Raw genomic sequence first — 72,089 nt, forward strand, 5'->3', positions numbered from 1 at the left:
GTTCCTAAAATTGTTGATCTTAATATGAGGCTGCATAACTGACCAGAGTAAAATGTGCCAAATTAAAAATATGTGGTCCCCTCGGAACATTGAACCGAGGTGAGCTGTGCAAGGAACAACACAGAATGGACAGACAATGTGGGTAACGAATCTGGACCAATCAGTGTACTGGCGTAAACAGGAAAAACGATCTTCAGAACCTACATTGAGCCTGGCTCCACTAGGCATGAGTTCTTGATTTAAACCGATTGAACGTCAGACAATTGAAGCTAAAATTGCTGAAGTGGCACTGTAACATGCAGGAAAGTGATTCTGACTGGTGCACAGCATTATTCTGCTTCGAAGGATTAGGCTGTGTTTCATGTTGATCACTGTGAATGTTAACCATTAACAGGCTGTCACAGTGAAAGAACTAAATCCTCATCACTAGACTACTAGGGGAAGTTTCTGTTTATATCATCCTGTACACTGTTTAATTCGGCATTGCATTATTCTATCCTTCTGTGCTTGATCCCCTTTGCTCTATCTCGGTTTTGTTCATTGGTTTAAAATACACAGGCTATCCAATCATATTTTATATTTTAGTTTCTAATGCATGAGACTTTCTGTCTGAGCTGCTAAGAGGCTGGCTCAGTGTTTAAAAATCTGACTGTGTAAATTAGAAATCTGCTTGAAATACCCCTTTCCTGTTTGCTATTCCAGGAGCTTGTGGAACACAGGACAGGAAGTAACTGACGCGAGCAATATTCCATTTGGCAGGAAGAACAAGGTGAGGCTGTATACACTAAAGAGAGACAAGGAAACAATGGGGAAGCAACAATGACGGGGAGGGGCTGAATGCATCTTTTCTTTGCTGTAATCAGACGCAGGTGTCGAAGTGTGAAATGGGACAATATAAGCCAAGTGGGTGAACTTTATTTTCTGGATGTTTTCTACTGAGGCCTCTCTCACTCTCGGGAAAATACATTTGTGTGCTTCAGTCTATGGATAAAAATGAGGTTCAGTTCCCCGACGGGCTTTGAACACAGTTTTCACATCTCAAACTTCAATCACATTTATTGTGTCGTTTGAGGTTAAAAAGTAACATGGAAATTATAATTGACATGAACACTTGAAACGTCATAGCATACAAGGCTACATGCCAAGTGCTGAGAATTGGGATGATGGACCTGTTTCCGTGGTGTAAACAAAAATCGATAATTCAATCATTTCTGAGGAGAAAATTATCTCCAGCGACACAATTCGAGTAGTTGTGTTATGAAGAAACGATGCAACTGTTTCTGCAGTCATCCACTGTGATATAGTGGTTACGATTCGGCGCTTTCACTGCCGAGGCCTGGGTTTCATGACAGGTCAGGAAATCAGCACTAATTGTTACTGAAGCAGAGAGAGCAGGTCTCACTTTTATACATGCAATGCCTTAAATGAATCAATATCCCAGCACTTAAAAGAAGGGAAAGGTGTCTTCTCCGTCCCTGCACAGTCGGCAGTTCACCATTTCTTCTCATCTAATTCTGCTTCCCAAAGAGTTTTTAAAATTTCTCAAAATTGAGAATGAGCTATCTATTTTATATGTTTTCCATTCCCAAGAGCTTTAGCGATTGAGTGGCTTGGTTTGTGTTAGGGAAAGATACCCATGAGAAATGTTCAGGATTATTTCAGGTTCTCCTCCTATGATAGAGCTGGGACATGGCTCTGATGTTCTCGGTGACTTAGATGTGTTGGACTGGAATGGACAAAGTTAAAAATCACATAACACCAGGTTATAGTCCAACAGATTTATTTGGAATCTCTAGCTTTCAGGAGGCTGCTTTTTCATCGGGTGGTGATCTTTCTGTAGAAACTTGATGTCTATGTCGATATGCGTGATCTTTTTGGAGATCCTCTGCACTTTGAGCCGGCAGTTTGTGATGTCGATTATAGCCATGACTGGAGGTGATGGTGCTGGAATGTGGTGGACACATATAAAAACATGCAACAACAGATTATAGTCCAACAGTTTACAACCACCCGAAGAAGCAACATAGAACGCTAATGCTTCCAAATAAACATGTTGGATTATAACCTGGTGTTGCGTGATTTTTTTTAACTCTGATGTTCTTGTTAACATTGACTGATCACATACAGTGAAATAATTGTTGTTGGTGCAGATTTTAAACATCACCTCCGCTCCAGCACAATGAGAAAGATTGTCAGTGCAGTAAAGTTCCACAGTGCGCTTGAGCCAAGTAATAGTCGAAACTACAACCGTCTGATCCGTCGTCAGATGCTTGAACAATTGCACCACCGGCCTTGTAATTACATACTGCAGAGCTGTGGTCTTAACATAGACATGAGCAATAACAGTATAATGCGCAAAGTGAGCAACCAGCAAAGATAATCACCATCACTGTTTCACTTCAATTTGTCCTGAGGAAGCTCTATTCACGCTCTTGAATTTGCTCAGCTAATGAATGAGGTCAGCGCTGATCTGAGAAATTTTAATTTCACTTTCATGCTTTTCCACCATAATTCATGGTAAATTCCAGCCTAATCACAACATCATATATTCCAGGTAATATTTACAGCTTTAGATTATTATAATGCATATCTGCAGGAAACTGAATAGCAAGTCACAAGCTAAAAGAAAACCCTCCCTGGATTTAAACCAGTGCAGAGCCGACCATGTAAGAAAATTCATACAACAGAAATGTTTTCTAAATATTCTAAACGTTTTCTACCCGACAGTTTTAAAATGCTGAAGGGACTCACAAACACTTAACATTCACCTGTACCTGCATTTTTGTTTTTTCCGCTGTTTATCTGTTATTTACTACTTAATGATACAGCTTAACTCTGTGATCTGCCGATATTGCTCGCATGACAAAGCTTTTCACTGCGCCTCGGTACACGTGACAATAAATTCAATTCAATTCAATTCAATTCGTTTCAATTCAATTCAATTATTTTACTGGGATGGATGTTTCGAGAATGAAGTCACATCTGAGCTGCCAAAAGCTATTTTACTTCAGATTAAAGCTCATGTGTGTCCTTCCCCCAGTCTGATGTCTGAATACTCCATCCTGCTCCATTGCAAGAGAAGGTGTTCCAGATGAGCTTGGAGTTCTAAACCTGATTTCCCAAAGTTCCTTGCTCTACGTCAACAGACGCTGCATCATGTGAGGTTGGAGCTCTGAGCCTAATTTGCCAATGAACCCTGCTTCATGTGAATATAAGCAGCTCCAAGTGATTTTGGAGCTCCCAGCCTGATATGCAAGTTTCTTCTGCTTCATGTGAATAGAAGCTGCTCCTAGTGAATTTGGAGCTCCCAGCCTGATTTCCCAATGCTCCCTGCTGTTCCAGGTGAGGTTGGACTCCTTGCTTGATTTCCCAAAAATCCCTCCTTCATATGATTTGAAGCTGCTCCACGTGAGGGTGGAACTGCCAGCCTGACTCCACAGTTGCCCCTGCTCCATGTCATATGAAGCTGCTCGATGTGAGATTGGGGAGAAAGTGAGGTCTGCAGATGCTGGAGATCAAAGTTGAAACTTTATTGCTGGAACAGCACAGCAGGTCAGGCAGCATCCAGGGAACAGGAGATTCGACGTTTCGGGCACAGGCCCTTCTTCAGGAATGAGCAGAGAGTGTTCAGCAGGAGAAGATAAAAGGTAGGGAGGAGGGACTTGGAGGAGGGGCGTTGGAAATGTGGTAGGTGGAAAGAGGTCAAGGTGAGGGTGATAGGTCGGAGTAGGATGGAGGCGGAGAGGTCAAGAAGAAGACTGCAGGTCAGGAAGGCGGTGCCGGGCTGGAGGGATCCGGCTGAGACAAGGTGGGGGGAGGGGGGATGAAGAAACTGGTGAAGTCCAAGTTCATCCCCTGCGGTTGGAGGGTTCCCAGTCGGAAGATAAGACGCTCCTCCTCCGACCGTCGGGTTGTTGTGGTTTGGCGGTGGATGAGCCCAATGACCTGCATATCCTCGGTGGAGTGGGAAGGGGAGTTGAAATGCTGTGCTACAGGTTGGTTGGGTTGGTTCGTCCGGGTGGCCCAGAGGTGCTCTCTGAATCGCTCCGCAAGTAGGCGGCCTGTCTCCCCAATATAGAGGAGGCCACACCGGCTGCAGCGGATGCAGTAGATGATGTGGGTGGAGGTGCAGGTGAATCTGTGGCGGATATGGAAGTTTCCTTTTTCAGGAGGACGGTGCTGTGTGAAACAGCGTGGAGAATAACTGCAAAGCATCATGTGTATGGTGCATTCCTCAATTGATATATCTCACCTTCAGCAGTTTATTCCAAGCTCAGGCAAGTGACTTCGCGAATCAGGTCATTGCAGAGTGACGTAGAGAAGAAAATTGCTTCCAGACCTTCAGAAGTGTGTTTCCTCACATGTATAAATTCGGCGCGTGCATCAATAGGAGGTATTTATTTCACATGCATTGAGTGGCTGAAAGCGGTGGCTAATCAATATGCAATGTGTAAAACAGAGCTCTGTTGTAGAGGAACACTGGCGATGGCATTGTTCGCACACACTAAAACCTTGATTGATGTAGAGGATGTTTTCAATCCATTAATGTCTGGGTTATGGGCCCAGCACGCTCTGGCTGGCCCACTCTGTGAGCACTGAACACAGCATTTTCCCATATTCTTCAGCTTTTCAATTGGCGCGTTGCATGTATCGTCGAGGATGATATCAAAAGATCTTCGCTGTTATTGTGTGATATTCTGTGGCACAGACGTTGTCTCGCATTGTCAATATAACCTCTGTGTAACTTCCCACATTCTGTAGGTTTAACTGTAATTTTACTCAGAATCACAAAATGCAGAATTAGGCTAGGCAGTCCACCTGCGCTGTGCTGGCTCCACACAATGAGGAAATTATTGTTTTGTCTGATTGATTGAGTTCATTTGATTGATTGATTGATTGATTGATGTTCATATGCGACTAAGAACAGTGAACGTTTTATTTTGCAATTGGGTAAAGCAGATCATAGACATGAAGGACCTGCAGATTACAGCTTGAGAAAACAAAACTTTGGACAGGCTTTTCCAGCAACACATTTTCAGCGACAGACTAAGTTGGTCAGGTTACTCTGCAAAGGACGTGCGCTCAGCAAGGTCTACGTTAACAGGATCAGCATCATCTGAAGCTCGACAATACATTTATCAGTCTCAGAACGGTCCAGAAGAAGCTGTCCGCGCGGGTGTGTGTGTGTGTATGTGTGTGTGTTTGTGTATATGTACGTATGTGCTTCAAGCTTTGGTGTATTGATCTGACCTCGATCTCACTGAAATCATGCCTTCCCAGTTAAAACCGGGACGAGATATGTACGTCACAAGGCGATATCACACCCAACCACAGGAGACACATTCACAATAACTCAGGTGAGTTTCCTTGTTAACTAAGGCTTTTTTCTGTTGGTTCAGATTGAAGGCAACACTGAGCTTTAACAACAGCTCCTTCCCATTCTGTCTCTCTGTTCTCAGGAGGTTGTGCTAGCCCTTTCCCCTGGTATCGAGCTCTCTCCATTGGCGGCTGGACGAACTAATCTTACATTGGCAGAGGACGGGGCTGGAGGAGAGGAAGTATGTAAAGTCCAGAAGAGTGTACAAAACGGAGATCGTGCATGTACAGGAACTTGCATTTTTTTCGGAACTTTGTCTAAATATCTCCATCTGAGACAGACAGACAGAATCTTCTCACAAAGTTTAGACAGACAGAACATTGCTGAACTGCTGGCAACAAAAGAACCTGTCCCAATAATGGGAAATAGTATCTGTGCGGTTCTTGAAGTCACGGGTATGGCTCTGCTATCTGAATCAGCGTGCGATGATACCGAGGGGAGTCCTATCGCTCAGGCACACCGCACCTGATGTGCTTACATTTCACCACGTTGCCCCCAGCTCAGAGAAAAGATTTCGCAGTTCACATCATCCCAGAGTGACAGAGAACAGACGATAGTAATTCAGACCATCATTTTAACAACTCATGGGGATAATAGGGATGTGGCAGAGCGGACAGTCTCGACAAGTGCATGCTTCCAGCATTTACAATCTTGGCCGGTGTGACAATAAAGGCAGGAACCATGAACTCTTTGTCATATTCTTAAAACAGGTGTGTAAATTTTGCAGAGCATAGATTATTCTACATGCCGTTAGTGAAATGATAAACAGCCACATTTTGGTTCCCAGATTATGGTCTGATCTCTGCCTTTTGGCCCCAGTGGACTCCCACTCGGATATTCTGCTCACATGATTTGAACACATACAAAGAAACGACTCAGTGACAAGATGTGTTGAAACGGTTTCCGTGAATAATTGAGGTCAATGGAATGAAAAGCCAATGAGAGCGGGGATGCAACATTATCTTTGAGGGAATTGTTTTTCAACTCGAGGAGAGTGCACAGCGGTCAATAACTGAACAGATAGACTGAATCAACGTCGGGTGCAACAGTAGGGAACCCTGTCGCTAAGACACACTGTAGCTTTTGTAACATGGTGCAAAAGCACGGATCTTTTGTATGGAGGGGAGAACTCCAAAATCCTCAATGAGGCAAAACGCACAATTGAGCTAAACAACACAGCAACCATCGAAATTAGTGTTACAACAAGGGGTACACACCTTGGCTAATTTAATCCAGAAACACAGAAAAGATTCACACCGTGCTGTAATCTGTTAAAATTGGAGAGCAACGAACTGTCCCAGAAGTCACATCTTAAAATAACAATTGCCATTTTTAAAAAAATCTAACAGAGAATAACTAGCTAGCAGCTATTTAGAACTCCTATCTCTCGACTTACCCCCTACATTCCTCTTTAAAATACATGTCTGATAAACCACACCCCTCATTAAGAGTTCCAAAACAAAAATGAATTTTCAAAACCAGCCAGCTGTCGAATTTTCTCGTTGTATCTTTCGCTACAGATCTTCTGTCCAGGTCGCTGTGGATTTCTTTATTCTGTGCAAACACCTGCTGCAGACAGGTACCTCACAGACATCTTCCTAGCAGTCTCCATCTGTTGATATTTTGGTTGCTGTCTTTGCCACTCTTTGCTGCTCTGGATAACTGTTCAAAATGTCTGATATTTTTCTGCAAACCTCAGATTATTGCATTAGTTTTAAAATTGTCAAAATAATAAATTCAAACTTGTATGGAGTTTCATATCTTGGTACATAAATTAAACTGATTGGCTGAATTCCGATTTGTTTTTGCACCCAGGCAACACATTTCTTAGCTGTTTCTTTCAAAGATTACGTCGTTACATTGTTCTGGACTCTCTGTGCTAAAAAGTAATTTCAGCTCTCATAAAGGTACAGTAGATCCACAAATTCATAGCACTGGTATTTGCCAAGACAGTCTATTTCGCTCAACATCGCTCCCTGTCAAATTCCTGCTGCTGAGATTTGAGGAATCTCTGTTCGATGGTGTAAAGAGCTTTTCTGATCGCACAATCGCAGCATTTCACATGCCTCTCTATGTATGTCTTGCAATATTAATTGATCCCTTACTGTTTTACTTCAGCATACTTTGACAGGAAAAAATGAGAGCAATTGTCACTTACATGACTGGGATTTGAACCGATGGTGCTGCAGACAACGATTCCGCTGTTACTGAAATAGGTCCCACCTTTCCTGTCCTAATGATAAGATTGCATAACGTAGTGGGGAGTTTTCATGCGTTGAAATTGACCCAGTAACCTTTCTCAGGACGACATCTAATGGGATATAAAGACGTGATGAAATTCACAAGGTGGCATTTACTGAAGTTTCAAGGCATTAGAAAGGATACAGTCAGAGTTCAATTTATACAAAGTCGTTAGAAACGAGGGAAATAAGGATTCCTGCTTGATAAATACACTGAAAGCGAGAAGAAGACATTCAGTAGCACAGTGTCGCCACATGTAATGCTGGTACACCGCCCAACATGTATGCAGCAGGTACTAATGCGTCTGGGCCAAGGATGCCCTAAGGCAAGATACATTGATGAGACTGAGCAGAGGCTACAGCAACGGAAAAATGGACACAGCACAATAATAAACAGCCCGGAGTGTTCTCTACAAGTTGGAGAACGCCTCAGCTGTCAAGGATATTCAAACTTGGAACATCGATCACCATCCCCCAAGGCGGATTTCGGGTCAGGCAAAAATGCAAGGTGCGAAGCAGAGTCTCTGAACCATGATCTGTACCCATGTGGATGGCCTCAATGGGACCTTGGGTTCATGTCATACGACAGGTGACCCGACTGCACTATGCATACATACAGACACACACAGATATGTGCGCACACACGCACACACACAAACACGCACACGCTGACATGAGCACACAGTCACACAGACACTCTGGCAGACTCACATACTCCTACAGATCCACACAATCATGCACACCCTCTCTCAGAAAAAACTCTCTCATTCACTCCAACATACACTCCCACACACGCACACACATGCACCCTCTCATAGACTTATACCCCTTTGCACTCACACTCACACACATACCTAAACACACTCTCTGTCACAGACACTCGTATCCCCCCCACACTCACACATACCCATATTCACGCACCAGACAGATATAATTTTGTAGGATGAATTTGTCCGTGGAGAATTACATTTTATTTTGCTTCAACTGCATGATTCCATGTATTAGTCTGTAAATTCGTTTCTTAGATGAGAGTAAGTCTGATCATTGGGGCACAAACAGCCTCGTACAGGTCACCTCACGCTTTCATTGTGTTATCTGTGTCGAAATGACACCAATTGTTAAAGTTCACTTGAAAATTATACTTTCAAACAGTTCTAGGAATTAAAAATGAAAGAACTGAAACCAACACGTTCAGTCGAAAAATAAGAGACTTAGCAAATAATCCAAGTATTTTTCAATATATAATTTCAGTTACATCACACTGTAAACGTTTGTGATAAATTTTGTGCCTAACGATCTTTTACTCAACAATCACCTGAAGAAGAAGCAGCACTGCGGAAACCAGTGGTCTGCAAATAAACCTGCTGGATTATAGTCTGATGTTGTGTAATTTATAACTTAGAAAAGAACAAAGATACCCCAAAAAAGAAGAAATATCTCAACAAATTCGGTATGTCCAGTGCATTTGTGGAGATAAAGGAGAGATGATTTTCGAACCTAACGATCTGCCTTCGAAACTGGTGGGATATATGGGTTGGTCAGGAATGTGGAATAAGTGACAGGGTTTAAAATGATTTAATTCGATGTTGGGTCCTAAGGCTGCATGGTCTCTCAGGGTATTTCTTCTAGCAAACAGAACATAGGTATACTCAAACTGTCAGCAAGCTGTTTTCCTCGCACCATTCCAGACGAGGTCATATCAGCAGCACGAAATACAGTTGCCTAGATTAAGTGAAGTGCAAATAATCACTGGAACATGTATCTAGAACGTTGCACAGTGACGAGAGTTATCGTAACCGGGAAGGAATTGCATCTTTCACGACGTGATGCCATTTGGGGAGGTGCTGGAGTCAGGGAGAATTGTACCAGCGTGAACAGAAAGTTTCATGCATAGTGCTGGAATGGGGTGGTATTCAATGGGGTGGGCTAGTGGGGAAAGCGCGGTAGAATGTATATCTTCCTCAGATTCCTGCTTCCAATAAGCGTTTTAATCCAGAACAAATCTATCAACTGGTTTTCAATCCAACGCGGAATTGCTTGCAGAAGTCATGTGTTTTCACTTTCACTGGCACTCTGTCTCCCCGGGAGCAGGAATAGTTCAGCGCACTGATTCAGACAGCATCGTCCTTCCTTTGAGACGTCCCAACGAGAATGCAAGGACAGGTATTACGTACCCACGTTTGGGAACAGAGGAGATAATTTCCAAATCCTATGGTGATTTCATTTGTTCATTCGACGACAGCGAGATTCCTGTGCGCAGTACTGCAATTCACATTATTGGTGGGATGTGAAAAACCAAAGATGAACAAAAAACAAAGGACAAACGTATATCAATTCAGAGATGATTGAATCAGACGGAGCGCAGACATAACCATTCGACAAATTGAGTCTGCATGGCACTGTCGAAGAACTTCAAACTGCTCCACAATATCATTCTAAAACCGCATTTATCATTCATCTACAAAAATAAAAATTGCTCAATAAGCTCAGCAGATCTGGCAGCATCAGTGGTGAGAGATCGGAGTTAACATTGCGAATCGACAACCTTTCTGAGGAAGTGTCTCTTGACACTAAATCGCAATTCCGATTTGTCTGATGCTGCAATTCCTACTTTTGCCTTTAAGTTCGAGGACGTTAACTTCATTCCGGTTTTGTTTGCAATCTACCTGAAGTGCACACCTTTGGACTAAAGAAGAAATCGGAACAACTGGAGGAAACCCTCGCGGGGGAGATAGATCAATGTGTGCAAAGGCCACACGGTCACCCGCACAGGTCTTTAATCGAAAGTGGGTTTCTGGAACTGAAAGGCACAATGCTCCCCACTGCACCCTCCCAACATGTAAGTGCCCGTCCCGGAGGGAAATTGAATCCGGTCTCAGCCGATGGCAGGTGAAGCTACTAACTAGAACTTCTCTGTTGGAAGAAGCCCCTCAGACTATGGATCAGGGTGGACAATACCAATCACTTGACTGTCCGCACTCCTTTTAAATCACTTGTATGTCTTGGCATCTCAAATTCACATCTGAATACTTCTGAAAGTTATGAGGATTTCTGCCTCTCCGATCCTTGCATACACTGAGTTAAGATTTCAACTACCTGCTGTTTCAAATCATTTTTCCATGCATTCACTCAAATCTTTCCTTCTCTGACATTAAATCTACAACCCCCATGCCAGCCGTTAATCAATCTATCCATCAAAGAGAAATGTTTATTTCAGCCTATGCTATCCACATCTTTCAATAGTTTGTAAATCTCAATAATGTCTCCTCTCAAATTCCTCTGGTCAAAGGAAAACAATCTCAGTCTGTCCAATCTCTCTTCATAACTGAAACTCTTCAGCCCAGTCAATATCCTGGTAAATCTCTCCTGCATCATTTCCAATCATATCGCATTTCTGCTATAACGTGAATTACTGAGCAGCACATGATATTCCAGCTAGAACCTGAGAAACAAATGAAATAAATGATGTGGAAGTCCACAGAAACTGGTCTTTTTGAATGAAGTATCTTTTGCTCAGTCCAGCGCGGTGTCATTTTCCTGAGCCTAATGCTCTCATATTCTCTGGCCTAAATCTGTAAAAGCTGCGACATGAATATTGATCGCACAACTACAGTAACTCAATAAATCGACTGGTTTGAAAATCCTGATAGGAAGATTTGGGCACGTTCAATCAAAACAGTGACTGCAGGCAGCACAGACTGAATGGGGTCAATGTGAATGTGATTATAAGGGACATGGGAGGGGAAACTTAAAAGAGGGTAGTGATTTCGGGAGGGAATAGATGGGTTACATTCCTGATATATGAATTCCACAGATGTGAGAGAAAGGGGTTTGATGGAAAAAAAATCATTATATCAACGAATGTTTTCATGTAAAATTAATTAATTCCGTTCTGTGCTTCTTTTGCATGTGTCACAACAAATACATTGGATAGAACGTGACCTGTCTGACTCAGATTCGACGAGGTTACTGCAGCCACAGCAAAGAATACTGACAATTTTACGATCACTGCTCCACACAGAGACGGACTTTTTAAACGAATACTAAGTACAATGGCAGGGGATATATTCGAAAGAGCAGCAGATACATAACAGGAATACTTGGCGAACAATAACAGACATGTGGGAACTCAGCATTGGCTGAATATTTAACTTCGATGTCCCCAGAGGCAGTGAAGGTTCCATCGGTTACTGCATGTTGAAGACTGAGATTGATAGGTTTCTATAAAACATCAAAGGTTCAGGGTACAGCGCAAGATATTTCACATCGGTTGCTTCACCAACGTCCGCACATAAGGCAGTACCATTACTGCAGTGGATCACATAATCCCAGTTCCCAGACCCGGCATCAGAGAAACAGAGTGGCATAGCCATGAACATTCAGCTGGAAATGGGGATGGGAATGAGCATACAGAGCTACTCTGTAGCACCAAAGACGTGAAATGTGAGCATGCAGTCCTGTATCGGTAGAGAGGCACGTGAAATGCCGACGCTGTGATTGCTCCTGGTCAAAGGTGGGGTGGAAGGATATATTTATTTCCATTTATTATATCATTAATATTCAGCAGAAGCATTAACACGCACTGCAGATGGCACAATGTCGGAGTGCTGGAGTCTGAAGTGAGAGGTTGGTGTATTGAAAACATCCTCTGAAATTTTCTTTCATAGCAGTGTTTTGTTACATTGACAGTAAGAGCTGCTTTTGATCACATCGTCTCGACATCAACCCCTTGCTCCCAGTAAATACTCCAATCCAGCCTTAATCCCTTTCAGTCCGACACAGCCAAACGTCCTGTTCTTTTTCCCTCTGGGTTAATTTGAACAGACAATGCCATTTTTTGAGATGGAGCAATGTAGCAGGCAGTTGGTAGTGCAATCACGATATATTTGGCCAGTAATCCTTGGAGAGTGGAACATGGCAGTTAATGTTGCTTGAATTTGATGAACAAAATCTGGAATCTGAAAAAAAATCTCAGGAATAAAGACCATGACATTCATTTGCTGAAATCCCATTCATTCACGTCCCTTAGAAAGGGAAATCAGCCGTCCTTAACAAGTCCTGACAACGTGCGACACCAGACCCACAACTATGCAGTTGACCCATGATTTCCCTCTTGCTTAGTTCAAGGTGAATTTAGGAAGAGCAATAAATGCTGTTCAGACCAATAATGGTCACATCCCTTCGGAGAATAAGGAAGAATAAAAATACATGTACGATCGAGGAAAATGGGAATCGTGTTTGCATAGACTCTAATTCAACTGATTATCCAAAATAAACCGCCAAGAAGTCAGGTTCATGGGGGGATTGCAGAAAGGCATTCAGTTACCCGCTGAGGTTTAAACTCACTTCCTCAGTCACACTGTGTGCAGGTGGTTCACCACTCCCATTTGTGAGAAGGATCACTCAGGAGACCAACATGTAGAATCACCAGCCAGTTTGCAAATGACAGCAGAAGTTCGATTCTGCTGTTATTACAACTGGTAATTCCAACGAGCAATGAACCATGTTTGGACGCCTGTTTTCAGTGAAGTTGCACTAGGTTTTCTGATGTAGATCAATGATTTAGACTTATTTGTTGGAATCATAATTTAGCAGTTAGCAGACGATGCACAATTGGTAGTGTAGTCGAATCTGAAATAGAATGCCAGGGACTGCAGGAATGTATCAAAGGAGTGGACAGCTAAAATGACCAGTAGCCTTGAATCCAACGCAATGAGTGGTAATGGATTTGTGGAGAGGAAATAATAACAGTGTCTATTCTGAGTGGTCCAGAGGAACAAAGAGATCTTGGAGTGGACTTTTTCAGATCCTTGAAGATAGTTGACGAGCGAAATTAGTTGGTCCCGAGGGTTTTAGGATATTTTGTGTTGTTGACCATAAGCAGAGGATGATAGTAGAACTTTAACAAACACCAGTTGAGGGGACAATAAAAGGACCAAAGACAATTCTGGTCACTGCATTCATCAAACAGTTTATAAATTGTAACACAAAAGATGAAGGGCTGAAACCGTCTCACCACTCAATGAGTTTATCACTGATACATCTCCAAATCAGAGTGCTATGTTGCCTTGGAGAGCAACGTGCAAATGTTGGCGTTTCGATGCATCTTCCATCCTTGTCTCGATAGTCGATACAGAGTTTGAACTTTGAAGTTTTTATCAACATTTACTCAACAACATGTTGTAGGTGGTGCACTCTGCTGATATTGTGCCATTGTGGTGAATGGAGTAAAAGTTGCAGGGACTGAATAAGGTACAGTTCAGTGGCTGCATTGTCGTGGATGGTGTCAATTTTCCTTAAGTGTTATTTAAGCTACACCCATACAGACAAATGGAGATAGTTCTATTACACACCTCATTTGTGCTTTGCAGACGATTCAGATTCATGGAGTCAAGAGTTGAGTTAGGAACCAAAGAAATTCTATCCAGGAATTGTTTTTGTAGCCAAAGTATTTATTTAGCCGACACGTTCTGTTTCTCATAAATACTAGCTCCCCGGATAATTTTAAGGAGAATTCCAGTTACAATAAAGCCATTGAAAGCCAAAGGGACATTATTAGATTCTCATTTTTCCGATTTATCATTACTGCGCTTGGTCATTGTGTGGACGAATCGGATTCTAATCTCTATATGATTCCAAATTCCTATTCCTGTATGTGCCTGAAATTTCAACCGTTTGCCTAGCAGGAACTTTCTCCACCTGCCTTAATAATATGCAAGGACGTTACAGAGATTTACAGGATGTTGCCAGCGCTGGATAAAATGGAGTTCCGTCGCATGAATGGTTAGGCTTGGATTGTTCTCCTTGAAACAAAGGATGCCAAGCGAAGATTTATAGTCACATAATAACATTTATAAATGTTCAATATTTGTGGGATCTTGACAGGGTAGAAAGGGGCAGGTAGTTTACCTTATGAGCGCCAGAGGGCATAATCTCAGAATTAGAATCTGACATGGGCCAGTGATTATTGGAGAATCAGGCTCAGGAAAAGGATACAGGGCTGTATTGAAGATAGGAAAGATTTATTTTGTGAATACCAGTTTCTGTGAACTTCTGCATCATTTATTTTGTTTGTTCTTTAGGCTCTAGCGTAAGTATTGTGTACAATTCTGCAATTTACATTGCAGGAGAAATGCGATAGCACTGGAAACGATGTAGGAGAGATTTCCCAGGATATTGTCTGGGCTGAAGAGTTTCAGTTGTGAAGAGAGAATGGAAACAGACTGAAGTTGTTTTTCTTAGAGCAGAGGAGATTGAGAGCAGACACGATTGAGATGTACAAACTAATAAGGGATATGGATAGCACAGACTGAAATAAACGTTTCTCTTTTGTGGAGAGATCGATCAACGGCGGGGGGTTGTGGCGTAGATTTAAGGTCAGAGGCGGAAAGATTTAAGTGAATGCACGGAAAAGTGTTTTCATACAGCGGGCGGTTGAAATCTGGAAGTCAGTGTATGCAAGGATCAGCGATGCAGAAATCCTCATAACTTTCAGACGTTTTCAGATGTGAAATTGTGGTGCCAATGTACAGAAGACTACGGGCTAAATGATTTAAAAAGGAGTTCGGATACTTAAGCGATTGGTATTGTCTAGCTCTGATACATTGGCTTAGGGACATCTTTCTGCGTGGAAGTTCTGGGTAGTACCTCTGTCTGCCACCGGGTGAGATTGGAGTCAATTCCCTTCCAGAACGGGCACTTCCATGTTGGGAGGGTTCAGTGGGGAGCATTGTAACTTTCAGCGCCAGAAAGCCGCGTTCACTTCGAGATTTGTGTGACTGCCGTGTGGAATTTGCACAGTCCTGTTCTCCCTCTCTCTCGAGCATGGGTTTCCGCCAGCAGCTCCGATTTCTTCCCACAGTCCAAACGTGTGCACTTCAGGTAGATGGCAAACAAATCCGAAAGAAGTTTAAGTCCTAGAAATCAAAGACAAATGTAGAAATTGCAGCACAGAGAAATAAGACATAAGACCTTCCTCAGTAACACTCTTGATTTAAAACGTTAACTCTGATTTCTCTCCACTGATACTGCCAGACTTGCTGAGCTTATCGAGCAGTTTCAATTATTGTAAGTGAATGTTAAATGCGGGGTTAGAAAGATAAATTGGGGGAGTTTAAATCTTTTTGGTGGCACATGCAGACTCATTTACCAGAAGGTTTCTGTTTGCAAACTGTCTGCTTCAATGATGCCTGAATCTATGTGTTTTTGTCCTTTTCTTTTTCGTCTTTGATTTTTGACATCCCTCCTTTAATGTGACATGCAGAACTGCACAGCAAAGTCACTGTAAACGACTGAACAAACGAAATCAATATTGGATGTGGAAATGTTACCCTCTGTTCTCAGATGAGGGTTATTAATACCTTCGTTCCATTTTCGATTGGGACATGTCACTGGAAGGATGGTGCTGTCTGAATCAGCGCGGAGAACTACTGCAGCTGCAGGGGAGACAGAGTGTAGTGAACGTGCATACACGTGACTTCTGTTCCGGATTGAAATGTTTACTGGAAGCATGAAGCTGAGGAAGATATACATTCTACCGCACTTACCCCACCAGCCCATCCCACTGCATACCACCCCATTCCAGCACTATGCAGGAAACTTTCTCTCTGCACACACTGGTTCAATTCTCCCTGACTCCAGGACCTCCCCGTATGGCACCATGTCGTGAAATCCCGGAAGATGCAATTCCTGCCCAGTTACGATATCTCTCATCACTGTGCAACGGTCTAGACACATGTTCCAGCAATTTACCTGCACTTCACTTAATCTAGGCAACTGTATTTCGTTCTGATGATATGACCTCGTCTGGACTGATGAGAGAAAACTGCGTGCATGATAATTTGAGTACACCTATGTTCTGTTCGCAAGGAAAAAACTACCCTGAGCTTCCAGTTTCCTCTCACTGTCCTATCCCATGGTATCCCCATGCCACCATTTCAATCTATGGTCTGCAGCAGTGCTCCTGCTAAGCACATTGCAAGCTGGAAGAGTGACACCTCATTTTCTATTGAGAGACCATGCAGCATTCAGGACTCAACATCGAGTTCAATCATTTTAAACCCTGTCTGCTTAGTCCACATTACTGACACCCCTTCCCCAGACATCCCATCAGTTTGGAAGGCAAATCGTTAGGTTCGAAAATTATCTCTCCTTTATCTGCTCAGAAGCACTAGACATGCCAAATTTGTTCAGATATTTATGCTTTTCTTTAGATAACTTTGTTCTTTTCTAAGTTATAAATTACGCAACATCAGACTATAATCAAGCAGGTTTATTTGCAGACCACTAGCTTTTAGCGTGCTGATCCTTCATCAGATGATTGTGGAGTAAAAGACACAATTTATCGCAAAAGTTACAGTGTAATGTAAATGAAATCATGTATTGAGAAAAACGTGGATTGTTTGCTTAGTCTCTCATTTTTTTGACTGAAAATGTCGGTTTCAGTTCTATCATTTTATATCCCAGCACTGTTTTAAAGTTTAATTTTCAAGTAAACTTTAACAATTGGTGTCATGTCGACTCAGATAACGCATTGCAAGTGTGAGGTGATCTGTGTGAAACTGTTTGTGCCCCAATGTTCAGACTTACTCTCATATGAGAAAATAATTTACAGAATCGTAAGTGGATTCATGCAGTTTTTGAGCAAAATAAAATGTAATTCTGCATGGACAAATTCATCCTACAAAATTATATGCGTGTGTGTGAATATGGGTGTGTGTGTGTGGGGGGGGGGGGTGTGTGTGTATGAGTGTCTGTGAGAGAGTGTGTTTATGTATGTGTGTGAGTGCGACTGTAAAGTGGTATAAGTCTTTGAGAGGGTGCGTGTGTGGGTGTGAGTGTGTGAGAGTAGGAGTGTATGAGTGAGTGAATAATAGAGAGCTTGTTTCTGTGAGAGAGTCTGTGTGATTTTGTGGCTCATTAGGTGTGTGTTTATCTGTAGAAGGGTATGTGTTTCTGTAGGACTGTCAGTGTGTCTGTGTGTGTGCGTGCGCACCTGCATATGTGTGTGTGTGCCTGTCTCTGTGTGTATGTGCAGTAGGGTCACCTGTCATGTAAGGTGAACCCAAGTGCCATTGAGGCCATCCGCATGGATATCAATCATGGTTAGGAGACCCTGCATTGTTACCTGCCCCGAAGTCCGCCTTGGAGGATGGTGACCGATATTCCAAGGTCGAATGTCCTTGACCACTCAGATGTTCCACAACTGGGAGAGAACACTCCCGTCTGTTGATTGCTGTGCCGTGCCCGTTCTTGCATTACCTTTGCCTCTGCTTGGTCACACCAATGTACCATGCCGCAGGACATCCTTGTCTGCAGCGTATGAGAGAGTAAACCTTGGCGCAGTCGCATTAGTGCCTGCAACGTACAATGTGGGAGGTGTACCAGCATTGCATGTGGGGACACCATCCTATTAAACTCCCTCATTTATTTCTAGTGGCTTTAACTACCAGTAAACCTAATTTCATCTCTCTGCAAGAGACTTTTCTTCTGGACAGCCTTGTCCAATCGTCCTTTCCCTCCAGCTCCTCCCCATACCACACAATCCTGTGAAATCCCAGAAGATGTCATGACTGCCCGTTTACGATATCTCTCCTCACTGTATATGGCTCCAGATACAACATCCAGTGATTTATCTGCACTTCACTCAATCTTTCCAACTGTATATCCTGCTTACAATATGATTTCGCCTTGACTGGGGAGAGGAAACCAGAGTGGGTGACAATCGTAAGTGCACACACGTCCTGTTCTCAAGCAAAAATGACCTCGAGGTTCCAATTTCCCGTCACTGTAACTTCCCACTGTTTTTTCATACGGCCATTTCAATGTGTGGTCTGCTGCAGTCCTCCCGCAAAGCACTGTGAAAGCAGGAAGAGTGGCACCTCATTTTTCACTGAGAGACTGAGCAGTTTTCAGGACCCAAAATTTAGTTCAATTATTTTAGGCGCTGTCCGTCTTCTTCCACGTTCCTGACCCATCCACACATCCCATCAGTTCCAAAAGCGAATCGTTAGGTTCGAAAATAATCTATCCATTCTCTCCCAATATGCACTGGACCTGCTGATTTTGTTCAGACATCCCTGTTTTTCTTTGGACATTTTTTTTCTGTTCTGATCGCCAGAGTGCAGATCGCGTGTGCTTGCACCGGAGGATGTTCAGAGGAGATTGACCAAGAGGTTGCCTGGGCTGGACCATTCCCATTATGTAGATATACGGATTGTACTGAGGCTGTTTATTTGAGAGCAGAGAAGGCTGAGTGAGAAAATTATTGCCGTGGACATTAAGGGGATAGGTCGGTGTGATATGAACACACCTCTCATGGGAAGGATTAATAACCAGGGATATACTTTAAACGCAAGAGAGAGGATTTCTCGAGGAGATTTAAGAAGAAAATTTTACCCTGATTGAATTGCTTACCTGGAAGTCACTGTCTGTCTGAACGTGTTGTGAAGCTGCCAGTCATCAGAAGATTTCAGGAACATTGAGCTTGAGGAGCGAGAGCACACAGGGATAAGGACCAAGTAATAGGACGTGGGGCGGGCATAAACAGATGCTTAATAAATGACCCGAACACCGCAAGCTTTGGTGCAGGAAAATGGCGGCTAGCGCGATTCTGTGGTGCAATGAAACGCGCGTTGGACTTCTACATCACTGTTAAAAATTTTGTTCACATTTTGTGGGTTTGAGTCCCACTAGAATTGGAGTTTAGTTTAGATCTAAATAAATCAACGATTGTTCTGCTGACTAATCGTCAATTTCTGACGTCTGGAGTTCTAGTCCCTGCTGCTGACCAGAGGATATTCCTCATCTTCTTGGCGATTAGTTCAGAGGGAATTGTATCATTTGAAACATGATCAGATCAGAATCAGCTGCTCACCCGCAAACTCTACAAAGTTCGTGGAAAACCCACTGTCTCTCAGCACATTTCCCTCCCACAGTTGCACAGATATTTTCAATTTTTTAAATACCTGTTTCCCAATAAGCGACAGATTGATGTGGATCAGCTGGGGAAAGACGTTGAAGTGTTCAGTCAGACATGATGATATGGAATGGAGAGTTAAGGCCGGGAGGTTCAATGGCTCATCTTGTTACTCTCTGTCTGGATTTTTCACATGGAATCAGCTGCTCCATCTTTCAACAACACCAGCTCTTTTAATACTTAACAATTTCATTTGCGGAAATTATGGATTATTTTCTGATGAACATTAACCAGTTCGAGAGTGTTTCCCTTTTGCTTCCCATCAAGGCAGCCCAGAATCTCTGTCCCGGTTAAATTCACTCCTTGTGTGTCTGCACTCAACTTTTCAAATAGTCTGCAATCAGCTCATTTTTTTTTTCTGAAAAATCATTTCCGATTTCAATAAATCTCAGAGTACAAAATATCTGCTCCAAATGTCTTTGTTGTTCCCGGTGGTCTTGAAGCTCTAATCTCTAGTTCTACATTCACCTGAAGGATGGAATTTTCCTCCTATTTAGTCTTACCAATCTGGTATCAGCTGGAAAGCCTCCATTAAGAATTAATTCAATCTTTCCTGTTTTCTCCAGCGTGGTTCTTCATATATTTCACAATCTAATTTAATCCCCTCTTTTCTTTTCTAGTGGCTTTATCTACAAGTACACTTCATTTCCGTCGTTTCTAACGACTTTATATAAAGTGACCTCTGACGGGCTCCTTCCAAATGCCTTGAAATTCCAGTAAACGGCACCCGTCTCTTTCATCATGCATTTGTATCCCAGTAAAACTCCTCCTCAGAAAGTGTCCAATTCAACCCATGAAAGCGCACCGCTCTGCTATGCAATCTCATGAACAGAACAGGAAACATGGGAGGTATTTCAGCGAAAGCTGAATTGGGTGGCTGCAGCACCATCGGTTCAAATCCCAGTCACATAAATGTTCTCATTTTTATTTTCTATCAATGTGTGCTGAAGTAATACAGTGACGGATCAATTAATATTGTAAGACATACATACAGAGACGTGAAAATTCTAAGGTTGCAATATCAGAGCATCGACCAGAGATTGCTCAATTTCAGGCTCAGGAATTCGACAGAGAGCGATGTTGAGCAAAATAGACTGTCTTGGCAAATGCCAGTGCTACGAATTTGTGGGTGTACTGTACCGTTATGGGACCTGAAATTTCTGGTTAGCACAGAGAGTCCAGAACAAGGTAACGACGTAAACTTTCGTCGAAACAGCTAAGAGATGTGTTTCCTGTGTACAATAACAGATTGGAATTCATCCAATCAGCATAATTTATGCCCAAGAGTAAGGAAACTCAAAAGAAGGTTGAAATTAGTATTTTGACACATTTAAAATTAATGAAACGATGCTGTGTAAATTACAAAGAACAACAGGCCCTTCATTTGTCTTAAAGAACAGCAGTCCTGTGTATCTTCTAGAGAAGAGCAGTTTCTAGGTACGTTACAGAGAACACCAGTTCCTGCATGTATTACAGAGACCAGCAGTTGCAGTCCATATTGCAGTTAAAAACGCCATCCCTCTACATATTGTATATAATGTCTGCCTCTGGATCTATTGTACAAATCAGCAATGCCTCTGTTTATTACAGAGAACAGCAATTTCTGTTTATATCATAGAGAACAGCAGTTCCTGTGTATTTTGCACAGATCAGTAGTTCCTTTGTATATTACCGAAAACAGCAATATATCTCTATATAATACGTAACAGCAATCTCTGTGAGCATGAAACAAAGCAGCTGTCCCTATGTAACAGAGAAGAACAGGCATTGGGTAATTTTCGAGTTCGCAGTTACTGTGCATGTTACAGAGAACATCTATGACTCTTGCAGTAAAGGTCACTTCATCTGTATGCTAGAGAGAACAGTCCTTGTGTGTCATAAAGAGAAAAGCTCTACCTGTGTATACTGAGGAGAACAGCAGTCCCATGGAATGTTGCAGAAAAGACAGGTTCCTGACTGTATTATAGAGAATTGCAGTTCTTTTCGATACTTTAGAGAATAGTATACCATGTGCATATTAAAGACAGGACAATTCCTATGTATGATGAACAGAACAACACTTGCTGTATATGTTAGGAGAACAGCTGGCATTTTGTGTATTCAGGTGAACAGTAGTCCCTGTATATATTGAGGATATCAACTTGTGTATATTCTAGAGAACAGCTTTCCCTTTCCGTATTCAAGAGAACATCAGTTCCTGGGAATATTATAGAGAACGACACTCCGTGTTTATAACATTGAGAAAAAAAAATCAATCCCTTTGATATTGTAGAGAACAGCAGTCTGTGTGTATATTACAGTGAACAGTAGACACTTTTGTTATTCCAGACTCCACAGCTCTTGTCTTTCTTCTGGACAACAGCATTTCATGTTCATAACTGTAGTGCCCTGTCTTTACTGCAGTGAACAGCAGTGCCTCAGTTTGTTGTTGCGAATAGCAGTGGCTCTCTTCATTGTAAAGAAGAGAAATCTCTCCCTTTATTGCAGACAGCGACAATATATTGCAGATGCTGGAATCTAAAGTAGATAAGCAGAAGACTGGAAGAAGACAGCAAGCCAGGCAGCATCAGAAGGTGCAGAAGTCAATATTTCATGTGTAACGCTCCTTCACGACTCCTGAAGTCTGAATCATGAGGAAGGCTTACACCTCGACTTCGACACTTTCTGATGTTGCCTGGTTTGCTGAATTCTTCCAGCCTCCCACTTGCCTGTCTTTCATGTCGACAGGAGCAGTGTCTGATTTTGTTGTAGGGAGCAACAGTCCCTCCGTTTATTTTAGTGACAAGAAGTCTTTCTTATTTTGATAGAACACAGCAGGTCCTGCCTTTATTGTAGTGAATGGCAATCCCTGTCTTTAATGTAGAGAACAACGGTCCCTGTCATTATTGTAGAGAACAATACTTCCTGTCTTTACTATAGAGAACAGCAGTTCCTGTCTTTGTTATCGAGAACAGCAGTACCTATGTATATTGGAGTGAACAGAAGTCCCTATTTTTATTTCAGAGAACAGCAGTTTGTGGTTTTGTTTCTGAGAACAGTAATACCTGTGCATCTTGTGGAGAACAGCAATTCCTGTGTATACTACTGTAAACGGTAGTTGCCATTGTTATTGCCAACAACAGCAGTCCATGTCTTTATTACAGTGACCAGCGGTCTATCTATGATGGAGAACAGCAGTCCACAGATTTATTATAGAGAACAGCAGTAACCGGATTTGTTGTAGTGAAAGGCAGTTCTTGAGTTTGCTTTGGACGATATTGCTTTGGACGATCCTTGTTGTTATTGCAGACAACATTTCATTTCTTCATTGTGGAGAAGAACCACCTATTGTTTTGTGGAAAACAACAGCCGCTGAGCACATTACAGTGAAAAACAGTCTCTTTATTATTGAAAAAAAAGCGGTTCCTTTTGTTATTATAGAAAACAGCTGTCCGTGTCCGGACTGTTGACAATTTCTGTCTGAGACGTTATTTTAGAGAGCACGAGTCTCTGTGTTTATTACATGAACAGCAGTCCCTCTCATCATTATCGAAAAAAGCAGTTTCTTTCTTTTTTATTGAGAACACCAATTCCTGTTTTTATTACAAAGAACAGCAGTGTCTCTCATAATTGTCGATGTCAGCAGTCCCTGTCTATACTGTGGAGAACTGCAGTCTCAGACTTTGTTTTAAAGTGCATTGATTCTTACATTTGTTAAAGAGAAAAAGACAATCACAGTCTTTATTTTTGTGAACAGCAGTGCGTGACTATAATATCGAGAATGGATGTTTTCTATTCCTGCCTCTTTATTGGCTATATCGAATATTCCCTCTTCAGTACCTGCATAGGCATTGTGCCCACGTGCAGCGTTCTGAACCCAGGCTGCAGTGGAGCAGTTCAACAACTTCACCCACAACATTTCACTCCCTCAAAATCACTTTGTTGCCGCTCCAGACGAATGTTTATTACAAACTCACAGACATCCATAACTACCTAGACTACACTTCCTCTCACCCAATATCGTGCAAGAACTTCATCCCATTCTCCCAATTCTTCCGCCTCCATCACATCTGCTCAGATGAGAAAACATTCCACTTCCGTGCATCACAAACGTCCACCTATTTTCAACACTGTGCTTTTGCTCCCTTCGTTATCCAGGCAGCCCTCTGCTGCACCAACTGCTGTAGACTTTTCTAAGCCCAACGCAATAAAGACAGAGTCCCCATGTCCTCACCTATCACCCCACCAGTCACTGCATCAAACACATCATCCACAAACACTTCCACCAAGTGTAACTAGACACCACCACCAATAACATCAACCCCTCCCCACCCCACTCTATCTTCTGCAAGAACCATTCCCTTCAACAGTACTTGGCTTGCACCAGTCTCCCCACCGAACCCCATCTCTTCCCTCGAATCCTCAGGTACCTTCACCTGCAACTGGAAAAACCTGCCAGTACACCAGTCCCTGACCTCCTTTTAGGACCCCAAACAATCTTTGTACGTGAGACAGAGTTTCACCTGCTTCTCCTGCAACTTAGTATACTGCATCAGAGGTTCCCCCGTTGAGGTCTTCTCCACATCAGGGAGATGGAACTTAAGCTGACGGAATGGATCAATGAGAATCGCAGCCGATCCTAATCCCAGTCACTACTCATTCCAATTCCCCGAAGCACTCCCTTTCCAACCCGACCATCCTTGACCTTCTCCATTGCCAGAACGAGCCACATTGCAAATTGGAAGAACAAACCTCATCTTCTGCTTGAGCAGCCTACAGCCTGGAGGACGCAACACTGAGTTCTCCATGTTCAATTAACCTCCCCTCCCATCCCCTGGCTCACTTCCCAGCTCCTCCCCATCATTTCTCCTGCTCCCTGCTACAAAACGGATTCATTCCTTCCGCTGACCAAAAGGTCGTACCCTCCACCTGTCTTCACTTATTCTTAATTCACCACGCTGCCCAACCACCCCTTTATCTGCAGCTCCCCCCCCCCCCATACTAAGCCCATGCCTGAAGGAGGTTACACGCGAAAGATCAACTTCTCCACCTCCTGAGGCTGGCTAGCTTGCTACGTTCTTCCAGCCTCTTGCCTCTCTATTTTAGATTCCAGCACCTGCATTTTTTTTATAAATAAACAAACCTCTGAACGTATTTTATGTCGAGACAACAAAACGGTTGAAGCCACAGTGGATCGTATTTTCGAGATAAAGCAAGCCAGACTCCAGGTAGAACTTCAAGACAGATTAGGAACAAGGCATTACATCTGCAAGTCAATTCTTGACCTGACATGTCATACGTCTATATATCTGTCCCCCTGCCTGTTTGAAGTTTGAGAAGTTAAACAGATAGTGATGAAACGTTTCATAATCTGAGGTCACTACGTTAAAACAGGTTCTGCAATATGCATATTAATCAAATGAAACTTGATTATGCTTTCTAACACAGTTCTGAATATCCTGCTTTTGCAAACAAATTTACGTTCTGCAATTCAGGAATGTGTGAATGAAAACAGGTCTTGTCACATTTACCCCCTCCTGTGCGGAAAGAATTCCAGAACCAAACAAAAGGCTTCTCTGCTCCTGCAATATTTACTTTAAGTCGTCTTTCCTCAATCTAACATCCAAAACACATTGGTTCACATCTTGCTGTGTTATATCTGCAGGACACTGAGAAATGTACAAAGTGCGAGTTATGTTTTAACCTGCAAAGCAAAAACGAATAATTCAGACGGTGTCAAAAAGTCAGCCATTTTATGTTTGTTCACAGCAGCCATGTCATGGTCGCACAGCACTGACATCGACTTGATAAATACGGAACTGTAAGGTAGAGTGGGGACTTGGGAGTCTGTGTCCATTTGAGTGCAGCATAGATTCACCAGAATGGTAGCAGAACAGCAAGGACGTAATGGTGAGGGAGTGAAATGGCACAAAATCAGTGTTGTTCTCCCGAAGGATTAGAGATATTGGAAATTAGATTACTTACAGTTTGGAAACAGGCCGTTCGGCCCAATAAGTTAACACTGACCCTCCGAAGAGCAACCCACCAGACCCATTCCCCTACACCTAACACTACGGGCAACTTAGAATGGCCCAATCATCTAAACTGCACTTATCAGGACTCTGGGAGGAAATTGGGGCAAACCGACGCAGACACTGGAGACTGTTCAAACTCCACAAAAGCAGTGGCCTGAGATGGGACCTAAACTCACGTCTCTGGCGCGTTCAGACAATAGTGCTAACCACTGTGCCAGCGTGTCGTCCTAACCAATGAGACAATAATAGAAACTGGTGCGATTGAAAGAGAGAAAAGCTCCTTGCTGCTTTTGGATGTAGGATTGGGATCATGTCTAAAAATTGAACAATGCGCTAAAACACTTCCAAGACTAAAATAAAGAAACTAAACCTCACATTTCTCGTTAGCTGATAAGAATGGCACATTTCCTCCCGAAAGGTCATCAATGAGTGAGTTCGGTTTTCGAACAATTCGGCACTTAGGGTCTCTTTCGAGTTATTTCAGCCAAACCTCATTCTGTTCGCCAAGCAATGCCTGGCTTTCCCCACCTCTCTGCTTCCCGAGAAACTGGGTTGTAGCCTTTACCCCAGTCATGTTCCCTGAGGAACAGCCAGTTGTCTGAATCACATTCACTGTTCCCCTCGCAACAGTCTGTGACACAATGTAACTGTTCCCCTTGCAATGGACAGTGCTCCCAAACTCAATTTGTTCCCTCAGCAATGACAAGTGGTCCCAATTCTCAATTTTCCCATAGTAATGGTCAGTGGTAAAACCTTCAAACACATTCCCATTCTTCTAACTGTGCATCACCCAAAATATTACGCAAACAGTGGCCTTTATCATCTCCCACGCTGTTTCCAGTAATTTCTGTGAAAAACCTGCCGCACCTTTCCAGGAACAGACAGTGGTCCTGCAGCCACATTGTTCCTCTAGAAACACCTGGCGGCGTAACACCCCACTCTTTCACCTGGCAACGGTCTGCAGCCCAACACCAACTCTGTTCTCAAAGCAACGACTGTGCACCTACCGCAATCTGTTCTCGAAGAAACAATCACTGGTCCTGCCTATTATCTGTTCTCTTAGCAATGGACCAATCAACATTCTGCTCCTCCAGTACTGGCCATTTTCCCCACACCCTCTCCAATCCCCTATCAACCGTTCGTTGCCGCATCCGGTCTCTGGATGGAGCTTGGATGTTAGATGGTTGCACAACCGTAACTCTGCTCGCATGGCAATAGCAGCAGCTCCAGCTCCTTATGTTTCCCTTTAAAATGGCCAGTGTTCCCACATCCACACATCTCCCCAATGCATGAAGGAGGAGCAGTAAAATAAGAAAGAAAAAAATAGGATGAGGACAGAGAGGCAAATTTTGAGGGTGGGAGGGAAATATGTTGGAAGAGGGAGCTAGGGAAAGAGATTAATTCTGCTGAGGCCAGGTCACAGTGGGTGACCCAGAGGTGTAAACAAGGACAGAGTGACTTAAACCCAACTCCAAAACTCGGTTCCAGTCTCCCCCCCCTTCCTACGGACCAGACTTGGGGGCCGAGTCTTTCTCTCTCCAATACAGCTTCTCCAACACAAAAACGAAAAACAATATCATTCACTACGATTGTTTGGTGCTTTTTAATGAATATATTTAATAATTAAAGATGAAGTTTTATTTACTGTCAGTGGAATGGTGCCTTTCCCCACTGGTCCCTGAGTGCAGAGAAACATTGCAACGTGCACCGGTAATTCCCTGTGGGATATGGTTCGACAAACCAGCACTTCCCTCAGTTAGTTACCATAGTGGCACACTGTTTCATTGCTGAATCGTTCAAAAATGAGGAAGACCTGGGTGGAATAATTCACGAGTGAAGCTTACTGATCGATGAATTTTGGTAAAGGGATATTTCAGCACATTCTTTAGCTGCTGTCTAAACTTAGTCTGGGTCACGGCATAAATCGCGGTGTTTGTGCAGCAACTGAGGAGCTGCAGCATGAAGCCCAATTCCTTGACAAACGAACCGAGATAAATGGACTGATAGTCAATCCATTGCATCCGTTTCCATATGGAATACATCATAAACGTTGACCATAACAAGGTGAAATTGGCTGAGATCACAAACAATAAAATGATGGATTTTTTTCGATTTCTCATTTCTGTGTCAGATTGAGTGTCGCCATTGGAATGAGCTCGGAGTCTTCTGCGAGCTCTGCTGATCACTAAAATGTGTCTGACAGTGAAAACATTGAGGAGAAGAATTAGGAGAAATGGGATAGCCGGATTTAGAATGTAGTGGAGGAACTCGATTATGGCCCACACTCGAGAGAAAACAAAAGCAATTTTTACATCACAAAACCAGGGGAGGTTCCCCAGCCAATACAGACCTGTGAACATAAAATACCAGAAAATGTTCTTTAAACAGATCAGCACAGTCACTGTTCCAAGAACCACAGCCGCCGTTTTCTCACTGCAATATTTACTTTTTAGCTTTTGGCAACAAATGACTACAAACCGATCAACGGTGAAAGTAACAGTGAACCAGACAGAGCAGTCAGTGGCTGCATAAAGCAGGACAGCGTGGATATTACACACGGGAATGGACTTCAAGAAATAAAAGTATTCCTGATAAACAATAGGAATGTGTCTCAATATCAGATCGAAGATAATGACCAGTAGATCCGCCGCTGCCATGGCCCCCAGGTAACGTCTGACACATGGAGTCAATCCACAATCTTTATAAAGGAGCACGAAGATTGTCAATACATTAACTGTGAGAAAGTAAAACGGAAGAAAAAGAATATATATCAGCCTGGAGGCAAAGTTACCTGTTTAATCTTTAAGATTTCCAAATGATTCACTGAAATCAGAGATGTATTGAAAGAATTGGAAATGAAATAACAAATGTTAAATTCTAAGTTACTTCCAAAAATGCAATGTATACCAAAATAAACCTTGCCTCCCGTAACACAGAGATGCACATACATAAAAAGAGATAAGTCCTGGAACATCCTCAGACACTAGATCACACGAAAGCAGACACAGGCCACTTCTTCATAGTTGCTATTGCGGAGGTGATAAAAATTGCGTGTAGTAATGTGCATAGCATTAAATCTGCTACACGATGTGGTTCTACGTTGGCCTTCCTCGTCAACGCTAAAGCCGATGTCCTGTTACTTCAGGAATTTGGGATACCACACATCAACAGTTCCAGGAGATGGTCGAGCTTGTAATATCCCGTTAAATGCTGTGATTACAGACTCCAAGACTTCCTCTGGCAGCTCATTCAATACATGCTCCACTCTTTGCATGAAAAAATGCCCCTTAGGTAACTTTGAACTCTTTCCCATCTCACCATAAAACTATGCTCTCTCCTTGTGAATTTCCACAACTCGGGGAAAAGACCTTGTTTATTTACCCTATCCATGCCCCTCATGATTTTATGAACCACTTGACGGTCGCTCCCGAGCCTCCAACGCTGCAAAGAAAACAGCCCCAGCCTATTCAGCCTCTTCCAATATCTCAAACCCTCCAACCCTAGCAACATGCTTATAAATCTTTTGTGAATCTTTTCAAGTTTCACAACATAATTTCTATAGGTGGGAGAGCAGAATTGCACACAAATTTCCAAAAGTGGCATACTCAAATTCCTGTACAGCTGCATCATGACCTCCCAATGCCGATACTCAGTGCTCGAACCAATAAAATAATGCTTACTAAACGCCTTCTTCACTATCCTACTTACCTGGCACTGCATTTTCCAGGAAGTATGAACCTGTACGAAAGGTTTCTTTTTCAGCAACACTCTCCAGGATTTTACAATTAAGTGTATAAGTACAGCCCTGATTTTCTTTCCAATACACAGCATCTCACATTTTACTAATTTAAATATCATCTGCCATGCCTCGGCCCATCGGGCCACCTGATGAAGATCCATTGGTCAATAAGATTCAGCAGGCAAATACGTGGCTCAAGGATTGATTTGGGGGGAATTAGATTGAACTCATGGCACATTGGCATCAGTACTGGTGAAGAAGAGATCTATTCCGATGGGACTTTCTTCATCTGAACTGTGCTGGGACCAGAGTACGAGGGAATTGCATATCTAGCGCTGTAGACAGGGCATTAAACTAAATGAGACAGGGTGGGAGAGGGTTCAATGAAAGAGGCAATTAAAAATCCTGTGGGTGGAAGAGTGCAGAAGTCAGGGAAGTTTATTAATGTCTCCATTACAGTCGGAAATATGACAACGTGAATGGAAAAAGTTCAGCAATCAAACGTCAAGCATCCTCGAAGAATGTCTGAAAATGAAAACAAGGACAGTTAATACAGGTATTGAACGTCTTATGTCTGAATGCATGCAATATTGGGAATGAGGTAAATGAGCTTATGGCACATGAATCGGTAGGTATGTCGTGGTGGGCATTACCGAGACATGGCTGTAAATAGGCCAGGATTGGGAGCTGAATATTCAATGAAATACATTCTATTTGGAAGAAACGAAATTAAATCATTAGTAAGAAACAAAGTAGGGTCAGATGGTGTAGAAATTGTATGGGTAGACTTGAGGAAGCACCAGGTTAAAAAAACATGTCAAGGCCTCTAAACCGTAGTCAGGAGATAGGATGCAAGATAACAAGAGGGGGGCAAAATAAATGTGTAGGAAAGGTCAAGTAACACTGGTCATGGTGGGTTTCATGACCAGTAAACTAGGAAAATCCAGATGATACTGGATCGCAAGAAATACAATCTGTGAAATATCTACGTGATGACTTTTTGGAGCAGCATTTGGTAGGGCCCACTAGGGACAAAGCAATACCGGATTTAGTGCAGTGCAAAGAGGCAGATGTGATAAGGAAGCTTAAGGTGAAGGAACATTTAGGATGCGCTGATAATAATTTGATTGAATTCACTCTGCAAATTGTAAGGGAGAAGACAGAATCAGAGATAATAGTATTACAGCTGAATAAAGACAAATACAGAGGCATAAGGGAGGCGCTGAGTAGAATTGCCTGGGAGAGCACCCAAGAAGAAAAAAAACAGTGGAACGGGAAAGTCAGTAATTTCTGGGAGTAATTGAGGAGGTACAGTAGAGATTCACCACATGGTACACGGAGGATGAGGGAAAAATGGCTGACAAGGGAAGTCAGGGATAGCATAAAAGCAAATAAAAAGGCATATAATGTAGCGAAGAGCAGTGGGAAAATAGAGGATTTGTAAGCTTGCAAAGATTAACGGAATCAAAATGTGTGGTGCTGGAAAAGAACAGTCGGTCAGGCAGCATCCGAGGAGCAGGTGAATCCATGTTTTGGACATAAACCCTTCATCAGAAAAATGCGTTTCCAGAACCATACTCTTCGATTCTGATTCCCAGCACCTGCAGTCCTCATTTTCTCTCAAGATTAACAGAAGGCAACAAAGAAAGAAATATTAGGTTGAAATTAGCCAGTAATATGAAGGAAGACGAGATGGGTTTCGATAAATATATGGAGGGCAAAAGAGAGACAGAAGTATACATTGGGCCGCTGGAAAATGGCGCTGGAGAGATAGAATTGGGGAACAAGGAAATGGCTGATGAACTCAATAATTACTTCGTATTTGAAGAGATGAGTAATATCGCAAAAAATCAAGAAAGTGAGGGGGCAGAACTGAGTCTCGTGGCCACCAAAAAGGAGAAGGTACTAGAAAAACTGAATGGCCTGAGGGTGGATATATCGGCTGGTTTTGATGGACGACACCCCAAAGTGAAGTCATTCGTGATGATTTTTCGGGAGTCGTTACAATCTGCGCCGGCCCCAGAGGATTAGAAAATTGCTACAGGGACACCCCTGTTTAAAACCGGAATAAGGCAAAAAAGGAAAATTACTGACTGATAAGATTATCCTCAGTTGTGGTAATGATACTGCAGTCCATTGTGAAGTCTTAGATATCTGAATACATCGCGATGTATGGTAAAATAAGACAGAGTCAGCATGGTTTCATCAAGGGAATACCATGCCTGCCAAATCTGCTACAATTTTTTGTGGAAGTATTGAGTATGATAGCCCAAGGCGAGCCAATGCCTGTTATCTATCTGGACTTCAAGAAGGTCTTTCACAAAGTGCCACATAGGAATCTACTGAGTACGATAAGGGTCCATGGTGTTACAGAAAATATCCCAGCATGGATAGAAGATTGACTGTCTCACAAAGAGCAGAGAGTGGGGATAAGTGGGTCGTACAATTGACGGCAGCAAAGTTAAATGTTGGGACCACAGCGTTTCATTTTATACATTTGTGATCGCGATCAAGGAACTGATGGCATGTCGGCTACGTTTGCAGATGGTACAATGATAGATAGAGGTACACATCGTATTGAGGAGTTGGGGAGGCTGAAGAAGGATTTGGACAACTTAGGAAATTGGACAAAGAAATGGCAGATGGAGTACATGGTTGTCAAGTATAATATAATGCATTTCAGTAAGAAGAATACAGGCATGGACTATTTTCAAAATGGGGAGAAAATTTAGAAGTCCGAAGTGCAAAGAGACTTGGGAGTTCCAGTCGAGGATAGGCTGAAGGTAAACGTACAGGTTGAGTCAGCAGTTCAGAAGGCAAATGCAATGATCGTATTTATTTTTTATAAAACTTAAATATAAAAGCAGCGATGTACATCTGAAGCTCGATAACGCCCTGATCAGACCATCTTGAAGGTATTGTTCACAGTTTCGGGCCTCATATCTCAGGAAGGATGTTCTGGCTCTGTAGTCTGTTCAGAGAGTTTCACGAGAATGATCCCAGGAATTACCAATTGAAGAACGTTTTCGAATTCTATTTCTATATTCAGTAGAACTTACAAGGATCAATATGGAACTAATTGGAATTTATAGAATACTGAATGGCCTGGACAGAGTGCATATAATTGAGCATATTGAAAACGGAGATAGATAGGTTCTTGATTGTCACGGGGATGAAGAGTCACGGAGAGAAAGCGAGAGAATGGCGTTATGAAAATATTCTGCCGTGATTGAATTGCAGAGGCCACTCAATGAGCTGAATGGTCTAATGTCTGCTCTGATGTCTTATGGTCTTATCTCCCCATAAGGCTGTACGTTCTTCTCATAACTGAGACTGCTCCAACCTGGGCGGTATCTTCTGAGCTGGCTGGCATGGTTTGGTGTCATGGCCTCCGCTTCTGCTCCTGGGGAGAGAGATAGTTCTGCTTATGAAACTCCCAACTAAGGAGGAGTTCCATGCTCATGTCTGCAATGTAGGTTTGGGGAAGACAACAATTTTCTGCTGCCTAACCACGTTCAGGCCCGATATCAACTCCCGTACAGGGTCACTGTGGCACAGTCTGTGCTTGTCCCGGTACACTTTGGGTTTTCAGATTTGGCACGAGTGCCTGAGCTGCTAGTTAATTCCAGGAGCTCCATTGCTAGCCAGTTGCTCAGGGAATGGCCTCTAGTAAGAAATGGGGGTAGCACAATCCAATTCTTGTTGAGAGTGTGAAAACACCAATTCATGCGGCAATATTGGTGAAATGCATTGAGCCCCAAAATGGATATCACTTCCCAAAACTAACTTACACTGTCACTTTGCATACAAAAGCAGTTGAATTAAGCCAATGCCTCCATTACCTGATGTGAGATCCTCTGTTTACAATCATACAGATATCCTCCTCATTAGAAAATCTTACCTATTTGTTGTTTATTTATGACCAGCTCCCCCAAATGTAAAGGCTCGGGATATTAATTTCCCAATGTCACTCACACTGTAGTATATTTAATTATTTTAAATACATTTATCATTATTTAGTATAATGCCAGTAAATCATATCCATGTACCCCAATGTATGCATTGAATTCCTCGATTGTTTTTGAGATTACAGCACACATTTAGATGGAACGCATTTCATTCAGCTTTTTAAGCCATTCTTCTCTGATTCATTGTCGCCTTTATTCCACCTTTTGCCTTTCAAGAAACACTTTCACATAATCTTGCACATAGAATCAGACTTGACTGCTAATGTTTCATGGAGCAAGATCACCAAATCTGGGTATAGCCTGTCCCCCTGGCAAGACAGATAATGGGAGCACCATGATTTACAGTCAGGAAAGGAGTCACTCTGGAATTCAGCAACATTGATTCCAGAACTCGGGAAACAACATGGTTATAGGTAAAAGATGGTGAAATAAATCGCCTGATGATGGACATTACGTCCCTCCACATCACCCCCCCCCCCCCCCCATGGAAAAATTACTTCCCTTCGATGTTGAAAACAAATCGAAGGAAACACTGAAAGTGAGAAAGATGCAAAAAGTACTTTGTGTAAAGTAGCTCAATGTCCACCATAAAGCGTTTCTCCACAGGCCCATCACTGACTGAGCAGGTGAGGCCTCAAATACACAGCGGCCAGACTGTGGGAAGTAATGGGGCAACCAAAAAGAGGAAAACCTTCACACCAAACAACTTGTCATGGATGTACCTGTCCCCAGCAGCATGTATAGGAACACCCAGCATATAATCCTGGTGGAGGGAAAATCTCAGCCGCTTTTTGAAAATACGACCCATTGTCTTATGTGGTGCTCCCTCCTGCGAAGTAGTGAATATTTTATAAGGACCAAACAAATTGAAAGTTGGCATCTATGAGGCACTGTGAGCCATCAGCAGCAACAGCATCAATGGCCTTCCGCCTATCACAGATTCAGCAGCATGGTTTTAACAGATGATTCAAAAATGCTCTGCTCCATTCAAAAATTACACCCGTATACAGCAGGTTATTCAGCTGATTGAGAGTTTCAAAAAGGAATACAATGTGGCCATTCAGCTATTCCCCTGTGAGGTGCTGCTCTGTGCCATAATGTTTAGACTTATTCTAATATTAAAAAATGAGTTAACAGATTCTTACATGGTTTCATGCAATGCTCGAGCAAAGTAATTCTGCAAGTACAAATTCACCCCACAAACGTATGTGTGTATGTGTGCATGTGGTGTGTGTGTGTTGGTGGTGGGGAGATTGTGAGTGTCTGTGAGAGAGAGTGTATGTGACTGTAAAGCATCTAAGTCTGTGAGAGGGTGCATGTGTGAGTGTGGGAGTGTGCGTCTCTGTATGACTGTTAGAGTATCTGTGTGTGTGTCGGTGTATAGGAGTGCCTTTGTGTGTCTCACGCACACACACTCTCCCACCCTCACACATACACCCTCTCACAGAATTAGACCTCTTTACAATCAATCACTCACAAACATATACACATTCTAACACAGACACTTAGAACACTCTCTCATACACACATATCACATTCACAGATACACATATACGTTTGTGGGGTGAATTTGTACTTGCAGAGTTACACGGTACTTTGCTCAAAAATTGCATGAATCCATAGAAGACTCTGTTAACTCATTTTTTTTTAGATTACAATCAGTCTAAACCTTATGGCACAGACAGCGCCACACAGGGGGCCAACACATTCAACGCATTATCTGTGCTGACACTAATTGTTAAAGTTAATGTGAGAATTTAACATTTTTTTTGCCATTTACATATGAATGAAGTGAAACTAACATGGTAATCGTAACAGATGAGAGACTTAACAAACTATCAAGGCATTTTTCAATGTATAGTTTCGGTTACATCACACTTTAAATTTTAGCTATAAATTTGGTGTTGTACAATTGTGTACTCCACAACCACCTGATGAAGGAGCAACGCTCCGAAAATTAATGCTTCTAATTAAACCTTTTGGACTATAACCTGGTATTGTGTGAGTTTTGACTTTGTACATCCCAGTCCAACACCGGCATCTCCAAATCATGCCAGCATTTAGAGCTGTGTACACAACCACAGTGCATTGGTCAGTAATACCTGTATTAGATCGGTGCCCAGCTTGGGAAATTTGCAGTCGATGCTGGAAGTGACAGAATGTGCATTTCCCATCCATTCACATCTCTATACTCCATTGTGCCATGAAAAGGGGTGACTGTGGGTGTGAAAATCACTGCCAGAGAGAGATGTTGGCGGTATCAATTTAAAAGCCAACAGACAGGAGGGGTATGAGAAATTGGCAAAAAGGGGAAGATTGCGAAACTATGGCATAGAAGATGTGTTCACCGTTTTATGGATAGTGAAATGGAGGCATTTCGATAGCAGCTTGGAACAAATGCCCATGTTTCCAGGAATGACAGTGAAATAAAATATTGGTGTGAGTTCAGATAATGGAGTGTTTTGCACAAGCATCTGTTCTGCAGCTTTGCAACTAGGAGTGAAGTCAGCAGAGTTTTAGACTCATTGTGTTGAATACAACAATAATTCGTCTCAGTGTCATTTTCGTTGATTGCAATAGAGTTCTGCACGAGGCCGAGCTAGTTTGCTGATCCTATCTTGTCAAATGCACCTCATCAAATGTCTACCACACCCACGGTGTCCCTCTCATTCAGCGCCAGTCCAGTTCTCTCACCCATCACGCCTGGAGGTACTCGCTATCGCCCGGAAGCACTTGGATATTCTGTGATCTCTGGCACTCGACCCATTTATAAGGTTAAAAGGCAGACATTTGGCTTTGCAATTTCGAGCTGCACTACACAATTTACTCCAAGCGCCTCTGAAAAGAGGCATTTGCGCTATGATTTGTCGACAGGGGAATGGGGTCCCGGTGGATGTGTTAGTGCAGAGGGGGAAAATTCTCCTCACAGAGAAGGATACACCATTCGAGCCACCAAGCATGGTGCACGCTCACGACCCAGCTCAGTGGAATATCTGTGTTCGGAAGAAACGTCTAGCAATACAGGACAAACTGCAATACCCTCACTGCTCTGCCAGGATAAGTGACAATGTATGCTCTCTGCTCCCTCAAACTCTGTTATAGCATCTAACCCCGAACAAGGCTCATGTTCCACTGGTCTCACTAATACATGCTGCACCTTCCACCTCCGCCCCTCCCCCACTCTCTATCGTCTCAATTATACTATCCCACTAATTACATTTCTTGGATTCTGCACTATCGATCAACACACTCTGTGCATCTCACCACATTCTCCCATCAACACCAGCACAAACAGCAATGACACCCAATTACAGCGTCACTCACTGTCTCCTTTTATTTCATTCAAGGAGATGTAGCCTTTAATAGTTCAAGCTGGATGGCGAAGTGTCCAACGTCCATTCCATCACCTTTGCCCATATGGGAAGGACTCGAACCAGAGAGGACCGGGAAGACTGGTGTGGAGTTTACAAAACATCCACGTCCCAGCTACTGAGTCAGGACCAAAGTTCAGTGAAGGGTATTTCTGACTTTAAACCCACCTGGTCTAGCTTGGAATCAATTGCTCTGATGCCAACGCCCTTTTGTCCTGAGCCATGGTCTAGGTAGGCCAGTCGTTGGGCTCACAATACTTCGTCTCAACCTCCTCCCAGGAAGGGATTATAGAGGCTCCCTCCTATACCGCGTCCTGTTAAGCACTCAGATACTGAAACTGATCTTTTTTTTCACTGCTGTCCCCATTCGTACTGACCTCATCAATCTGTGCTCATATACACCCAGTACCCGCTGCTCCTGAATTTCCAAGATTCTGGGAAGTCTATTTTATATTTCCTTTCAATGTTCTTCTGACCAAAATGCTTCATCTCACACTGCTCTGCATTGATCCTCATTTGCCATATTTCTGAACATTACAACAACTTGATGAAGTCCTGTTGGAGTTCCACACAGTCCTCCACACACTTTGCAATTCTTCCAATTAGGTGTGATCGTCAACCATTGAAATTGTAACGGAGTCAAAATCCACACAGCACAACTGAAATACTGTCATATTCACTCTTTTGAACAAATGAGATATTGGCACACTCTCCATCGATCGACTGAGATGTTCACATGCTGTCAACAGAGCAACAGAAATACAGAGATATGTCAGAAGAAGTTTTATGAAGGTGTAGATGTGTACTGCAGCTTAAGAGAGAGAGGAAGATGACAAGTACTGACAGAAAACACAGAGTGTGCTGAAGGACTTAAAATGTAACGTTTGGTTGAAACAAATAGCTGGAATTGCATTGTCATGGTACATAAACAAATTCAAGTTTGATGAACAGTTTAACTTATGCCCTAGATACCAAAATCCACTCAAATCTGAGTTAATTTTTGATTACATCAAACCAATGAAACGATCCGAAGTTTTGTAGTGGAAAACCCAGCCTTTTTGAACAGTTAGGGGAAGAACACCAAAGAGCACCAACCAGTACAGACTGCACGCCAAATCGCTCTCTGAATTGTAACTATCCACAAGAAAATTGTTCAGCAGAAGACCGAAGAAAGGACGTCTCAGGAAAATACAGAGGAATATCTACAAAGTAGAATCGACAAAGCTGGTTGGTTTTTGAAACGTTGCTTTTCTTTGTAAATCTTAATCTTTTTTTATCAGACCCGCATTGTCGAGTGGGAGGTAAAAAATAGGTTTAAGGGAAAGGAGTTGTCGAAAATGGTTGTTTTAATGTTCTCTTTTGGACTGAAAGAATAAAATTGTTACTTTAAATGGTGAGATCAGGAATAATTCTTTGACTTTCGAAATTTAATAGATGACAGCACGAGGTAGAGTTCTCTGTGAGACTGGTTGAAAATAGCAAAGTGTTTACCCTGTATATTAATAAAAACGAGTAAAGTAATGACAAACGCACCACGGAACAGCACCATACTGACTGATTTTCGATGTGAATATCAGTACAGTGAATGACTGAATGCCTCAATGTGCCTGTCTATGTGTGTGTGCACCTGTGTGTGCTAGTGAGCGGTAAGTCAGGCAGTCTTTGTGGTGTTTAACTTGATGCAACGCCACCCTCTGATGGCCTCTCCACACCACCACACAGGGGACCGAGGATGGTAGAAACCATCAGTGATGCAGTCAGAGAAGGAGACAGGGAGGGAAGCAGCTCGTAGTGTCATCCACACTTACCACACCATCAGCAAAGACAGACTCGCACACAGACACACACACACACACACACCATCAATCACAGACACACACGGACAACCATGCAGACACTCACACAGACCTGCACGCGCACGCGCACACACACACACACACACACACACATTTGCACAGACAGAGTCGCACACAGATACACAAACACACAGAGTAGAGTGTGGAAGATTGCAATTGTACTGAGGCCGATCAGGGTGGAAAGTGTTAATGTTGAGAAATGTCTGTGCTCCTTCTGAAATGTGGAAATGATTTGTCTTCAGACAGATTCCTTATATAGAATATACACAAAATAATAATTCCTGTTCAATTGTATCCATAATGAGGAAAGCATTTTGGAAGACGTTAAGATTAATTTTACTGCACTTTTATGAACTTTCAATGTTTTGATGTATTGCTCCAAATTGTAAGTGACAATAGATTCAAAAGTCCTGAAGCAAACCCAATGACGTCATATGGGTCAGCCATGGCCATACTCATCTTCTTGTGCTAGTATCTCAGGATAACATTACAAGGAATAGGACAAAACTTCTCTGAGTCTCCAAAGACATTATTCGAAGAAGAAAATGACCGTGAAATGCGAGAGAAACACGCGCTTTGCTCCCTTCTGAGAAATAAAGAGCTACTATTGGGCAGTGGACCTAGGTGGTCAGCAGTGGGTGACATTGCATCATTTTAAAAGCGAGAGGGACACATAGACCGAGAGAGAGAGTGCGAGATAGGGAGAGGGATAGAGACAAACAGATGGAGAGAGAGAGAAAGAGAGCGACAGAGAGAGGAGAATTATTTCGATCCCCATTTCAATACGATTCACTTCCAAAACAACAATAGTACAGGCTTGGAGACAAAGAGATACTTACATTAGGACACTGAAAAAAACAAAACAGAGAGACAACAGGACACACATGTACATGAAATCACACAGAGGCATATAGAGTCACACATGCAGACGCAGAAAAACACAGATAAAGGCACACATACATGCAACCACAAACAAATCATCGTATGTTCACACAGACCTACAGTCTGACTCAGCAGTGGCTTTCAGACGGACATAGACAAACTGTTGTTGATATGAAGATCAAGGTTAATGCAGAGAAAACAGAAGATCAGTCTTGAGAAACACATCAGTAATGATTGGCCAGCAAGCCAGTCGTGATGGGCTAAATGGCCGAATCATTCTCTATTTTTAATGGTTCAATGGGATCTTGAAATATGCCCCAAGATTCCAGTGGCGGCGAAGTTTGATGAATATTTGATTGGACAGTCACTGGTACTGTAGGGCAAGTTTGATTTCCTGGATGGTTTATGTATGTTCCTATTTGTGTCCTTGTGTCTTAAAAGACTGAAGTTTTAGTGAGAGGATGCATACTTTCAAAATACGGGTTCCTGCATTCTGATAAGTATGTTCATTTTTTCCACGCATGTGATTTCTGTGATCTTCTCATCCCCAGAGAAGAAGTGAAGATTCCGTTATGGAAGATATTCTCGGCTGAGTTTGACTGAACCTTGATGGATTCCGAAACCTATGATTATTTGGAATACATGGGAAAGTGGTTTTCTTCAAAAATCGGATCAGACATGAGCATTCTGATGGCTGGCTTGGGGTACTGAATGGCCAACTGCTGCTCCTAAACCATGTGTGGGTATCTCAATGAAAAGTTTGAGACTACTACAGAGGTAGAAAACGTCCCAATTCAGCCATTCAGGATCATTATATTGAAACAGGAGATCATTCTGCCTGTCTGAGGAGTTACACGGGAATAGAATGAAGTAATTCAGTACATTGAGTATTTTATACAGCACAGAATGAGAGTGTTCAAACGTTCTCTATAACTTCACAAGAACGAATAAACCGAGTTAATCAAGAGGAAATAGGGGGTAAGGACTAATGTTTATTTTCGGGAAATAAATAAACATTGGAAGTCTGTAATCAGTGGTGTGCCATTCAGATCAGTGTGAGATTATCAATGATTTACAATCTATGTTAATGTTTTGGAAGTGGGGACTTAATTGTTTGGAACTTAATTAGCTTAAACACAAATATACCCGTCCAATAAATTGGAGGTGGAGGATCTGCAATGGGATCTTGACAGGGGAGATTAGTAAACAAGCCATTGGCAGAAACAGCATAATGTGGTTATGGGAAATTTGGACTTTGACGATTGACAAAACAACACTAAACATGCAGAGAGATTGCAGAGATCTGGCCACGAAAGGTTTTGCGTGTCCTGACACTTGATTCAGTAAATGTTTGCCTGCAGTTGCTGCAAGGAATAAAGAAGACAGATGGAAATATTTATTTTTGTTCGTGCATCTGGAATAATGGTAGGAACATTTTACAGTATCTGGACAGGGCATTGCTGAGATCACACCTGATGTACTGTTTGCAATTTTGATCCATTAAATTTACAAAACAAGCATAATTATTTTCGAAGATTTTTGACGCTGTTTCACTTCTTACTAACTTGAAGGCTATATATTATAGAGAATTAATAACTTTGGCCCGACAATGACGGATGTTCTTATTGATCCAGAAATGATATTGCGACAAGTACAGCGTGAATTTGCCTGATAGATGTTTCCTCATGGACAGAATGTTAAAACTCGTGCACTTGTTTTAATAATATGATGTGTTCATTTTAATACAAGTATTGTGAATGTATGAGTAATACACTGCAAAACGTACGCAGACACATATAAGATTAGATTACATTACAGTGTGGAAACAGGCCCTTCGGCCCAACAAGTCCACACCGACCCGCCGAAGCGCAGCCCACCAATACCCCTACATTTGCCCCTTACATAACACTATGGGCAATTTAGCAAGGCCAATTCACCTGACCTGCACATCTTTGGATTGAAGGAGGAAACCGGAGCACCCGGAGGAAACCCACGCAGACACGGGGAGAACGTGCAAACTCCACACAGTCAGTCGCCTGAGGCGGGAATTGAACCCGGGTCTCTATACTTATACCTGGGATATAAGTATATCATTAAATTGTAGCATGAGGATCTTTGTTACGTTAAGGAAAAGGCACTGTCTGAGAACAACCGTAATGATGCACTTGCACTGGGATGGGATGGAGTCACACTGTCTGTTGAATGTTTAAGGAGACTTCACATGATCGAATCTGGGAGCTCAGATAATATTATTGTAATTTCCAACTCAGGGTGGGTGTAAACTTCCTGAAAGCCAGAACATATTGTTCCCTCAATTGCAGGCAAATGGGACTCATCCCGTCTACGGCACCTGGTCAACAAAAAGGGCTGTATCCACATTGTTTGACTCTGTGGATCTATGACTATATCGCTCCTCTTTCATGTTCACACCTTCAAAGCTGTCAAGTCATTTACAGGTCACAAATCCTGTGTTAATACTTTCAATGACCTAGATCCCCTACATTTCTTAATAGTGAATTACTAACATTCATTATCCTCTGTGAGAAGAAAAGACACTCCGCACCTGCACACCATGACTTATTGATATAAACGAAAATGATGAACACAAGGGGAAAACTGATGATACTATACTGAGGATGACATGAATGAGCACGACCAAAATTGAACCTGATGCGAATGCGGTGTAAGCGTTTCACTGGTTGGAGTCATTCATAGCACAATTGAAGATGTTAGTGCTCATTGCACATCAATCCTCTCAGACCTGGACATCTTGGTAGGAGCAATTCAGCGTAGCTTCCTCGGCATAAACATCGTCAGCTACCTCTTCAATGACATACGATCAAAGTTTGAGATTTTTGCTGAAGATTACACAGTTTCAGAACAATTTTCACCCCCTCAGGTGCAGCCAGACCTGGGCAACATTCAAGCTTGCACTGTACAAATGTATGTTCACATTCATGGAGCAGTACCGTTCGACACTGCACATGTCCACTGTAAGTAAAGAAGACCTCATTCACTACCTTAAGCTGGTCTCAGAGGAATATAAGGGAGCCATTTAGTCCATCGAAACTATTGCAGAAGAAAAGGGAAAGCCCAATTATGTCTTCCTGCCTATCAATCGGAAAGACAAAGACGTCTGCTCAGCACATTAACCTATTATATAGGAATGAGGGAGCCCAATCAGGCCCTTGAGCCTGGAAGATTCCATTCAACCCCTCGAGGCACTGAAACGGGATCAGATGGTAGTCATTTCATAAGTCGACTCACTTACAAAATAACAAGAAGACGCTATTCAGCTCCTACTGACATTTACAAGAAATAGAAAATGTTACTGACGCATCAACATGACAGACAGATTGCGCTGAGAGTGCACAGATAGACTGTTCCACGTTGTTCTTCATGCATCCCTTGCCTGTTGTACACAAGTGTTACTTTATATTTAATGTCTACTAGTGAGAAGAGAAGTCCAATGTTTGGTGCCAGATCTCAAGGAGGACATCTTCTATCTCTGAGAAGACAGACCGCCGTACTCTGTGGAGGTTAAAAGCTGATGAGAATGGCTAACTGTTTCAGAATGAAGGCTTCACGGCTCTTGTCAGTATTGTGAAAAACAAGATGTTCAGTGCAGGGTCAGACAGCGACTACAGAATGTTTATGCAGAGCATGGACCTCTCTCAATCTACAAGTTGGCTCCGTGGAGGCACCTCCAATATTGGAAATCAGATGTCCTGGAGAAGTTATGGAATTTATGACACGGCCACTACCTATTTACGACAGAACGAGTGACGATTTGGAGCCCTCAAGTTGAAATGCAGTCCCGTCTTATTTCCTCACAGAGCTGCAGAGTAAACGAGGAGTTTATTCACCCTATCCGTGCAATGTGATTATTCCATACATTGTTCTGTTGAAAGTCCTTTGTGTTCCCTCAGCGATAACAACGTATTTTTTCTTGGAAAAAAACAAAATCTGTTCATGAAACCCCATATACTCTCTCAATGAACTGTCAATTTTTGATCAGTGAACTCCTTTTTCCGTCACTTTCACTGTCTCCAGTTATTTCCTTTGGGTTAATATATCTTTACTTCTCGAGACACTATGTCTGACTTGAAACTTAAAAGCTACTTGTACATCTTTTTGTGTCTCAGCATCAAAAATGTCAGTACTAAGTTGAGATCTGGATATGCCCACGCTCAGGGCAAAGATATAAAAAACGAAAAATCCACCTGCAATAAGGAATTGCCACATCCCTGAATAGTAATGATTTGTAAGAACATGTAAATAACGGAAAGGAAGGGACTAATTTTACTTTCATGGGTTGTGTGCATCCTTGTAAGGGCAGCATTTTATGCACATCATCACTTTCCCTTCAACTGAGTGCCTTTTTTAACTGATCCACAGGACAGTTAAAACCCATTGTAGTCACACAGCGAACTGACCAGGGAATCATGACACATTGCCTTCATTAACTAGCAGTATAGCTTTCTTTTCATAACAGATGATGATGGTTTAATTTTCCCTCCTCAATATCTGCCAATTTCCTTCATAAAATATATCTGATGATCTCATATTATTATCTGGGCTGAGATGTTACTCGTCAATGATCTGACGACCATGTAATTGTATGCACTTCTGACATATTCTATGTAAAGAAGAACAAGTTACCATTTCAGGTGCAATGGGTTTGTAAGTGTATGTTTGTGCAGAAGAAACTTGAAATATTTGAGTCCGGCTTGATCAAAGGTTTTGGACGATGGTTGATTTAGAGGCTGAGGTGGAGCCAAATATTATGACAGTGTATTGCAGAGTATCTGGAAACATAAAGCATTGCAGGGCAAAAGGGATGATGGAGGTTGAGAACAGTCTGATTCCTCATAATGTGGTGCTGAGGGATGGGTTTGTAATTAGCCATTTGTAGTTTGTATTTTTGTCTTTTCTAATTTGCAATGAAGGAAATTCTTGACTGCCACTGAAGATAGTGACTGCCATCTTAATAAATTTTAAATATTATTAGCAGCAATTCACCTCTACCCAGTTTAATAGACAGATGAAGATGCTTACCAGGAACACCAACTGTAGCGAGGATGGGATAGTAACCACCTTGAATAACAATGAGTACATTCTGGATCCACGATGATAATGATACCCCATCCTGACAAAGCCAATGCAGACCATTGAAAAAACTCCTGTCGATTGTTGGAACATTCCAGTCTTTTCTTTTCAGGTGTGGATTCATTGTTGAGATTCTATTTCTTGACATTCTGATCTCTGCTATACCTCTTTCTGGAGCTGCTGCTTCCTGCTAGTGTCGGAGGTGATGTTCACACTATAATGTGGGATAACGCATTGAAAAAGGTCCCTTATTAAGAGAAGGGTGAAATCCTCCAGTGACACATTTAGGATCCATGGAGACTCACGTTAATCATGATTACGAAACAAACATGTCCAGTTATCCACTTTCAATTCAGTATTCTTTTCAAATTAAAATAATGTGTAAAACATACACACTCTGTATGTGATACATGAGAGTCACTGCATGAAAGCATGTTCTAAATATAAAAACGACTGTTGCAATAATTCAAAATAACGTAGATATGAGGTAAATATCGGAGGACTATCGGGATGAAAATATGCTCCCCTGTCCATAAAGCAGAAATATAATCTGCAACTATTGATCAATCATTATATCAATGGCGCATGAAGGGATCTTTGTAAATTTATAATTTTATAGAAAATATGTACCCAAGAAAACTTGCTTGTGGATATGTTGATGGAGATTCGTACGTGTCATACACAATTAAGATTAGTATTCCAGGATCAGAGTTGGCAAATGAGGATTTTGTCATTGATGTTATCAATGTCAATAAAATGTGATCAAGTGTCATGAATGGACTTCAAGTAAAGTGTTATTTTGACATTTAAGAAGAGGCACAAAACAGAGAGAATTGGGAACATAACTGTTCAGACTGGGCTGAAGTACAATGACATTCCACATGCATTAGTACTGGAACATTATTTTCTATAATGTATATGAAGAGCAAATTCAAAGATACATCTACAATGAGGTGAGACTTTATTAATTTAATGGGGCTATTTTACAAAGAATGCAGGGTCAGAATGATGTTGTGTAAAAGCGTCTGCATCTCTGAAAGTATGAAAAGGTAAGATGTGACTCAGGATATCGAGATTTAAAAAAATATATAGTTTGAAAATACATAGAAGCATACAAATTTTATAAATCATTGTTTAATTCTCAGCTGATTACCGTCTCAGTTATTCTCCTCACTGTGAATCTCTGACTCTGTCTCTCATAAAGTGTGTGATATTCGTCTTGCTGATATTGTTCCAATTTATTAAAATCAATCCACTTCTTGCCTGGAACAAATTTTTGGCCTATTGGCTTCTGTTAAGCTGCCAGAAGCTCCCCACTGTGGTTTTATTTAAAACAAATGATCTGTAAAAGCATCCAGCATCAGCTTAGTGTTGGAAAGATATGGTATCAGTCAAGGTACATGCAATCTATGGGAATTTCTAAATAAACTTTTCATCTTCTGTTTGCCCCTGTCTATATCCCCTCATCCTTTCTCCGGATCTATCTCCCCCTCTCGATCTAACACCTCATGATCTCTCACACAGTGTGTTGCTGCACTATATCTCGTCTCTCAGTTTATCTCCCTTCTCTCTCTCTATTTATCCCCTCGTCCTCCCACTATCAGACTAACTGCACTCAATCTCTCTGTCTCCAACTGGTCCAGTTGGAGAACTCATGGAGACACAATGGGCTGAATGGCCTCCATCTGTGCTGTGAAAACTCTGAGGTCCTATGAACCCAATAAGTACTTTATTTCTCTGGAGTGACAGGCTAGTTTAGTGAAGTCACACAGCATACAACCAACCATTTTTTCCCTGTTTTTCTCTGATGTGCAGCTGCCTCTAAATGACTGTTCCAGCAAAGCAGATTTAATGAAATTTCAATATTGAGAGAACGTTCACGGGAGGATATTTCAATCAGGATTGAACGAAGAATGAAATTCCAGAATAATCGAAGCAATGAAAGGAAAATACGGCAGTCCAAGAAATGGGAGTACAGTAGAACCTGTGGCTCTAAATAGTTCCAAATTCAACACCTAGATGGGACAAGCTGCCTGAGTTGAACACGAACAGAAAAGTAGTTTTTCTGTTGGTTTTCCAGGAATATCTCAAGGGCATCATTTCAGAAATATTGCATCTGCAAAGTTGAATTCAATGATACTGGCGTTGCAGGATTGATCGTTCAAAAATAACAGAGTGAAAATGGAAATAATCATCAAAACAAAATCTGCTCCCGGTTGCTGAGACTCACTGATGTCACCTTGTATTTAGAACATTATTGGACAATCGCCACTGGCATTCATTGGCGTGGCTGTCAGTGATTCCTTCCACTTAACATATCATAGCGTTTGTCATTGAACAGAATATGAAATCGAGAAATCGAGAAATGACTACAAGAGCAGATCAGAGGCAAGTACTCCTGAAGTGATTAATAGACAATAAGTACATGAGATTTAAGAATTGATGTTTACAACTGATATTGACCAGCTGGTCAGCTCCATCATTCGATCGTGGTTTATATGTTTCTCATCCCCATTTCTCGACTTTCTCCCCATAACGCACTGTCCCCTCACGTATCACGAACCTATTTATCTCTGTCTTAAGTGCATAAAATAATGTCAACACGACAACCGACTGCAGATAAAGTTTTCACAGGTTCTTTACTCTCTTACTAAAGAAATGCCTCCTCATTTCAGTTCTAAAAAGACTCCCTTTCCCTCTGGAACTATGCCCTTATGTCATAGTATCTCTGAGCAATGGGAAGATCTTCCGCATATTCACTGTATTCAAGCCTCTCAGTTGTATGTCAGTTTCAATGAGACACACGCAGCCCAGTCCCGTCTGACACTATCCCCATCATTCTAAACTCCATTGGTTCACACTCAGAGCCATCAAACGTTTCTCATATGAAAAGGTCTCTCCTGTACCTTGTCAAGCACCAGTGCATCCTTTCTTTTTGATTGATTGGTTGATTTCAGTAGAAAGTGAGGACTGCAGATGTTGGAGATCACAGTCGAAAAGTGTGGTGTTGGAAAAGCACAGCTACTCAGGCAGCATCCGAGAGTCGATGTTCTGAGCATAAGCCCTTCATTAGGAATAATGATTAATTTCAGGGTCAGCGTCCGGGACTTTCAGCATTGGAACTTCAGGTAACCATTCTCAAGGCGGACGTCGGGACAGGCAACAACACAAAGTGGCCGATCAGCAGATAAACCAGTTTATCACCCAGAATGATGGTCTCAACCAGGACATTGAATTTATGTCACACGAAACGTGACCCACTGTACTCTACACAAACTCCTCCTCTCTCTGTCTCTCTGTCTCTCTCTCTCTCACCCTCTCTCTCTCACGCGCACGCATGCGTGCACACACACACAGAGTCACAAAGCTGTTCTTTCGTTTCCCGACAAGCTGTTCCTTTACTCAAGGATACTGTGTCCTTTTTTTAAAATCAGACGATTAATAAACCACTCTCGGTGCCGATTAGACAGGTTTGGTACAGCGATTAAAGTGTATTGAAAGGCCTTTTTGTTTTTTTTTAACAGATAAGACTTCATACCAAAAATGGGGCATGTTTTAGAAGTGACCTGTATAATGAAAGGGGAATGGTCAGTTCTCTAGCTGAGCAGTCTAGTTCAGTCAAGAACTAATTGGGAGTTCATCAGTTTTTTAAGGGGTTTGCTTATTGGGACTGTTGTGTCTCTTTGCAACAGCATAATTTAGTCTAGTTTGGATAGACTGAGTTTTGTAGAGATTCTTTACTCTATTCTTTGTGTTTCATTGTGCAAATTTGTGAATAAATTTCTGTCTGTTTTAAAACCTAGTAGTCAACCTACCTGGCTTACACTGGGTAATTCTCAGTGTGCACTTACCAAAACAAATTGGAAAGTTATAGAAAAAAGAACAAAGAAAATTTACAGTACATCAACAGGCCCATTGGCCCTCCAAGCGTGAGATGATCCAAATGCACTGTCTAAACCTATTGTGCAATTCCTAAGGATTTGTATCCCTCTACTCCCCACCTGCTCATGCATCTGTTCCATGCCTGCCTCTACTATGTCTGCTGACAACACGTTCCAACCACCTACCACCCTCTCTGTAAAGTATTTACCACGTGTTTCCCCCTTAAACGTTTCACCTCTCATCTTGAACGCGTGATCTCTCGTTCAGAATCCCTCACCCTGGGAAATAGCTTATCTCTATTCACCTTGTCTGTACTCTTTATGATTTTGCAGACCTCAATCAGTTCACCTTCAACCTCATTTTTTTCTAATGAAAATAATCCTAACCTATTCAACATCTCTTCATGGCTATCACCTTCCATAACAGGCAAACTCCTCGTAAATTTTCTCTGCACCCACTCCAAATCATCCACATCCTTTTGGTAAAGTGGTGATCAGAACTGTACACAGTATTCTAAATGTGGCCGAAACAAAGTCTTCTACAATTTTAACATGACCTGCCAGCTATTATACTCAATAGCCAGTCCGCTGAAGGCAAGGATACCATATGCCTTCTTGACCACTCTATCCACCTGCACAGCCACCTTCAGGGTACAATGGACCTGAACTCCCGGATATCTCTGCTCATCAACTTTTCCCACGGTTCTTCCATTTACACTATTATTCTCTCTTGAATTAGGCTTTCTAAAATGCATCACTTCGCATTTATCTGGATGGTGTGGGTTGCCTGTTTAAGAATATTTTGAATGGTCTAGCCGAGTTCATAACACACACACACATGCTGATGCACACGCGCACACACAGTCTCAATTTATGAAGCCTGAAAACACACAATCTCACACTCTCTCACGTGCACTCACTCACAAGCGCAGTCACTCACATGCACACGCTCACTCTGTCTTCCTCTCCTACATGTGCACACACATATACGTTTATTGGGTGGATTTGTATTTGCAGAAATATCTCTGCAGACACATTCTATTTTACTCAAAAAATGCCGAACCTTCATGCAGTCAATGCGGTCAACCCATAACCTGAAGCTGTTTTGAAAGCGTGACTTCAAAGAAGTTCTGGGATTTATATAATAATGAACCATGCACGCCAAATTCATTCTAAAAGATGAACAACTTAACAACCCGAGTTTGTTAAATATCCCATTTTACTTGCATGACATTGTAAGGTTTTGCTGTAAATTCGGTGTCTTATGGTCCTGATTCACAGTCATTTGATGAAGGAGCAGCTGCTTCGAAAGCCCATACATACAAATAAATCTGTTGGACTATAACCTGGTGTTGTGTGATCTTTTAGCATGGGTGAGGGGAGACGTCTACAAGCAAGAAAACTAACGGACAGAGTGTAAAAAACTATTTCTTCTTTGCAAGTTACATTCCTGAACTCTCACATACATAGAATGCATTGATGAAATGGCCACTTTCAGGATGATGCATATCTTGACTACTCCTTGGAATGCTTGCATTCATATCACTGTTGCAAGCATAACTGAGTTATGAAAAGATAATGTTCCGCCACTGAGTGACTTGTCTGAGATTGTGCGTGGCCACAACTATAATTTTTGTAATTCTGCTACCATAATGTTTGCATAGATGCAATGACTCCTGAAGCTCACAGCTCCTTTACGGGTCATCCACATTGCTGTGTGTCTGGCATTAAATGTGGGTGACGTAAGATGAGCATGATAGATTATCTGTGCTATGTACGACAGTAAATCACTGTTTAATTTTAATTTCAGCCACAGTCTACATTGGTCCCATGACTGATGATAACGTGTATTGATTTATTTAAAAAAAACGTTCTGGATGACTAGTACAGAGACATTCCACCACGTATGTTCATCCCAATTCACTGAGAGAGTACACTGGACTGGCTGAATGGACTTTCCTGATGAAGGGTTTATGCTTCCGAAGTGCTGGCTACTAAAAAAACATCAATCGTTGGAACTCGAGAGGTATTGAAGAAAGGTCATTGGACCCGAAATATGAATTCTAAATTCTCGTCGCACATGTTAGCATAACCTGCTGAAGTTTCTAGCGATTCCTGTTTTCATTTCAGAATTCTGGATTTTTCGGTTCATTTTTTCCACCTCAGCAACTTTTATTTTTCCCCTTGTCCAATTGACTGTTCACCTTTGCAATGTATATGCAATTTTCAAACCCCATTCCCTCCACACCATCTTTAAAAGTGACGATCGTTTCTGCTGCTGCTTGTTCCTTCAAGGAGCAGATTCTTGTAGACCGCAGATTTTGGGAGGTATCGGCCAAGTGGTATTATCACTGGATTGTTAATCCAGAGAACCCCAATGATGTTCTGGAGACACGGGTTTGACTACTGTCATGGTACATGGGGGAACATGAATTAAATTTTAAAAAAATCAAGAATCTAATGATGATTATCGTCGATTGTTGGAAGCAATCTTACTAATGCAGTTTCGAGAGGAACTCTGCAATCTTCGTCTATCTGTGTGGAGTTTGCATATTCCCCCGTGTCTGCGTGAATTTCCTCTGGGTGTTCTGGTTTCTTCCCACAGTTTAAAGATGCGCTGTCATACTAAATTGTCAATAACAATTAGTCCAAAGTGTTAAGGGATGTGCAAGCTCGATGAGAGTCAAGAGTAATGTAAAGAAATAGTGTAGGGGAATACCTCTGCGTGGACTATGCTTCAGAGGGTCAGTGTAGACTTGCTGTGCCTAGTTGACCTGTTTCCACGCTTGAGTAACCGTATTCTACTATATAACTTATCTCTCGGTGTACATCTCCTGATTATTAAACCTCATGTGCCACAATTTTTTCCAAGTTCAACATCGGACGAGTTTTGGAGATTGTTGCTTACCCCCAACCCATCCCCTTTGTCTAATGTTTATCAATCGAGCAGTTACCACCAAGTCATATTCTATGTTCATTGTTATACTGTTAGTGTAGTCTCTCTGTGTTCACATTGGTTGAATATTCCTGAACTATCAGCGGAGACAGCACATACAACACAGAACATAGAACAATACAGTGCAGTACAGGTCCTTTGCTCTCGATGTTGCACTGAACTGTGAAACAGATCTGAAGCGCATCTAACGTACATTAAAAAGTAATCATCTTATACGATGCTATTAAGTCACCCCTAAACTTTCTTCTCTCTAACGAAAATAGCCTGAGGTCTCTCAGCCTTTCCTCATCAAACTTTCCCTCCACATCAGGAAACATTCTGGTAAATTTCTTCTTCACCCTTTCCAAAGCTACCACACCCTTCCTATAATGTGGTGACCAGAACTGGACCCAATCCTCCAATTCTGTTGCACCAGAATTTTGCAAAGCTGCAACGTTTCCTCATGGCTTCGAAAATCAATCAATCTACCAATAAAAGCTAACCCATCGTATGCCTTCTGAACATCCCCATCAACCTGGATTACAACTTTCAGGGATCAATGCATAAGGGGCCTGAGATCTCTCTGCACATCCACCCTACAAAAAGTCTTACCATTAATCCAGTACGATGTATTACTGTTTCTCTTTCCAAACCTCTCACTTGTCCGCATTAAACTCCATTTACCATCTCTCAGTCTAGCTCTGCAGTCTATTTATGTCTCTATGTAACCTGTAACAACCTTCCTCACTGTCAGCAACTCCACCGACATTTGTGTCATCCGTAAATTTACTAACTGAGCTTCTACGACCTTCTCCAGGTCTTTTATAAAAATGACAAACAACAGTGGATCCAAAACAGGTCCTTTGCAGGACACCACTCGTAACTAATGTCCAGGACGAACACTTCCCATTAACCATTCCTCTCTGTCTTTTTCAGCTAGCCACTTCTGATCCCAAACGCTGCATAACCCTCAATCCCATGCCTCGGAATGTTCTACAATAACCTACCATGGGGAACCTTATCAAATGTATTACAGAAATCCATATACACCACATTACCCTCACCCACCTGTTTGGTCGCCTTCTCAAAGAACTCAATAAGATCTGCGACACATGTCCTCCCCTTCACAAGACCGTGTTGACTATCCCTAATCAATTTATTCCTTTCTAGGTTAATACAAGTCCTATCTCTTCTAATCTTTTCCAACGCTTTACCCACACCGTAAGTAAGGCTCAGTGGTCTATAATTCCCAGGGTTGTCACCACTCCCCTTCTTGAAGAAAGGGACAACATTTGCAATCCTCCAATCTTATGGCACTACTCCTGTAGGCAACGATGACATAACAATCAAAGAGAAAGGCTCTGCAATCTTTGGCCTAGCTTCCCAGAGAATCCTGAGATAAATCCCAGCTGGCCCAGGTACTTACATATTTTCTCACTTGACAGAATTGCTAACATAGGTAACAAATCAAAAACAAAAGTGGTGTTACTTCTACAGCTCTCAGCTTCCACCCTAACTCCCTGAATTCCTGCCTTACTTCTCCATCCCTTTTCCTACCTATGTCGTTGATGTGTATACGGACCATGACTTTCCCTTCCCCTTAAGGATTCCGATAACACGACCGGAGACATCACGGATCCTGGCACCTACGAGTCAATACAGCAACCGTTAATCTCTCTTGTTCCTACAGAGCCGCCTATCTGCCCCCCTAGCTATGGGACCCAAATGACAATGTTCTGCTCCTTTTCCCCCCTTCCCTTCTGAGCAACAGCGATAGACTCTGTGCTCGAGATCTGTACTCCATCCTGTAGTTCCTCGTAAGTTGTCCTCCTCAATAATATCCAAAACGTTATTGAGGGTAACGGCAACAGGGGTTCAGTGGACTGTCGGCTGGTTCCCTTTCCTTCCCCTGATTGCAATTAACTTTTCCCTGTACCTGACATGTGACTACCTTCCCATAAATCCTCTCAATAACTCTCTCCAGCTCCCAAGTGATCCAAAGTTTATCCGGCTGCAGCTCTACCTCCACCTCCCTTTCCGAGAAGGTGGAGGTGGGTATATGCCCTGCAGATGAAGTCAGCAGGGACACTCGTGGTGACCCTTACTTCCAATATTCTACAGGAAGAACATTCATTGCGCGAACATCCATTGTGACTGTTCTAAATTCCCAAAGAGACTGCTGAAGAAAAAGGTACTAACCTTACCAGATCGGCTCACAGAAAACTTTTTCTTTGGTGAGAGGAGGATGATGCGTGGGAGAACGATGAGTCTCAGGTAACGCAAAAGTTCAAATAAATTATTTCATTTGCTCAGCCGTTCCAGGTCCACTCCTGCTCAGTATGCCTATTCACGAGGTAAGCTTTCTTTCTGATTTTTTTTGCCTTCCCTGCAGCCGTCTGTTCCTCGCTCTCACCGCTCCCCTGCAAATTAAATGCCACTGAAAAGGAATGTCACTTCTCCATACAATCTTGACAGCGTCTGAAGCAAAAATGTCCTCTTTCCTAAAAAACTGATTTGATGTTCTGAATCTATCTGATCATTGAATCTTCTCCTTCTTCCCTTGTCCTTCTCCTCATCTCTCCATCAGTTTTCTTCTTGTTTGTGTTTTGATTTTCTGTCCCCACAATCTCCACCTTTCTCTCTGTCCTTTTTTTTGCGTACTTCCACAGAGCGTGCTACTACCCTCCCACCCACTTCCCGCCTCCACCCTCAGCTGTCATTTGTTCACCACTGTGAACGACGCACATCCCCATTATCCTATGAACCTGACATCACCCACTGAACTGAGCTTGAAAAGAGCCCCACAGTCACGAAAAGCAGCTTCCATGCCACGCGTAACCAACTTCACCACAACACTTAGTGTCTATATCACACAAAGCCCATTAACATTGCAAGTGTAAAACCTTAAGTTCATCAGGACTTTCTTGGACACCTCCCTCCCTTTCTTGGACCTCATCATCTCAATTAATGGTGTCTGACTCAACAAGAAAATCTACTGCACTCCCACAGACTCCCACAACTAACTGGAGTATACCTCCAACCACACTGCCTCCGGTGAAAACATTATTCCATTATCTGTTCGAAGAAGGGCCAATTCCTGCAGTGCATCTCATCCACGGCCCGCCCCTCCATCTTTGAACTCAACCCTTGCCAACGCAACAAGGACAGAAACCCCCGGTCCTCACCTTGCATTCCACACAACTTCCGTTTACATCACATCATCCACCGCCATTTCTGCCACCTATGAACAGACCCCACCACCAATAATATATTTCCCTCGTACCCTTATCTGCGTTCAGTAAGGACTATTCCCTTCTCGACTCTCGTGTCAGGTCCAGGCTCCCTAACAAAACAAGCTCCCCAAACAGCACCTTCCCTTGCCACTGCAAGACGTGTAAAGCCTGCACCCACACCGCTCTCTTTTCAGTCCAAGCCCCAAAGGAGCTTTGTACATCCATAAGAGATTTGCTTGCTCTCCCACACACACCATTTACTGTATCCATTGCTCCTGATGTGGTCTCCTCTACATTGGGAAGACAGGACATCTACTTGTGAACGCTTCAGAGAACATCTCTGGGACACACGCATGAAACAACCCCACCACTCCATGGTCAAACACTTTAACTCGCCATCCCACTCTTCCAAGGACTTGCGATTTCAGCATTTTGCACTGGGACTAGGTTGGACAGGGTTCACTGTTGCACATTGACGAATGGGTGGCATTGTTTACTGTTTTGAATGGCGACTGCGGGGCAGTGTTCACTGTTTCGCATTGGGGACTGGGGAACAATTTTTACCGTTTTTCCTTTGCGACTGAGAGGCAAAGTACACCGTTTTGCATTAATGACTCAGGTGCAGTATTCATGAAATAACATTGATGAATGTGCAGTGTTCACTGTTTTGCATTGCAGACTGGGAGCCAGTGTTCACTGCAATGAATCCTGAATTTTGTGGGATAGTTATACTGCTTTGTCCTGGGATCAAGGTGCTAACTTAGTCACTGATTTGTGCTGTGTACTGAAGCTGTGGAGTGACAGCGTTCATGGATTTGCATTTGCGTCTGGGCTGAAGTGCTCACTGTTTTGCAATGGGGACTGGAGGGGAGGTGGGGCGAGTGTTCACTGGTTTCCATTTGGGTTGAGGTGAGAGAGTGTTCACTGTTGTGCCTTGGTGACTAGGTGGGACAGTATTCAATGTTTTCCATTGGAGACTGGTGGTCGGACCGTATTTACTGTTTTCCATTCGGGATTTGGTGGGAGAATGCACACTGTTTTCCACTGCAGATTCTGTGTGGAAGTGTTCAATGTATTGCATTGAGGGCTAGGTAGGACAGTGTTCACCATTTCCCATTCGAAACTCAGTGGAACAGTGTTCACTGTTTTCCATTGAACACTTGGTTTGGTGGTGTTCAATGTTTTGCTTTGGGGACGAGGTGAGACAGTGTTTGTTGTTTTCCATTGGGCACTGGGTGGGACAATGTTCACTGTTTTCCAATGGAGATGATCTTGGTCAGTGTTCACTCTTTTTAATTGTGGGCGAGGTTGGAAAGTGTTAGGTGTTTTCCTTTGGGGACGAGGTCGGACAGTGTTTACTGTTTTCCATTGTGTTGCAGGTGGGACTGTGTTCACTGTTTTGCCTTAAGGATTAGGAGAGACAGTATTTACTGTCTTGCATTGGGTACTAGGTTGGACAGTGTTCACAAGGCGAAAGAGGGTACTGCAGATATTGGCGATTCGCGTCAAGATTAGAGTAGAGCTGGAAAAGCACGACAGGTCAGGCAGCATCCAAGGAGCAGGATAATCGATATTTTGAGCAAAACCCCTTCATTCCTGATGAAGGGGTTTGCCTGAAACGTGATTCTCCTGCTCCTTGGATACTGCCTGACCTGCTGTGCGTTTCCAGCACATTTCTTTCGGGACAGTGTTCATTGTTTTGCATTGTGGTCGAGGTGCTAGCGTGTTCAATGTTTTACATTGGGGGCTAGGTCGGTCAGTGTTCACCTTTTTCAGTTGGGGACTATGTGGGACATTGTTTAGTGTTTTTCATTGTGGACTAGGTGGTAAAGTGATCAATGTTTTGCATTGGGGATAGGTAGGACAGCGTTCTCTATTTGCCATTGGAGACTTAATGGGGCAATGTTCACTGTTTTGCTTTGGGGAGAAGTTGAACAGAGTTCAATATTTTGCATTGGCACTTGGTTTGGACAGTGGTTATTGTTTTGCCTTGGGGACTCGGTGGGACTGTGTTCACTGATTTGCATTGGAGCTCGGTGGGACAGTGTTCACTGTTTTGCGCTGGGGACTAGGGACTGTGTTCACTGTTTTGCATTGGGGTATGGTTGTAACTTTAATCACTTTATATGCATTGGAGACTAGGTGGGACAGTGTTTGCTGTTTTCAATTGGTGATGAGGTGGTACAGTGTTCACTGTTTTCCACTGGGAACCAGATGGGACTGTGGACACTTTTTTACATGGGGACTATCCGCAACATTGTTTCCTCTTTCATTGGTGGCAAGGAGGGACAGAGTTCACTGTTTTCCATTTTAGACGAGTTATGGCAGTGTTCACTGTATTCCACTAGTAATAAGGAGGGACTGTGTTCTCTGCATTGCTTTGGGGTCGAGATGAGACAGTGTTCACTGTTTTGCATTGTGGACTAGGTCGGTCACTGTTCACTTTTTTCCATTGGGGACTAGGTGAGACAGTGTTTAGTGTTTGACATTGTGGACTAGGTGGGACAGTGTTCTCTAATTTGCATGTGAACGAGGTGGGACTCTGTCAACTGTTTTTCACTGGAGACTAGGTGGGGCAGATTTCGCAGTTTTCCATTGGGGACTAGATGGGACACTGTTCACTGTATTTGCACTGAGGACTAGATAGGGATGTGTTCACTTTTTTATCATTGAGGACTATGTGGGATAGTGTTCACTGTCTGCCACTGGAGACTCACTGGGATAGTGTTCACAGTTTTGCTTTGGGAACTGGGTAGAACAGTGTTCACTGCTTTGCTTAGGGACGAGGTGGGACAGTGTCAGTATTTTGGATTGGTGAGAAGTGGACGATGTTCAATGATTTGCATTGGGAACTTGGTTGGGACAGTGTTCATTGTTTTTCCTTGGGGACCTGGTCGAATGTGTCCCTACTTTGCATTGGGGCGAAGTGGGACAGTGTTCACTGGTTTGCATTGGGGACTAGGTGGGGCAGTGTCAGTATTTTGCTTTGGGGAGAAGTTAAACAGAGTTCAATGTTTTACATGGGGCACTTGTTTGGGACAGTGTTTATTGTTTTGCCTTGGGGAATCTGTGGGAATGTGTCCACTGTTTTGCATTGCAGCTCGGTGGGACAGTATTCACTGTTTTGCATTGGGGACTAGAGACTGTGTTGACTGTTTTGCCTTGGGTATGGGTGTAAATTTAATCAGATTTTATGCATTGGGGACTAGGTGTGGCAGAGTTCGCAGTTTTCCATTGGGGACTAGATGGGACAGTGTTCACTGTATTTGCACGGAGGAATAGATAGGGCAGTGTTCACTGTTTTTCAATAGGGGACTAGGTGGGACAGTGTTCACTCTATGCCATTGGAGACTCACTGGGACAGTGTTAACAGTTTTGCTTTGGGAACTTGGTAGAACAGTGTTCACTGTTTTGCATTGCGGACTAGGTGGAGCAGTATCAGTGTTTTGGATTGGGGAGCGGTGGACCGTGTTCAATGATTTGCATTGGGCACTTGGTTGGGGCAGTGTTCATTTGTTTTCCTTGGGGACTCGGTCGACTTTGTTCACTACTTTGTATCGGGCTGGGTGGGACAGTGTTCACTGCTTTGCATTGGGCACCAGGTGGGGCAGTGTCAGTGTTTTGCTTTGGGCACGAGGTGGACAGTTATCAATGATTTGCATTGGGCACCTTTTTGGGACAGTGTTCATTGTTTTGCCTTGGGGACCCAGTGGACTGTGTTCACTCTTTTACATTGGGGCTAGGTGGGACAGTGTTCATTGTTTTCAAATGTGGGCTAGGTTGGACTATGTTCATGGTTTTGCATTGTGAACTCGGTGGGATAATGTTTTCCATTGAGGAAAAATAGGGACAATACTCATTGTTTTCCATTGGGAATGATGTGCGACAGTGTTCAATATTTTGCATTGGGGACTGGGTGGGACAGTTTTCATTGTTTTCCATTGGGGACGAAATCTGGCAGTATTCACTGTTTTTCGTTCGGGACTAGGTGGGTCCGAGTTCACTCTTTGAACAGTTTTCATTGTTTTCATTGAACAGTTTTCATTGTTTTCCATTCGACCAAGGTGGGACTGACTCCACTGATTTTCATTGGGGACTATCTGGGACAGTGGTCACTCTTTTTCATTGGTGACTTGGTGGGACAGAATTCACCGTTTCATTTGGGATTAGATGGGCCGCTGTCCCCTGTACTCCATTGGGGGCGAGGAGGGCCTGCGTTCTCTGTTTTGCTTTGGGGAAGAAGTGAGACAGTGCTCACTGTTTTGAATTGAGGACAAGTGCGTCAGCGTTCATTCTTTTTCCATAGGGGACGAGGTGGAACAGTGTTACTGTTTTGTCTTGGTTCAATATGTAACAATGGTCACTGTTTTCCCTTGGTAAGTAGTTGTGTCACTGTTCAATGTTTTCCATTGAGAGCTCGGTTGGACAGTGGTCAGTGTTTTCCATCGGAGACTGGGTGGAGCAGTATTACCTGTTTTGCACCATGGACTAGCTGAGACAGTGATCATTTTTTTGCATTGGGGAAGAGGTGGGACTATCTTCTCTGTTTTCCATTGGGGACGAGGTGGGACTGTGTTCACTGTTTGGCATTGAGGACGAGGGACTATGTTCACTGCTTTGCATTGGTGACTAGGTTGGACAGTGTTCACTAGGTGTGGCAAGCGTTCATTGCTTTTCATTGGAGACGAAGTGGGACAGTGTTAACTGTTTTTCATTGGGAACTTGTTGGAAGTGTTCACTGTTTGCCATGGGAGCGTCAGTGGATTAGTGTTCACAGTTTTGCTTTAGGGACTGTGCAGGACAATGTTCACTGTTTTGCCTTGTGGACTAGGTGTCAGTGCTTTGCATTGTGGACGAGGTGAGACTGTGTTCAATCATTTGCACTAGGCACTTGGTTGGGACAGTGTTGATTGTTTTGCTTTGGCGACCCAGTAGACCGTGTTCACTGTTGCGTATTGGGGTTAGGTGGAACAGTCTTGACTGTTTTCATTGGGGACGAGCTGTGACATTCTTCAGTATTACCCATAGCAGACAAAGTTGGACAGTGGTTTTTGTTTTCCATTGGGGTCTAGGTTCGACAGTGTTCACTATTTTCTATTGGAGATAAGGTGGCACTGCGTTCACTGTCTTGCATTGGCGACTAGGTTGGACAGTGTTCACTATTTTGCATTGGTGACGAAGTGGAGAGGGTTCATTGATTTCCATTGTGGACAAGGTGGGATTACGTTCACTGTTTTGCACTGGCGACTACATTGGATAGTGTTCCCGGTTTTCTATTGGGGAAAGGGTGTGAGAGTGTTCACTGTTTTCTCCTGGGGACTAAGTGGGACTGCCTTCTCTGTTTTCCATTGGGGATGAAGTGGGATTATGTTCACTGTTTTGCATTGCGGACTCGAAGGAATAATGTACACTGTTTTCCATTAGGGACTAGGTGGGACTATCTTCTCTGTTTTCCATTGGGGACGAGGTGGGACTGTGTTCACTGTTTGACATTGGGGACGAGGGACTATGTTCACTGCTTTGCATTGGTGACGAGGTTGGACAGTGTTCACTCTTTTCCACTGGGAAGTAGGCATTCAATGTTTTGCATTTGTGGATGAGGTGTGACAGTGTTAACTATTTTGCATTGTGGACTCGGAGGACAATATACACTTTTTTCCATTGGACAATAGGTATGTCAGTGTTTACTGTTTTGTCCTGGGGTCGAGCTGAGTCAGTGTCCATTGGAGAGTAGGTGGTACAAATTCCACCTTTTTGCATTGTGGACCATTTGGGACAGTGTTCACTGCTTTGCATTGTGGAAGTGGTTGGACAGTGTTCACTTTCTTGTATTGGCGATCATGTGGGACAGTGTTCACTCTTTTGTATTGGGTATTAGGGGGGGCAATTTTCAGTGTGTTTCCTTGGGTACTGGTTTGGACTTTGTTCACTATTTTGCTTGAGCAGGGACACGAGCAGTGTTCATTTTATTTCCTTTGGTTACTCAATGGAATAGTGGAACAGTGTTCACTGTTGTCCATTGGGGGCTAGGTGGGACAGTGTTCACTATTTTGCATTCTGAGACCAGGTGGAACGTCGCTCACTGTTTTGTATTGTGGAATAGGTGGGACAGTGCCCATTGCTTTATATTGCGAACTTGTTGTGATAGTGTTAAATATTTTACATTGGGTACTATATGGGACTGTGCTTACTGTTATCTATTGGGCACTACGTGGGACATTGTACACTACTTTGAATGGGGATGGGTTAGAAGAGTGTTTTTTTTTCTTTGGGGTCTATCTGAGTCAGTGCACACTGTTCTCCACTGGCTCTCAGGAATAACAGTGTTCACTGTTTTGCGTTGGGGACTAGTGGATGGTCATCTTTCGCTGTTTTGCATTGGGAACTTGGTTGACAGTGTTCACTGTTTTGCATTGGAGTCTAAGTGGGACAGCATTCAATGTTCTTGCTTTCGGGACAGTGTTTATTCTTTTCTATTGGGCAGTAGGTGTGTCAGTGCTCACTTTTTCCCATTTAGGATAAAAGTGGAACAGTGTTCACTGTTTTCCATTGGGGAGTAGCTGGTCAGTGTTCAATTTTTTCCTTTGGGTCGAGGTGCCACAACGTTTACTGTTTTCTATTGTAGACTTGGTGGGACAGTGTTCTCTCTTTGTCATTGGGGAGTCGGTGATACAAATTCCACGTTTTTGCATTGTGGACTCGGTGAGACAGTGTTCTCTTGTTTTGTATTGAGGATTAGATGGGTCTATGTTCACTGTTTTGGCTTGGGTATTGGTTTCAACAGTGTTCACTGTTTTGCTTTGGCGACTAGTTGGGACTGTGTTCATTGATTTGCATTGGTTACTCGATGGAACAGTGTTCACTGTTTTGTATTGTGGGCTAGTAGGGGGAGTGTTCACTGTTTTCCATTGGAGAGTCAGTGGGGCAGTGTTCACTGTTTTCGAATGGAGACTAGGTGACACAGTGTTTAATATTTTGCCTTGGTGATTAGATTGGACAGTGTTTAGTGTATTCCATTAAGTACAACAGATACCGTGTTCACTGTTTCCCATTTGGGAGTAGCTGGGAGAGTGTTGAGTGTTTTCCACCGGAGACTGTTTGGGACAGTGTTAACTGTTTTACATTTGGGACTCGGTCTGTCAGTGTTCATATATTTCCTTGTTAACTACGTGAGACAATGTTCACTGTTTTCAATTATGTACTATTTGGTACAGTTTTCACTGTTTTGTGTTGGGGACTTTATGGGACAGTGTTCACTGTTTTCCATTGGGGACAAGTTAGGACAGTGTTCCCTATTTCCCATTGGAGACCAGGTGGGACGTTGTTCACTGTTTTGCGTTGTGAACTAGGTGGGATAGTGCCCACTGTTTTACATTGCGGACTTGGTGTGTTGTGTTCACTATTTTGCACTGGGGACTAGAGTGGACTGTGCTCACTGTTAGGGACTACCTGGAATATTGTTCGCTATTTTCCATTGTGAATACGTTGGGAGAGTGGAGAGTGTTCAAGTGTTTTACTTTGGGGACTATCTTAGTCAGTGCTCACTCTTCTCCATTGACTCTCAGGTTTGACTGTTTACCGTTTTGCATTGGGGATTGCTGGATGGACAGCGTTCGCTGTTTAGCATTGGGGACTTGGTGGGACAGCGTTCAATGTTTTTGCCTTCGGGACAGTGTTAATTATTTTCTAATGAGAACCAAGTTGGACAGTGTTTGCTATTATCTATCGGGGTGTAGTTGGGTCAGTGTTCAATGTTTTGCCTTGGGGAGGAGTTGCGACAGTGTTTTCTGTTTTCCATTGTGGACTTGTTGAGACAGTGTTCTCTCTTTTCATTTTGGGAATAGTGGGACAAATTCCACCTTTTTGCATTGGGGAGTAGGTGGGACAGTGTACACAGCTTGGCGTTGGGTTCTGGCTTGGGCAGTGTGCACTATTTTGGTTTGACAACTAGTTGGGACTGTGTTCATTGATTTCCATTGGTTACTCGATGGAACAGTGTTCACTCTTTTACATTTGGGACTCGGTTTGTCAGTGTTCATATTTTTCCTTGGAGACTATGTGAGACAATATTCGCTGTTTTCCACTGTGTATTAGGTTGGACAGTTTTCACTGTTTAGCATTGGGGACTACGTGGGACAGTGTTGCTTTTTTACCATTGAAGACTAGTTGGGACAGTTCACTATTTTCCATTGTAGACCAGGTGGGACGTTGTTCACTGTTTTGCATTTTGGACAAGGTAAGACAATGTTTACTCTTTTGCCTTGGGTCCTGGGTGGGACGGTGTTCATTATTTTGCTTTGGGTATTGTTTAGGGCAGTGTTCATTGTTTTGCATTCGGTAATCTGTGGGACAGTGTTCACTGTTTTCGAATGAGACTGAGCCTGTCAGTGTTCATATTTTGCCTTGGGGACTAGGTGAGACAACGTTCACTATTTTCCATTGGGTCTCGGCAGGAGAGTGTTCACTGTTTTACATTGGGGACTGGGTGGGATAATGTCCCATGGTTTGCATTTTGTGCTGGGAGGGTGGGGGGGGGGAGTGTACACTGTTTTCCATTGGAGCTTGTGTGGGACAGTGTTCGCTGGTTTTCATTGCGGAGGAGTTAGGACAGTGTTCACTGTTTTCGATTGGGGACTTGGTGCGATAGTGTTCACTGTTTTGTATTGGTGTCTAGGTTGAACATTGCTCACTGTTTTGCATTGGAGACTAGATGGGATAGTGTTCACTGTTTTGCATTGAGAACTAGGTATGAAAATAGTATTTGTATTTGGTGATAGGTCTGGTCGTGTTCAAAATATCCCATTGGAGCCGCTGTGGGAAAGTGCTCACTGTGTTGCATTTTGAACAAGGTGCGACAGTGTTCACTGCTTTGCATTGTGGACTAGTTAGGTCATTGTTCACTGTGTTGTATTGGGTACTCACTGTGACATTGTTGACTGTTTTGCTTTGTCGAATAGTTGGACATTGTTCATAATTATGCATTGGTTAACGATAGAAAAATGTACGCTTTTTTTTTATTCGGGTCTACGTGGGAGAGTGTTGACTGTTTTTCATTGGAGACTCAGTGGGACAATGTTCACGTTTTCAAATGGAGACTTGGTGGGATAGTGTTACCTGTTTACCATTACGACCAGGTCGGACAGTGTTCACGGTTTTGCATTGGGCATTAGTTGGGACAGCGTTCACTCATTTACCTTGGGTACTGGATGGGCTACTGTTCACTGTTTGCATTCGCGACAAGATGGGACAGCGTTCACTGTTTTTCACCGGGGGTTAGCTGAGACATTGCTCACTGGTACATTTTGCATTGGTGACTAAGTGGGTGAATGTTCCCTGTTTTGCTATGGGGTCGAGGTGGCTAAGTGTGCAATGTTTTACATTTGGGTCTAAATGATTTTTAGAATTGTTTTCATTGAGCAGTATGTGGGCCAGTATTCATTACTTTTAATTTGGCACTAGGTTGAACTTTGTTCACTGTTTTCCATTGGGGTGTAGCTTTGTCAGTGTTCAATGTTTTGTCTTGAGGACGAGGTGCGACAGGGTTTACTGTTTTTCGTTGGGGACTTGGTGGGACAGTCTTCTCTTTTTTCCATTGGCGCATAAGTGGGACAATATTCACCTTTTTGCATTGGGGATTGAGTGGGACAGTGTTCACTCTTTTGTATTGGGAATTTGGTGGGACAATCTTCACTGTTTTCTCTTGGGTCCTGGTTTGGACAGTGTTCACTGTTTTGCTTTTGTGACTAGTTGCGACCGTGTTCATTGTTTTACATTGTTTACTCCATGGAACAGTGTTCATTGCTTTGTATTGTGGGCAAGGTGGGAGAGTATTCACTGCTTAACATTGGAGACTCAGTGGGGCAGTGTTCCCTGTTTTCCATTGGATACCAGGTGGGACGTTGTTCACTGTTTTGCATTGAGGAATATGTGGGACAGTGCCCACAGAATTACATAGCGAACTCTGTGTGATAGTGTTCACTATTTTGTACTGGGGACTAGATGGGACTGGGTTCACTGTTTTATATTGGAGACTATGTGGGACACTGTTCACTATTTTCCATTGGGCACGGGTTGGGAGAGTGTTCAACGTTTTGCCTTGGGGACTATCTGAGTCAGTGCTCACTGATCTTCATTGGCTTTCAGGTGTGACAATGTTCTCTATTTTGCACTGGGGACTGCTGGTTGGGCAGATTTCGCTGTTTTGCACTGGGGACGTGTTGGGACCGTGTTCACATTTTTGCAATGGAGTCTAAGTGGGGCAGAGTTCAATGTTTTTGCCTTCGGGACAGTGTTTATTCATTTCTATTGATGACTAGGTGGGCTGGAGTTCACTGTTTTCCATTTGGGACAAAGGTGGGACAGTGTTGACTGTTTTCCATTGGGAGCTCGGTTTGTCATTGCTCATTGTTTTCCATTGAGGACTGGGTGTTTCAGTGTTGACTTTTTTGCACTTCGAACTAGGTGGGACAGTGTTCATTGTTTAACCTTGGGGATGAAGGTGGAACAGTGTTTACTGTTTTCCATTGTGAACTTAGTGTAGTAGTGTTTTCTATTGGGGTCTATGTGGGACATTGTATACTACTATCCATTGGGGATGGATTGGGACAGTGTTCAATGTTTTACCTTGGGGACTATCTGAGTCAGTGCTCACCGTACTCCATTGGCTTTCATGCATGACAGTGTTCACTGCTTTGCATCGGGGACTTCTGGATGGGCAGTGTTCGCAGTTTTGCATTGGAGTCTAAGTGGGACAGCGTTCAATATTTTTTGCCTTTGGGATAGTGTTTATTCTTTTCCATTCAGTACTAGGTGGGCCAGTGTTCACTATTTTCCATTTGAACAAAGGTGGTACAGTGTTTACTGTTCTCCTTTGGGAGCTCGGTTGGACAGTGTTCATTGTTTTCCTTTGGGGTCTGTGTGTTTCACCGTTAACTGGTTTGCACTGTGAACTTGGTGGGACAGAGTTCAATGTTTAACTTTGGAGACGAAGATGCATCAGTGTATTCTGTTTTCCATTGTGAGCTTCGTGTAGTAGCTGGGTCAGTGTACAATGTTTTGCCTTGGGGACGAGGTGCAACAGCGTTTACTGTTTTCCATTGTGGACGTGGTGGGGCAGTGTTCTCTCTTTTCCGCTGAGGAGTAGTTGAGACAATTTCCCTCTTTTTGCATTGAGAACTAGGTGGGGCCGCGTTCATTGCTTTGCATTGTGGACGGTGTGGGTCAGTGTTTACTGTTTGTATTGGGAATTCGGTGGGACATTGTTCACTCTTTTGCTTTAGTGACTAGTTGAGACTTTGTTCATTGATTTGCATTGGTTACTCGATGGAACCGTGATCAGTGTTTTATTTTGTGGCCTGGTTGGTAGAGTGTTCACTGTTTTCCATTGGGGACTCAGTGGGCCAGTGTTCACTGATTCCCAATGGGAGATTAGGTGGAACAGTGTTCAATGTTTTGCCTTGGTTCCTAGATGGGACAGTGTTTAGTGTTTTACATTGAGGACAAATGTTACCGTGTTCACTGTTTCCCATTTGGGAGTAGATTGGGCTGTGTTGAGTGTTTTCCATTGGAGACTGTTTGGGACAGTGTTATCTCTTTACAGTTTGGGACTAGGTGGAATAGTATTCACTGTTTTCATTGGGAGGTAGGTTGGACAGTGTTCAGTCTTTTCCATTGGGGGTGAGGTGGGAGAGTGTTCACTCTTTTGTATTGGATATTAGGTGTGACAATGTTCAATGTTTTGCCTTGGTTACTGTTTTGGACAGTGTTCACTGTTTTGCTTTGGCTACTAGTTGGGACCGTGTTCATTGTTTTTCATTTGTTACTCGATGAAACAGAGTTCACTGTTTTGTATTGTGACCTAGGTGGGACAGTGTTCACTGTTTTCCATTGTGGACAAGGTGGGACAGTGTTCACTATTGTTAATTGGAGACCAGGTGGGATGTTGTTAACTGTTTTGCATTGAGGATTAGGTGGGACACTGCCCACTGTTTTACACTGCGAACTCTGTGTGATGGTGTTCACTATGTTGCACTGGGGACTAGACGCGATTGTGTTCACTGTCTTCTATTGGGGTCTACGTGGGACATTGTACACTACTTTCCATTGGGGATGGATTGGGACAGTGTTCAATGTTTTACCTTGGGGACTATCTGAGTCAGCACTCACCGTTCTCCATTGGCTTTCATGTGTGACAGTGTTCACTGCTTTGCATCGGGGACTTCTGGATGGGCAGTGTTCGCAGTTTTGCATTGGAGTCCAAGTGGGACAGCGTTCAATATTTTTTGCCTTTGGGATAGTGTTTATTCTTTTCCATTCAGTACTAGGTGGGCCAGTGTTCACTATTTTCCATTTGAACAAAGATGGTACAGTGTTTACTGTTCTCCTTTGGGAGCTCGGTTGGACAGTGTTCATTGTTTTCCTTTGGGGTCTGTGTGTTTCACCGTTAACTGGTTTGCACTGTGAACTTGGTGGGACAGTGTTCAATGTTTAACTTTGGAGACGAAGATGCATCAGTGTATTCTGTTTTCCATTGTGAGCTTCGTGTAGTAGCTGGGTCAGTGTACAATGTTTTGCCTTGGGGACGAGGTGCGACAGCGTTTACTGTTTTCCATTGTGGACTTAGTGGGGCAGTCATCATTCTTTTCCATTTGAGTGTAGGTGGGACAAATTCCATCTTTTGGATTGGGGACTACGTAGGAATGTGTTCACTGCTTTGTATTGTGGACGAGGTGGGACAGTGTTCACTGTTTTGCTTTGGCGACTAGTTGAGACTGTGTTCATTGATTGCATTGGTTGCTCGATGGAATAGTGATCATTGTTTTATATTGTGGTCGAGTTGAGAGAATGTTCACTGTTTTCCATTGGAGACGAAGTGGGACAGTGTTCAATGTTTTGCCTTGGTGACTAGATGGGACAGTGTTCGATGTTTTCCATTGAGTAGTTCTGGTACCGTGTTCACTGTTCCTATTTGACATAGACGCGACAGTGTTGTGTGTTTTCCATTGGAGACTATTTGGCACAGTGTTAGCTGTTTAAAATTTGGGACTAGGTGGGATAGTAATCACTGTTTTCCATTGGGAGCTGGGTTGGATAGTGTTCAGTGTTTTCCATTGGGGACTAGGTGGTTCAGTGTTAACTGTTTTGTATTGGGGACTAGGTGGGACAGTGTTCACTGTTTTCCATTTGCGACTGGGTCTGACAGTGTTCATATTTTTCCTTGGGGTTTAGGTGAGACAATATTCACTGTTTTCCATTGGGTCTCGGTGGGAGAGTATTCACTGTTTTGCACTGGGGACAGGGTGGGATAGTGGTTAATGTTTTACATTTTGTGCTAGGTGAGACAGTGTTCACTATTTTCAATTTGGGCTTGAGTGGGACAGTGTTCCAATGTTTTCCATTGCGGTCGAGTAAGCACAGTGTTCTCTGGTTTAGATTGGAGACTTCATGGGATAGTGTTCACTGTATTGCATTTGTGTCTAGGTTGGACATTGTTCACTGTTTTGAACTGGAGATCAGGTGGGATAATGTTTACTGTTTTGCGTTGAGAACTAGGTAGGGAAATGTTCGATGATTTGCATTTGGTGATAGGTGGGACAGTGTTCACAATATCCCATTGGCACGCTATGGGGCAGTGTTCACTGTTTTGCATTGTGAAGTAGGTGAGACAGTGACCTACCTAGTCTACAATGCAAAGCATTGAACACTCTACCACCTCGCCCCCATGGCAAATAATTAAACTCCGTTCCACCTATTCTCCAATGGAAAACACTGAACACTGTCCCATCTACTGACAAATGATAAACAGTGAACACTGTATAACCTAGTGCTCAATGGAAAACATTAAATACTGTCCCATCCAATCCTCAGGAAAAAAAACATTGATCACTATTTTGCTTTGGGGACTATGTGAGACAGTGTTCACTATTTTGCATTCTTGACGAGGTGGGACAGTGTTCAGTTTTTTCGCTGGGGACTGGCTGGGACAGTGTTCACTGTTTTTCAAAGCGGACGCAGTGCGACAGAATTTTGTATTGGCAGCTAGATGGGAGACTGTTCACTGATTTCCATTGGAGACTCAGCGAGTTAGTATTCACTATGTTCCAGTGGAGACTTTGTGGGACAGTATTCAATGTTTTTTTCTGGGGATTGGATGGGACAGTATTTAATGTTTCCCATTGAGTACTAGGTTATACAGTGTTCACTGTTTATCATTTGGGAGTAGATGGGACATTGTTCAGTGTTATCCATTGGAGATTAGGTGGAACAGAGTTCAAGTATTTGCCTTGGGGGTGAGGTGGTAGAGTTTTCAATGCTTTGCATTGTGGACTAGGTAGGTCAGTGTTCACTGTCTTGTGAAAGGGACTCGTTGTGACAGTGTTGACTGTCTTGCTTTGTCGAATAGTTGGGACATTGTTCGTTATTGTGCTTTGGTTACTCGATGGAACGATGTACACTGTTTTGTATTGGGGACTAGGTGTGAGAGTGTTCACTGTTTTCCACTGGAGACTCAGTGGGCCAATTTTCTCTGTTTTTCAATGGAGACTGGGTGGGACAGTGTTACCTGTTTACCGTTTGAGACTAGGTGGGATAGTGTTCACTGTTTTCTGTTAGGAGGTCAGTTGGACAGCGTTCAGTGTTTTCATTGGTGACTGTGTGGGGTAGTGATAACTGTTTTGCACAATGGACTAGGTGGGACAGTGTTCAATGTTTTGCCTTAGAGACGAGGGTAGGACAGTGTTTACTGTTTTCCATTGTGAACTTTGTGTGACAGTGTTGACTGTATTCTATTGGGGAGTAGTTGATACAGTGGTCACCTTTTTGTGTTGGGGACTAAGTGAGAATGTGTTCACTGTTTTGTGTTGTAACCAGGTGAGACAGTGTTCACTGCTTTGCATTGGGGGCTACGTAAGACAGTGTTCACAATATTCTTTGTAGACTCAGTGTGACAGTGTTCATTGTTTTCCATTGGGGACTAGGTGAGACAGTGTTCACTATTTTTGCATTTGCGATGAGTTTGAACACCATTCACTTTTTTCACTGGGGTCTAGCTCGGACAGTGTTCTCTGTTTTCCCATGGAGACTAGGTGGGACAGTGTTCAATGTTTTTCAAAGTTGACTAGGTGGGAGAGTGTTGATTGTTTTCCAATGGAGACTACGTGAGACTGTGTTCAATGTTTTGACTTGTTGACTAGATGGACTGTGTATAGTGTTTTCCATTGAGCACTAGGTGGTACCGTGTTCACTATTTACCATTTGCGAGTAAATGGGACAATGTTTCCATTGGAGACTGTTTGGGACAGTGTCAAATGTTTACCATTTGAGATTAGGTGCGACAGTGTTCACTGTTTGCCATTGGGAGCTCGGTTGAACAGTTGTCAGTGTTTTCCATTGGAGACTGGGTGGGACAGTGTTAACTGTTTTAAACTGGGGACTAGGTGGGACAGTGTTCAATGTTTTGCCTGGGGTACAAGCGTGGGACAGTGTTTAGTGTTTTCCATTGTGAACTTAGTGTTACAGTGCTGTCTGTATTCCATTGGAGAGCACGTCGGACAATTCTCACGTTTTTACATTGGGGATGAGATCGGACAACGTTCAATGTTTTGTATTGGGGACTATTTGAAACAGCGTTCACTGTTTTGCCTTGGGTACTAAATGGGACAGTGTTGGGTGGGGCAATGTTCAAGGTTTTGCATTCGCGACGAGGTGGGACAGTGTTCACTGTTTTGCAATGTGGATTCGGTGATTCAGTGTTTTCTATTGTGTACTGAGCTGGATAGTGTTCACTCTTTTCCATTTTGGACGTGGTTGGATAGTACTCACTGTTTTACATTGGGGACTAGGTTCGATAGTGTTCCCTGTTTTGCATTGGTGTCTAGATTGGACATTGTTCACTGTTTTGCCTTGGGAACTGGTGGGGCAGTGTTCTCTGTTTTCCATTAGGGAGTAGGTATGTCAGTGCTGTTGTTGTATTTTTTCCTAGGCATTAGGTGGGACAGTGTACTCTGTTTTACATTGTGTATTAGGTGTGACAGCTTTAATGTGTCTTCCACTGGGGACGAGGTGGAACAGTCTTCATTGTTTTCTCTTGAGGATAAGGTGAGACGGTATTCAGTGTTTTCCATTGGGGATGATATGTGACAATGTTTAAGATTTTGCATTGATTTTACATTGAACGTTATTCTCTTTTTTTCCATTGGGAACTAGGTTGGACTGTGTTCACTGTTTTCCCTTGGGGAGTAGGTGTGTCAGTGTCTATTGTTTTGTCCTGGACGTTAGGTGGGACAGTGTTCACTGTTTTGTGTTGTGCATTAGGTGTAACAGAATTATTGTTTTTTCCATTGAGGACTTGGTGGAATGATGTTCATTCTTTTCTATTGAGGACTAGGTGGGACAGTATGCAGTATTTTCCATTGAGATGATATGCGACAATGTTCAAGATGATGCATTGGTGACTGGATTGAACAGTATTCACCGTTTTCCATTGGGGACTGGGTGGGGCAGTGCTCACTGTTTTCCATAGGGGAGCAGTTGGTTCAGTGTTCTATGTTTTGACTTGGGGATGAAGGGCAACTGTGTTTGCTGTTTTCCATTGTGCACTTGGGACAGAGTTCTCTGTTTTCGGCTGGAGAGCAGATGGAACATCATTCACCTTTTTGCATTGATGACTAGGTGAGACAGTTTGACTGTTTAGCATTGGGAGCGGGGTGAGACAATATTCACTGCTTTGCATTCGCGACGAGGTGGGTCAGTGTTCACTTTTTTCACATGGGGACTTGGTGGGACTGTGTTCACAAATTTGTATTGGAGACTGTCTTCCATTGGAGAATAGGTGGGACAGTGTTCACTGTTTTGCAATGGGGACTCGGTGGGACAGTGTTCGCAAATTTGTTTTGGGGCTAGGTGGGAGAGTGTTTACTGTCTTCCATTGGAGACATTACTCACCGTTTTCAATTGGGGAGTAGCTGGGTCACCGTTCAATGTTCTGACTTGGCGACGAGGTGGGACAGTGTTTACTGTACTCCATTGTGGACTTGGTGGGACTGTGTTCTCTGCTTTGCATTGTGGACTAGTTGGGAGACTGTTCACGGTTTGGCATTGAGGGCTAGGTGGGACAGCTTTTGCTGTTTCGCTTCGGAGACTAAGAGAGAGAGACAGTTTCCACTATTTTGCAATCCCGATGACGTGGTACAGTGTTCACTGTTTTGCACTGGGGAGTCGTTGAGGCAGTGTTCACAGTTTTGTAATCCGGGCAAGGTGGGAGAGTGTTCTCTGTTTTGCATTGGTGTATCGGTTGGACATTCTTCATTATTTTGCCTTGGGGACTGGGTGTTCAATGTTTAGCCTTGCTGAGTAGATGTGAGTGTTTAGTGTTTTCCATTGCGCACTAGGTGGGACAGTGTTCACTGTCTAGAATTTGGGTCTAGGTGGAACAGTGTCTAATGGTTTCCGTTAGAGACCAGGTGGTACAGTGTTAACTGTTTTGCACGGGAACTAGATGGACAGCTTTC

The 72,089-nt window shown here is 42.8% G+C and overlaps 1 protein-coding gene across 1 annotated transcript; it reads right to left on the reverse strand.

Moving 5' to 3' along the window:
- Nucleotides 1-27,404: 27,404 nt before the first annotated feature.
- On the reverse strand, nucleotides 27,405-44,657 carry LOC148149486 (putative G protein-coupled receptor 139). Its single transcript, XM_087990228.1, has 2 exons — nucleotides 44,483-44,657; nucleotides 27,405-28,342 (listed from the first exon to the last, which is right to left on the reverse strand). Exons 1-2 carry the CDS (start codon nucleotides 44,655-44,657, stop codon nucleotides 27,405-27,407), a joined length of 1,113 nt encoding a protein of 370 aa, XP_087846354.1.
- Nucleotides 44,658-72,089: the final 27,432 nt, after the last annotated feature.

This window comes from Chiloscyllium plagiosum, unplaced genomic scaffold (assembly GCF_037043375.1).
Source record: "Chiloscyllium plagiosum isolate Xiang-an unplaced genomic scaffold, Cpla_swu_hap1 HiC_scaffold_8, whole genome shotgun sequence".
In the NCBI taxonomy this organism is placed as follows: domain Eukaryota; kingdom Metazoa; phylum Chordata; class Chondrichthyes; order Orectolobiformes; family Hemiscylliidae; genus Chiloscyllium; species Chiloscyllium plagiosum.

Coding starts and splice junctions, on each gene's coding strand:
- LOC148149486 (XM_087990228.1), bottom strand. CDS start 44,657: ATGAATCCACACCTGAAAAGAAAAGACTGGAATGTTCCAACAATCGAC. Junction 28,343..44,482: donor CGCTACAGTTGGTGTTCCTG/GTAAGCATCTTC, acceptor ACTTTCTCACAG/TTAATGTATTGACAATCTTC.